Raw genomic sequence first — 71,431 nt, 5'->3', positions numbered from 1 at the left:
GCACGGGGCCGAGGGGCCGAGGCAGCGTGCTGGCTGCAGCGTGTTGGCTGCGCATGAGGCCGAGGAGCCGAGGCAGCGTGTTGCTGCGCACGGGGCCGAGGAGCCGCGGCAACGTTCGGGCTGCGCATGAGGCCGAGGGGCCGAGGCAGCGTGTTGGCTGCACACGGGGCCGAGGGGCCGAGGCAGCGCGCTGCTTGCTGCGCATGAGGCCGAGGGGCCGAGGCAGCGTGTTGGCTGCGTACGAGGCCGAGGAGCCGAGGCAGCGCGCTGCTTGCTGCACATGAGGCCGAGGAGCCGCGGCAGCGTGCGGGCTGCTCATGAGGCCGAGGGGCCGAGGCAGCGTGTTGGCTGCACACGGGGCCGAGGGCCGAGGCAGCGCGCTGCTTGCTGGGCCGAGGCAGCGTGTTGGCTGCGTACGAGGCCGAGGAGCCGAGGCAGCGCGCTGCTTGCTGCACATGAGGCCGAGGAGCCGCGGCAGCGTGCGGGCTGCTCATGAGGCCGAGGGGCCGAGGCAGCGTGTTGGCTGCACACGGGGCCGAGGGCCGAGGCAGCGCGCTGCTTGCTGCGCATGAGGCCGAGGGGCCGAGGCAGCGTGTTGGCTACGTACGAGGCCGAGGAGCCGAGGCAGCGCGCTGCTTGCTGCGCATGAGGCTGAGGAGCCGCGGCAGCGTGTTGCTGCGGCGTGTTGCTGCGCACGGGGCCGAGGGGCCGAGGCAGCGTGCTGGCTGCAGAATGTTGGATGCGCATGAGGCCGAGGGGCCGAGGCAGCGTGTTGGCTGCGTACGAGGCCGAGGAGCCGAGGAGCCGAGGCAGCGTGCTGCTTGCTGCGCATGAGGCCGAGGAGCCGCGGTAGTGTGCGGGTTGCGCATGAGGCCGAGGGGCCGAGGCAGCGTGTTGGCTGCACACGGGGCCGAGGGGCCGAGGCAGCGCGCTGCTTGCTGCGCATGAGGCCGAGGGGCCGAGGCAGCGTGTTGGCTGCGTACGAGGCCGAGGAGCCGAGGCAGCGCGCTGCTTGCTGCGCATGAGGCCGAGGGGCCGAGGCAGCGTGTTGGCTGCGTACGAGGCCGAGGAGCCGAGGCAGCACGCTGCTTGCTGCGCATGAGGCCGAGGAGCCACGGCAGCGTTCGGGCTGCGCATGAGGCCGAGGGGCCGAGGCAGCGTGTTGCTGCGCACGGGGCCGAGGGCCGTGGCAACGCGCTGCTTGCTGCGCATGAGGCCGAGGGGCCAAGGCAGCGTGTTGGCTGCGCATGGGGCCGAGGCAGCGTAGTGCTTGCCGCGCGCGGGTTGGCCGCGCGCGTGGGACCGGGGAGCTGAGGCGCACGAGGCCGATCCGCGCGCGTGGGACCGAGGGGACGAGGCGCGCGGGCTGGTCGCGCGCGTGGGGCCGACGCGCTGGGACCGGGGAGCCGAGGCACACGGGGCCGAGCCGCGCACGTGGGACCGTGGTGACGAGGCGCGCGGGCTCGTTGCGCGCGTGGGGCCGACGCGGGCGGGTTGGCCGACGTGCGCGGGCTGGTCGCGCGCGTGGGGCCGACGCGCTGGGACCGGGGAGCCGAGGCACACGGGGCCGAGCCACGCGCGTGGGACCGAGGGGACGAGGCGCGCGGGCTCGTCGCGCGCGTGGGGCCGACGCGGGCGGGTTGGCCGACGCGCACGGGCTGGTTGCGCGCGTGGGGCCGAAGCGCTCGGGCTGGCCGCGCGCGTGGGGCCGAGGGGCCGAGACGCGCGGGGCCGAGGAGCCGAGACCGTCCTCAGAAGTCGCTGCTGCTGTTGCAGGTCGACTGCAGCGGAGCAACCAAGAGAAAGCTAACGTACCATCATTTCGGGCCCTCCTTCTAGCGTCATTCTGTTACGGTAAATAACTTTTTTAGCCGTGGCCTCGGGGCCGTCGCGGCTTGGTTCGGGTCCGAAGGCGGTGATCTCCGTGGGGGCGCTCCTCGAGCCCGCTGGATCTCCGAAGGCGGTGATCTCCGAAGGCTTCCTACCTGCACAAAGGTCGGGTCGGGGTGCTCGACCCGACCCCTCCGACGATCAAGTGAGAGAAAGATGTGGAGGGGGTTTAGGAGGAGGAAAAACCTATGTGGCGTTGAGTGTGTGATCCCCCCCTTTGCTTAGGACTTAGGGGTATTTATAGAGGAGGTTTGATGTTACCTGACGTAGCTGTCTGCAGGGCAGGACTATACCTTTGGTGGTGTCTGACATTACCACTGGGGTTGCGTGGGAGGCCGAGCTGCTACAGGGTATGGAGAGCCTCGGGTAGTGTGTCACTCGGGGGATGCTGTCATGGCGTGTCACATCGTCATTTTTGCCCCTATCACTTGTGGTAGGATCAGTTGAGGTATCAGCTTTTGGGTTTTATTCGGAAGAGGCAAGAAGATGGTGGTATTGTGTTTTTCCTGTAGCGTACGGCAAGTAAAGTTTCAAGGAAGACGGCCAGTGGAAATTGGTAGATGATCTAAATTAGGTAATTATGGAGGCCATGATGACTGGTGTGATATATGCAACTCTCAGGGTCAGATGGAAGATCAAATGGAATCACTTTGCCCACATTTAGCTGCTAAATTTATTTATTTATTTATTGGTGAATTCAAGGACTTGCAAATGCTGGAAAAACCTGGTTTGTGCAATAGATCAGTCATGCAAATTGCTTTTCCTTCGCTGGGAAATCTTGTAGAAGTGACTTTTTAAGTTTCTTGAGATATATGATTATGGGCTTACAGAAATCTTGCTTAGTCTACTCAAAGCTTCTCATTTGATTGTTGCATAGTTCTCCAGAAACTAGAAGGACATTCTTTTTAGTTGGAGTTATATCCTACTTACAAAATTTCGTTTCGTTTATAATTTGAGTACTTCTATGTTAAAACTTTTTGGTTGACTCCTTGCAGAACCTTATTGTTGATATGGCATGATGCTTGGGAGTTTGAATTTAGATTCTTTTAGCTATTTACAGTCAAAGTTGGCCAGAAATTATATGGATATGGGATATAGAAAGCTGCACCTTCAGCATTCCGTGAATGTACTAAAGAAAAACAGATTTCCTTAATAGTTATTTTCCAAAAATGCATGCAAAAGAATTTAGTTTTGTCTCTCAAATACTCAACCAGTAGTTATGTATGGAGTACATTTGCTGTCTATCATTCTTCCTTATATATTGCTATTTTTATATTGGCAATCAAGTAGGTTAGGTGGAGTAATAAGACTTGAGCAAATTCTTGTAATGTAAAAAGGGTAGAAACTCGTATGAAGGTCTGTTTTACATTTTCTTGTAAGAAGATACATATAGCAAATCAATGAGATTCACTAGTTTTCTTGATACTTCGACCCTTTCCCCAAATCAGAAGATACAAACATCTTATTGGGATCAAACTTCATGCCCTCTATTAGAATTTTAGCTAGGAGAGTCCTAATAAAATTTTATTGAAATGGGCATTCATGTAAAACCTACCTAGCCAACCCCTATTAAAGAGGTGAAGAGATCGACTAGGGTTAGAGTTAGTTGGAAGGTTGCTTCTTAGAGTAGGAGTCTTATTAGGGGTTGGTTAGAAGTAGGAGCCTTGAGTAGGAGTCCTATTAGGAGTTAGGGTTTAGAAGCCCTATAAATAGTCATGTATTCATCCTCTTTTGACAAACAATAGATGAACCTTCTTAGCAGCCTTTGAGCAGCAACTTGGAGGAAGGAACCCCTATAGAGTTCCAAAGAGGTCGATCCCCTAAAGATATCAATCCCAAGCTTAGAATCCGCTAGGGTTCTAATACTTGGTATCAGAGCAGCGTTCTTGGCGTTTTTTTGCCCTTCCACAGCCATCCCTCAGCCAACCATCAGTCGCCTAAAGCAATTTCCATAATTGCTTAAAAGATCGTCGTCGAATTTCGCCATCATCTCCACCATTGCGGATCATCCTTTGATCTTCCCGTGAATTGCAACAGGTTCTAGTTTCCTACTTTACTGCTACTGCAATTTAGTTATCCTTATTAAAAAATTTAAAAAATGTTCCTGTATTGCTATATAAACTTTTCGTCGCAAAGTTTTTTTCTCTACGACGAAAGATGTACAATATAATTCTAATCGCATAGCACAGTTTGTTTAATCTTGCTACTGTATTTTTTCTGTCTAAATCTCAACGAAATTTTTATGACAGCTTTGACACTTCCTAACAACGGATTTCCCTTTAGTTTCATCAAAAAATTTTCAATATAAACCACTGATCTTTTATGTTCAAATTGCTATATGCACTATAGAATTTTAATCGCATAGCACAATTTGTTTGATCTTGCTACTATGTTTTTTCTATCCAAATCTCTACGAAATTTTTACGATAGCTTTGACACTTCCTAATAGCATATTTCCCTTTGGTTTCGTCAAAAAATTCTCAAAATAAACCACTAACCTTTTACGTCCGATCTACTACACTTTAGACATAAAAATCTGCTGCAGTACCTTTCCGTGATCCTCAATTTTTTCGAACCTTCCACACCCCATGCCATTAACCCGTCAACAGAAAAAAGACAGGAACATCTCTGATCTATAGGAATATGTTATGGCTTCTCAAGATCCAATTGATGCCAAATTTGAAGCATGGGAATCTCAAATTGAATCGCAGCTTGAATTACGCTACGAGGACAAATTGTGCGCTTTGTTTGCAGAATTCAGAATTGGACAACCGCTGAGTCTAACCAAATTTAAGCAATGAGAGAGTTCAGAGAGGCCTCCAGAGAAGGAGGGACAGCCCTCGGATATGCTTCAGCCACACATGAGCGTGGACTTCCCGCGATGGGAAGAAGAAGACTCGGCGAGCTGGATTTCGCGCGTCGAACGTTACTTTCGCTACTACCAAACTATCATGGACTTAGCTGGTTTTGCTTAAGTCGTGCGGCACCCTTGCGTATCCGTCTGCAAAGGTTAGCCTCCCCGAAGCCTCCCATGGTCCCTTAGGACCAACAAAAGAGAGAACAGGTTAGAGAGAACGCCTCACTCGGGATCCACAAGCAAACATCTTCGAAAACACTTCATAGACAATGCAAATTATAAACAGACTTTACAAGCTCTGAACAATTGCACAACAAAGGGTCAAAATGATCCATTATAGACCAAAAATCTCTCACAAGTGTCCACATGACACAACCTTTATTTACAAGCCTAAAACGGCCACCAAACCCAACTAAAATAGGACTATTAAGCCTTCGGTTGTCCCTCTACATGCTAGGCAAAGTATGAACATACCAAAAGACACGGACATGTATAAGCATTACATCAAACATCCTGTTTAGAAGTTTGTCTATAACATTCTCCCCCACTTATTCCTTCGACGTCCTCGTCGAAGCCTTTACCGACACTACAACTCCTCGCCTTTGTTGAGTCTTCAATCTTCTGCTTCAACTGTAATACGCCTCTTGGCTCACAACTACTCTCCGCTGCTATTTTTGAGTAGTCGAACCTTTGATCCGCCATGCTGCTTCAACTCGCCAATGACTCTAACTCTAGTGTGGGGTTGGCTGAGTTGTTTTAATCCATGTTGGTTCCTACGGATCCTCTAGATGAAGTAAAAGACCATCCTTACTATGCGCCAGTCTCTCAAATGCTCATGCTACTTGAACTGGGTGGATGCTTGTTGGAGCTTTAACGAGCATCGTCTCACAAACTTCTGAAGTTTTGGGTCCTTCCTACACAAAATTTGTCCATTGACTCTTATTTCACTTAGTTGTCACTTCCGAGTAGGTTCGCATCACTTCCGCTTTCGATTGGCATTTCGTTGGGAAATGAAGCGGACAATCTACTCTCAGTAGCACTTCTCACCGTTGGTGAGGATTTGATAACTATTGTCTTCCATTATCTTTAAACGGTCTTTGAACATGTGCAGAGCTCCTCTACTGGATAGATAAGAGAATTGGGGTACTCGGTTTCGCTCATTCTCTTAAGAGTTGAGAAGGCAAAGGTTACTCAACTTTGCCCACCTCCTCGAGGTTGTACTCCATGCATCGAGTTGGTTACTAGCCTTTGCCTGCTCTTTGCTCACACTTCTGAAGCACATGAAGTGTTTTCACTCCTTGCGTTGAGTTAGTTGCTGTGATTCACCTTCTCAATGCCATCAAACTTCTAGAATGCAGGAAGTTTTCATCCTAACTTGGAGTAATTCTCTAATAGATTTGGTCGCCTCTGGGATTGTACCGTCTTCTCCATCAACCCTATCGCCTACTCCACTGAGTAGCAAAGGTACAACACCGTGTACTGCCTGCTTCGTTCCTTGGTCATGCACTCTTGCATGACCCGAAGTCCTTCACTTTCGGCTATCTTGATGAGAAGCTTGTTGACACTGGTCTTACAAAGTTTCTTAGCCTCTGCCCTTCAGCCTTGTCTCAGTACTCGGAGTTTGTCTCTGCATGCTCCACCTCCTCGGCCCCTTTTCTTCATGATCAGTAGATATGTCTCTGTGGCACTTCTCCGAGTCTACCTTCATTCTAACTGATGCTTGATTTTGGGTAGCTAAGTCCCTTTGGACTCGTCGTCGATTCCTCGCCCCTTTCGACCCCCTGCTTCAACACCTCTATGTTCTCCAAGCAGCTCCCTTTGGTCGATGGAAAGACAGACTGCAACTCCCAAGCATGGCCTCTGCCATCACGTTGTAGGATTTGCACTGATTCTGTTCTCCTTAGCTTCCTTGGTAGCAACGTTCGCTTACTCGACCTTGTCCTCTGACTTGTCAGGCTCCCTTAAGTGAATATGGGCTCTAAAGCAGTCCAACTCTCCGACTGCTTTGATCATACCTCTGCATGATCAAGTCCCTCTCCTGGGACTCACTGGTACTTGCATTCAAACTTTTCCTTTGGTGGAATACAGCCCCCATATGCTGATGACCAAGGCTTTCATCCGATGTAAAATTCGATGCACGCACGGAAGACTTGCCTCTGCGGTACCATGGTCTTCACTCCTTGAATCCATAGCCCTTCTTGTCGTCGTGTTGTTCACTGAAGTGGAGCTTCCAATAGCTCCCGATCATACCTCCGTATGATCTAATCTCTCACGGGACTCATTCATGTGTATCACATTGTCACAAACTATTCCACCATGATCCGCTGCACCATGTCGCCTCCTGGTGACATTTTCATTGCATTCTGATCCTTGTGGGATAAACTCAAACTGTGATCCCTCCATGTGTGGCCTCTGCCAATACATCGCAGGGTCTCTTCCACATTCGATTTTGTTCGCTCCTTTAGCAATCGACCTTCATCCACTAACTCTTGGGTCACACCTAGATGAAGCATCGCTCTAGGACAGTTCGTCGCCTAGTAGCTCCCGAAGTACCCCGACTTCACTGTAATTAGTGCACCATTGTCTGGATCCTGGGCCTCTGCCCCTACTAGTACAATCTTCGCTGCGCACTGCTTCCTTCATGGCAACTTAAATGGAAACACTATAGCATATTCTTCAAGAGTACCCGCCTTCGTGTCCTCTTGCCCTGTGCTAAGGCCTTCTGAACCCAACTTCACCTCCGCAAGTTGAGTCGCCTTAGTTCCTCCATTAAATGCTTCTCCGAGATAAGGTGCATGTGCCCAGAAGCTTCCTTCGTCTTTGGCACAATGCAAGATGAGTCCGCTCCATCAGAATGAAGGACCCATAGAACAACATGATTCTACTCTTGCCTCTGCAAGAGTTCATGTCCTTGACCTCTGTCCAAGGAAAGCACTGTGTCTCCGCTCCATGTTCCATCTTCTATGCTGTCTCCCTTCATATGGCTTGGGTACTTCACCAAGTTACACCCAAGTTGCTCCGCTCCTCGTTTTGCATTGAGTTGATGGTGGCCCTCGTGCCCACCATTCCACGGGTTAGCCCGCCCTTGAGTCCGATCTCCATATCGACTCCAAGTGTGCCTTCATTTGTGTTGCTTTGGGTCCCTCCCCCACTTGATCTCGCAATGCATCCACCAATGCATTCTCTCGAGCGAGATCATGCGATGACTCCTCGCCGCTTGCTCAATCCATTGAGCTTCGTGGAGTTGTTGTTTGTTGAGGTACTCATCAACATGTGAGGTCCGTCCCACATGATTCTCCCTCTAGAGAGTCGGGACTTATCCCTCCTGGATAACTGTCCTGTTGGAGCAACATCTATCTTCGTTTCGGAGACCACCATCCCCTTGGACTACTCCGATTTGCTGAACAAACTGTGCATTGTTCTGCCTCCTGCAAACGCACTTGCTAGATTGCGACTCCACGTCAATACAGTCCCCGCTGCACCACTCAAGGCCTAGCAACATGCTGAACTCGTTGCACACTTCAGCCTCCTACGAACGTATCCTTCACATACCGAAGAGAAAGTTTCAATGCTCCATGGCGTCGAGTTTCGGTCGCCTTGGGATGGCCGCGAACATTCCATCGTCCGCATACAAACCCATGTATGAGTACCAAATTCTTTGAGTTAGCAATTCCCCTCACCTCTGTGAGCTTTGCACAACTCTTTCAGTCGCTGAGCAACTCATTCCACCTTGCATGGTCTCATCCTTTACCAAACGCCTCGCTTGCCTTGAGCACCATCAAGTATAGTTGTCAACGTTGTGCCGTAGCTCAAACTCAGTCATCCCAACCTTTGTGCGCTCCACATTCTTCCAAGCTTGCTTGTTCTCGTGGTGCCTCTTACGCGAAGGGTTAGCCATTCCTTTGAATGTCAATCTCAGATGCCTGCTCCTCCGAGCGACTCCTTTTCCCTACATCTCCATGCCCATTTTCCCCTAAACGGTCGTGCGTGTGCTGACTGCCCTCAACACAGCCCCGCTAGGTCCCCCACGTTTGCATGCTAAGTGTTTCTATGAGTGCTTGTCCCGCTCTGATACCATCTGTCACGAACTTAGCTGATTTTGCCCAAGTCGTGCGACACCCTTGCGTGTCCGTCCGCAAAGGTCAGCCTCCCCGAAGCCTCCTATGGTCCCTTAAGACCAACAAAAGAGTGAACAGGTTAGAGAGAATGCCTCACTCGAGATCCACAAGCAAATATCTCCAAAAACATTTCATAGACAATGCAAATTACAAACAGACTTTACAAGCTCTGAATAGTTGCACAACAAAGGGTCAAAATGGTCCATTACAGATCGAAAATCTCTCACAAGTGTCCACATGACACAACCTTTATTTACAAGCCTAAAACGGCCACCAAACCCAACTAAAATAGGACTATTAAGCCTTCGACTGTCCCTCTATATGCTAGGCAAAGTATGAACATACCAAAAGACAAGGACATGCATAAGCATTATATCAAACATCCTGTTTAAAAGTTTGTCTGTGACAAAACGTCATATGATGCTATGGTGGAAATTGCTGTCATCCACCTTAAAGGAGATGCTATTCAATGGTATAATTGGCTGGAATACAATCATGGGGCTCCGAAGTGGAATCAATTTAATAACGTACTATTGAATCGTTTCAGACCTACGGAGTATGAAAATATCGATGGTCAACTCGCTAAGATTCGACAAACCTCTATAATTCAAGAGTACCAAACTAGGTTTGAGAAGCTATCATATCTTGCTCATGATTGGACTGACCATCAATTGTTAGGAACATTCATCGAAGGACTTAAGCCAGAGATAAAAGGGGAGGTTAAGGCGCGGCAGCCCCGTACCGTGACAGCTGCGATTTCTTTCGCCCGAATATAAGAAGAATGGCTCAACCAAGATGCTCGGAGGATGAGAACCTCTCCTAGGCTCGCGGCATATAAACCTCCTTCTGCTCCCAACCGTCTTTTGCTGCCAAAAAAATTGACAAGAGAAGAACTACGTGATCGATCAACAAAGGGTCTTTGTTGGCATTGCGACGAGCCGTGGAACCGCGATCATCGCTGCAAAAGGGGTCGCTCCTATTGATTGAATCTCTTGAAGACATGGAGGAAGAGGTTGCAGATGAAGAACAGCCGCCGGTCGATATTACGATGCATGCCCTTGCCGGTTACGCGAACCCTCAAACGATGAAAGTGGGAGGACTTCATAAGCAACAACCTATCACCGTTCTTATTGACACTGGGAGCACTAATAATTTTATGAACAACAAGGTTGCTGTCCGGATGGCCTTACCTATCGAGAACTACAACATATTTGACGTTAAGGAAGCCGACGGACGAATTTTGAAGTGTGATCATAGGTGCTCGTGGGTAAAACTATTGCTATAGGATCAAGAGATAATTACATATTTCTTCCTCCTCCCTCTTGATGATTATGAGGCCGTGCTCGACATCAAATGGTTGACACAATAGGTGATATTTCCTAGAATTTTACGAAACTAATTATGAAATTTTATAGTAAGAGGAAACAAGTGATATTGCACGGGAAACATGGGGGCGACGTAACGACAATTTGCACACAACGAATGGAGAAAGTTTTACACAAAGTATGCAGCGACTTTTTGGTACAACTTGAGCGGCAAACTAAGGGAAAGCCAACAGAATTTGAAGATCCAACCTACTTCATTTGCTTGCTGAATTTTCGGATATATTTGACAAATCGCGCAACCTACCTCTTACCCGTCAACATGATCATTGTATACCGATTCTTCCGAGTAAACCTCCCGCAAATATTCGGCCATATCGATATCCACATCTCCAGAAGGATGAAATAGAAAGGATTGTAAAAAAGATGCTCGAAACAGGAGTTATTCGGCCAAGTTGCAGTCCCTACTCTTCACCGGTGCTCCTCGTACGAAAGAAGGACGGAACATGGCGAATGTGTATTGATTATCGAGCTCTCAACAGCATAACCGTCAAGGACAAATACCCTATTCCAGTAGTAGATGAATTGCTTGATGAATTAAAGGGAGCACGAGTCTTCACAAAGCTGGACCTTCAATCCGGGTATCATCAAATATGAGTGTGCGAAGAAGACATGCCGAAAACCTCCTTTCGAACACACAACGACCACTACGATATTTTGGTAAAGCCTTTTATTGTCACCAATGCTCCCTCCACCTTCCAAAGCCTTACGAATGATATTTTCCGGAATTGTCTTCGTAAGTTTGTGCTAGTTTTCTTCGACGATATCCTTATTTACAGCCCTTCTCTTGAAAGTCATTTTCAGCACTTACGACTTGTTTTGACGATTTTACGAGAACATGTTCTTTTTGTCAAAAAATCAAAGTACAACTTTCTTCAACAAAATGTGGAATATCTTGGGCATATCATATCAAAGGAATGTGTGGCAATGGATCCCTTCAAAATTGAAGCAATGCAGAACTGGCCAACCCCGAGGAATATAAAATCGCTACGCGGCTTTCTCTGTTTAACAGGCTACTACCGTAAGTTCGTGAAAAACTATGGAAGGATCAGTGCACCCCTTACTTCGTTGCTGAAAAAAGATGCTTTCCAATAGTCAGACAAAGCCACCATTGCCTTCGACGAATTTAAAGCCGCAATGATGACAATGCTCGTACTAGCGCTACCCGACTTCAGTAAGACTTTTGTTATTGAAGTTGATGCCTCCGGAGTCAAAATTAGTGCTGTACTAATGCAAGATGACCACCCCCTCGCTTATACTAGTAAGACATTATCTCCTTCCCATCTCAAGATTGACTATTTATGACAAGGAGATGCTCGTGATTATGCTTGTGGTGACCAAATGAAGACCGTACTTGATCGAGTGACGCTTTCAAATCAAGGACGACCATAAAAGCCTAAAATATTTCTTAGAGCAGAAGATATCTTCCCCCGAGCAACAAAAATGGGTAACAAAGCTTCTTGGATATGATAATGAAATAACTTACAAAAAGGGGAAAGATAATGTTGTTGTAGATGCGCTTTCGCGGCTACCCGAGTAAGCTAAATTTTTTATCGTTTCACTTCCGACCAGCGATTTCCTTGAGAATATTAAGAGGGAATAATAGGAAGATCCAGAGACTAATAAGATCATAAAAAAATTGGAGGAAGCACCAAGCTCCGTGACTTATTACAATTGAGACTCAAAAGAATTCTGCTATAAGGGACGCATTGTGCATGTGTCAAATTCTACTTGCATAAAGACCATCCTTCAAGAGATGCATTCCATACTTACGGTCAGGCACTCCAAGTTCCTTAGAACCTATAAGAGAATTAAGCAAAATTTTTATTGGGTAGGAATGAAAAATTTTATTGCTAAATTTGTGGCACAATGTGATGTATGTCAACGACATAAAGGCGAGACAGTGGCAAGCTCCGGAAAGCTGCAACCTCTACCCATCTCGGACTCAATATGGACTGATATATCAATGGACTTCATCGAAGGGCTTCCCTCATCACAAGGAAAAAGTACAATTCTTGTCGTGGTTGATCGCCTTACAAAGTATGCTCACTTTTGTGTTGTTCATAATCCCTACACTGCTTCTAGTATTGCTCGAATCTTTATGGAGAATATTGTAAAATTGCATAGGATGCCGAGATCTATTATAAGTGATCATGATAGGGTCTTCACAAGCATATTTTGGACAGAGTTATTTCAGATATAGGGCACTAAATTGAAAATACGTACGGCATATCACCCGCAAACTGATGGCCAGACTAAAGTGGTGAACAGGTGCTTGGAGACATACCTCATATGCTTCACCAGTGACCAGCCAAAAGAGTGGACAAAGTAGCTTCCCTGGGCCGAGTGGTGGTATAATACAACTTATCATTCATCCACACAATGTACTCCTTATAAGACTATGCATGGTCGACCTCCCCCTATGATCCCAAAATATGTATTGAGCACCTCTAAAGTAGAACAAGTAGATAAGGAACTACAAGACAGAGACAAAATGCTCAAGTTACTAAAAGATAATCTCACTACAGCCCAAGCAAGGATGAAACAATAATATGATCAACACAAAGGCGAAAGAGAATTTTCTATAGGAGATTGGGTCTTCCTACGGCTCCAGCCATACAAGCAAACATCAATCCAGACCAGAGCATCTATGAAGCTTTCACCTTGGCTCTATGGATCCTACCAAATTTTAGAGCACATCAGAGCGGTAGCATACAGATTGGACTTACCCACTAGCTCTCGAATCCATCCAGTCTTTCATATGTCGTGTTTAAAGCTCAATCTGGGACAAAACGAGACAACCCAAAACCATCTACCAAATATGACTACCCAAGGAGAATTCCAAACTCAGTTGAGTGCCATTATTGATTGACGGATCGTGATTCGACGACGACAACCCACTACTGAAGTGCTAATATAGTGGGCGAACCTACTAGCGGAAGATGCCACTTGGGAGAACTATGACGACTTGAAGATCAAATTTCTAGAATTCATGGATCGTCAGCCTTGAGGATAAGGTTGATTTGAAGAGGACGGGTCTGTTAGGACTCTAACTAGGAGAGTCTTAATTGAATTTTATTGAAAGGAGCATTCATGTAAAACCTATCTAGTCGACCCCTATTAAATTAAAGAGGTGAAGAGGTCGGTTAGGATTAGTTGGGAGGTTGATTCTTAAAGTAGGAGTTTTATTATGAGTTGGTTAGAAGTAGGAATCTTGAGTAGGAGTCCTATTAGGAGTTAGGGTTTAGAAGCCCTATAAATAGTCATGTATTCATCCTTTTTTTACAAGCAATAGATAAATCTTCTTAGCAACAACTTGGAGGAAGGAATCCCTATAAAGTTGATCCCCTAAAGAGATCAACCCCAAGCGTAGAATCTGTTAGGGTTCTAACACCCTGTCAACATTTGTGACACAATTCTGCAGCTAGTTAGATAAAGATGCATCGAGGATGGGAATTGACAGGAAGATGTACATTTTAGTTGAAGTCATGTATCAGTTGTTTCTCTTTATTGACGTATAATGGTATTTGAGCTTGTGTATCTTTGCTCACCATAATTGCAGGTGTATTTGCTACAATCGTCTATATAATGAAACTGATCTTTGTTATAGTTATTTTAGATAAATCTAAGCCTTTTACAGACTTATTAGTGGATAAGTATAATTTTATGATCAAAATGCAGATTTCTTTTATGAAGTAACAGAAGCAAGATGCTTCAGCAAAATCTAATGAGGGCACTGTACCAAATGAAACCAGATCAAATCCGACACAGGTGACGTTGATCCTTCTGGCACAAAACCTGACATGAATAATGCATTTCTCAGTGGAAGAAGATGCGGTAACAATTGAAGTAATGTTTTCTTCTTTGCTGCATCTTTCTAGACAGGATAATTTTGTTGCTACGTTGAATCTCTAGTATCTATCATGAATTATTTGTGGACGCCAATGTTTCAGTCTTGAACGTACCAGTTGGTACTATGACATTCTAGTTATTTTACAGGCTAGATGAGTCTATTATCATTAAGTTTGGCGTGGTTGGAACAACTGGTTCAATGGTTCTTCTTGAGTGGCATCATTATAACAACTGGAAATTTAGTTGGTTTAAATTTGGCTGTTTAAAAGTGATGGTTAATGTATCACATAAAGAGGATGGAAAAATGGCGCGTTGTGCCTACCCAAGTCAAGGTAGACTTAAAATGTAAAGCAGAATGCTAGCCTGGAAGTCATGAATCCCAGTTAGATCTGGAAAGATTTATATGCTGTAGAGGATCAGTGTTTTCATTCTGCCTTCTACTTGCTATGCTACTTTCCAAACCAATACTCATTTGAATAGTTGTATCATGTTTCTTGACTTGCTAGCAAGCAATTGTATGAATCTTTTTTTTTCTCTCATAATGTATATGTCGGATATATTGGATCCCTTTTTACCTAGGATGAGAGTAAGCCCTTAAATTTGACATAATATTCCAGGCTTATCAAGCACTTTTCTGAAGAGGGCAATGGAACTTATTTGGACTTGAGTCTACATACGAGAGCTCGCTAGAGTGATCCTAAGAATGAGATAAAACAAAATTAAGCCCCAAAGATCATGCTCAGGTAGAAGTTCAGAAATGAAGATTGCAACGAGTTGAAGATGGAAGTTATCCGATACCGGGATAATACGGAATAGATTTTGAAAACAGGTTGATAGTATAGTTATATTTGCTGGAATAAGTTTTTCGGATAGAAAAGGAATAAACTCACGATAATACTTTAATAAAATCAAAAAAATAGCTCATCATGAAGTTTAAAATTACAAAGGGATATAGAAAGTTTATCACCCCAATAAAAGTAAACAAGGATACATAACTAAAAATAAAAGACTCACCACTTAAAAGATTCACCATTTAAGGAAGCATCTAAGAGATACAAAATTTAATAGAGAACTTCAAGAGAGTTTTTGCCAATATCATTAGTTTCTAAAACTCTTTTTTAATACTAAAATATTAAAATAAGTACTAGTGCATGAAACAATCTTTCATGCATATCGAATTACGAAATTAAGTGTTTTATAGTTAGTAACCAACCCCTTTAATGCATTCTTTAGTTATAAAGAAAAGCACATTGAAACAGTTTTAATTTTGTCTAAGGAATATGCTCATGAGCTATCATATTTGAGTGGGTTGGGTTAAAGACTATGAGATAGTATTGTGAGTTGTAGAGAATAACATAGGATCAATAAGATCCACACGAGCTAATTGTAGCGAATTAGGCACACCCGTGTTAATCTTCCCTAGTTGAAAAAGACTTATCTTCAAGTTTTCATTTATTCCATCAACATGATTATGATAAAAGGAGTTAAATCAATCACATTGAATGTTGGAGACACTCTATAATCTTTAGGTAGCTTAATCTCATAAGTATTCTTGTCAATTCTTTTAAGCACCTTGAATGGACCATCAGTCTTTGGTTTCAATTTTCTAAATTTGCCTGGTGGAAACCTTTTCTTCCTTAGATGAATCCAGACCAAATCACCTGTGTTAAACTCCATGTGTTTTCTGTGTTTGTTGACAGCTTCCATATACCTCTCATTTTGCTTGCATGTGCCTAATTGTAACGAATTAGGCACTCTCGTGTTAATCTTCCCCAGTTGAAAAAGACTTATCCTCAAGTTCTCATTTGTTTCATCAACATGATTATGATAAGGACTTAAATTAACCACATTGAATGTTGGGGACACTCCATAATCTCCAAGTAGCTCAATCTCATAAGCATTTTTGTTAATTCTTTTAAGCACCTTTAATGGATCATCAGCCTTTGGTTTCAATTTCTCAAATTTGCTTGGTGAAAACATTTTCTTCCTTAGATGAATCCAGACCAAATTACCTACATTAAACTCCATGTGTTTTCTGTGTTTGTTGACAGCTTACATGTACCTCTCATTTTGCTTGCATGTGCCTAATTGTAGCGAATTAAGCACTCCCGTGTTAATCTTCCCTAGTTGAAAAAGATTTATCCTCAAGTCCTCATTTGTTCCATCAACATAATTATGATAAGGACTTAAATCAACCATATTGAATGTTGGAGACACTCCATAATCTTCAGGTAGTTCAATCTCATAAGCATTCTTGTCAATTATTTTAAGCACCTTGAATAGACCATCAGTCTTTGGTTTCAATTTCTCAAATTTGCTTGGCGGAAACCTTTTCTTCCTTAGATGAATCCAGACCAAATCACTTGCGTTAAACTCCATGTGTTTTCTATGTTTGTGGGCAGCTTGCATGTACCTCTCATTTTGTTTCTCAATGGATGCTTTAACATCCTCATGCAGCTTCTTTATCTACTTAGCCCTCTCATCAACATCTCTAGTAAATTACTGGTCCAAAGATTATCATCATAAACAACCTCAAAATGACTCTTACCAATGCTATGATGCATGGAACCATTGTAGGCAAACTCAATTTGTGAAAGAATAAGATCTCATTATTTAATGTTCTAGCCAACATAGTTTCTAAGCAAGTTTCCCAAGCTTTTGTTCGTTACCTCAGTTTGCCCGTCGGTTTGTGGATAATGTAAGCTATTGAAATTCAAAAAAATACCTAATTTTCTCCAAAGAGTTCTCCAAAAATGATTAAAAAATTTTAAATCTCGATCAGACACTATAGTTCTTAGAATTCCATACAATTTGAAAATATCCTTGAAATACAAATCAACAATATGAGATGCATTATTTGATTTATTGTAGGGAACAAAGTGGGACATCTTTGAAAATCTGTCAACAAAAACTATGATGGAATCCTTGTTCTATTGAGTTCTTGACAGTACCAAAACGAAATCAAGACTTACTTCCTCCCATGAAGCATTAGACATTGGCAATGGAGTATACAAACCAGAATTTTGATTTTTTATTTTTGCCAAATGACACACTCAGTATTTCTTTACAAGTTTCTCCATATCTCTAAACATCTTAGGCCAATAGAAATTTGATTAAACAAGAGCTAGAGTTTTGCAATTCTACCATATTGAGCTGAAATCCATATCATTCTCATAGAGATATTTAAATGTCTCAAATCCAACCATTTTGACTTCCATTGCTGATAATAAAGAATACTCAATGCATTAGCAATTACGTTTTGAACACCATATTTGTGCTTAATTATAAAGTTATAAGATTGCAAGAACACCCAAGCTACATGCCTCTTGTTTAGCTTGTGTTGGTGATTAATGAACTTCAATACCTCATTATTAGAATATAGGATAAATGGATTAGCAAGAAGATACTGACTCCAATGATATAAAGCTTAATAAATAGCATAGAACTTATTATCATAGGTAGAATATCTCCTTCTTGTATCATTCGGCTTCTCACTAAAAAAAGACAATGGGCTTTCTGTCTTGACTCAAAACAATATCAATTTCCACATTAGAGGCATCACATTCAACCTCAAACACCTTATCAAAATTAGGTAGTATTAGGATAAGAGCTTCGATCACCTTTCCTTTTAATAGCTCAAATGCATTATTAGCCTCATAGTCTATTTGAATTTATCACTTTCCAAGCATTCGGTAATTAGAGCGACAATAAAGCTGAAATCCTTGATGAATCTTCTGTAAAAGGAAGTTAAGCCATAGAAACTCCTCACGTTATGCAATGAAATAGGTGTTGGCCAATTAAGAATAGTTTCTATCTTATTTTGATCCATCATGATGTTACTTTTTGAAACAATATACCCCAAAAACAATACACTATGAGTAAAAAAATCATACTTCTTCATATTAGCATAAAGCTTTTACTATCTCAAAATAAAAACTATCTCCTTAAGATGATTCATATGCTCCTCTTCATTCTTGTTATATACCAATATGTCATCAAAGTAAACCACAATAAAAGTCCCAATGCATGGCGAAAATATGTGATTCATAAATTTCTTAAAAGTGCTAGGAGCATTACATAGCCCAAATGGCATAATCAACTACTCATATAAGCATTTTCTAGTTTTAAATGTTGTTTTCCACTTATCTCCCGGCCTTATTCTTATTTGATGATAATCACTCCTCAAATCAATTTTAGAGAAAATAGAAACACCACACAACTACAACTAATCAAATAAATCATCTAACCTTGGAATAGAAAATTGATAGTCAATTGTGATTTTGTTGATGGCGTAGTTGTCCGCACTCATTCTCCAAGAGCCATCCTTCTTGGGCACCAACAAGGTTAGAACAATGCAAGGACTCATGCTCTCCCGAATCAACCCCTTCTTCACCAATTCATTCACTTGCCTTTGAAGTTTTTCATGCTCCTTAGGACTCATTCTATATACTGCCTTATTAGGTAGGACAACCCTCGGAATAAGATCAATGTGATGTTGGATATCTCTCAAAGGTGAAAGACCATATGGAATCTCTTCTGGTGCAACATCTTGAAACTCCTCCAGGATTGGCTTCATGATTGTTAGTGTCTTCTTATATTGTCATTCTCCTCTACTACTACTAGAGCCAAAACATGACCACCTCTTTCTAATTCACTATAGTATTCACCATATGACATAAAAGCACTGACTTTCTTCTTTGGTGCATTGATTTTAGAATATTGTAATGGAGCTAAAATAATTTCTTTTCATTCACCTTAAAAGAATATATATGTTTGTAGCCATCATATAACACCCTCCTATCATAATATCAAGATCTACCCAACAGCAAATGACAAGCATCCATATGAGCAATATCACATGGAACTAAACATATTTTAATTACTTTGATGTCATTTCTTTTTTGCGGTCAGCATAATTGGTAAGGATGTAGATGAGAGATTGTGTCCAACTTTAACTTATACACCATCTTTCAAAGATATCGTATTCTCAAAGCTGCCACTATCAATGATCACCAAGCAAGCATACCTTACCTTGAGATGTGCATTTGGTGTGAAATATGTTTTTTCTCACCCAACTTTCATCATCAGCCATATAGGACACTTGTAAGCTACGTTGTAATACAATAGACAAACTATGATCAGCATAAGTAACGTTTTCCTCATTATCATCATATTTTGGTTTGTCATTGGCTTCATCTTTTTCTCCATCACTATGATATTCAACCAAAGTAACAATCCTCCTATTTAGATAATCTAAAACAATAAGCCCAAAACCATGATATTTAAAACATTTTCGGCCACTTAGGGTAGAAGAATCAGGTATTTGTTTGTTACTAGCAAATCCTTCACCCTTGTCTTACATCTTTGATATCATCTTGCTCTAGAGAGTAGGCTTGAAATTTTCTCCTTTTATATAGCCTTTTTTTTACCCGTACTAAGAACTCTTTTCAAACTTCTATTGTTTTTCAACTTTTAAATCCAACTTGTTCACACCATTTAAAGACCAATATAGTTGGAGTTGAATCATTTTAGCAATCTCATATTTCAGACCTCCTAAGTATCTTGCAATTGTTTGCTTTCTGGTTCCAAAAGCTCTCTTTTTAATATGAGATTATTAAACTCTACTATATACTCTTCTATACTAAGATTTTTTTGCTTGAAATCATAGATTTTGAGAAAGATCTCTTGCATATAGTTGTTATGTAATTATTTCCTCTTCAACTCCCTTTTCATTTTCTCACAATCTTACGCTTCCCCTCACATTCTCTTAGCTTTTTCATATTTTTCCACTAAAATGATGTATTCCATCTGAGTTTTGAGTGCCACAAGCTTTACCTTCTTTTGTTCTAATGGTTCATGAAAATCGAATATTCTTTCTACTATATTAAGCCAATCAATAAAGTCATCAACATTGATTTTACCTTCAAACACCGAAATATCCAATCTTAGGTTGTATTTGTTCTACCACTCATCTTGGACTCTATGCATTGCTTGAAATCTTCCCGACTCTCTTGAGTGAAGAGGTGTATCATCATCATAAACATACTTTTGCGTATCATCTTCATGCTGGTTGTTTCTACTTCGAAGTTCTTCAATGATTTTATTTTATTTTTTGTAGACTACATAGCAGTAGTTGCAGCCTCAAGGACTCAACATCATCTTTATGGTCGCTACCTTCACCAATTATATCTTTTTCATTTCGCCTCGTCATGATATCTAAACGTTAGGTCTAATACAAAAATGATATCGGGGTAATGTGGAATGTATTTTGAAAGAAAACTGATAGTATAATTGTATTTACTGGAATAAGTTTTTCAGATAGAAAAGAAATGAACTCATGATAATACTTTAATAAAATTTAAAAAATAGCTCATCACTAAGTTTAAAATCACAAAGGGATATAGAAAATTTACTACCTCAAAGATAATAAACAAGGATACAGAACTGAAAATAAAATGCTCACCACTCAAGGAAGCATTCAAGAGATACAGAGAGAGCTTCTGCCAATATCATTAGTTTCTAAAACTCTTTTCTAATCCTAAAATATCAAAATAAATACTAGTGCATGAAACAACCCTTAATGCATAGAAAATTATGAAATTAAGTGTCTTATAACTAATAACTAACTCATTTAATGTATTTTTTGGTTATGAAGAAAAGTATCTTGAAATAACTTTAACTTTATTCGAATAATACGTTCATGAGCTATTATATTTGAGTGGATTGAGTTAAAAAACTATGTGATAATATTGTGGGATGTAAAGAATATCATAACACCAACAAGATCTATATTGTAAAAAATTAGGCACTCTCATGTCACTGCACAATCGTGATCTTAAAATGAGAGTATAGCTAAATAAATCCAAAGATCCTTTTTTTTTTTAGGACATTTTTCCAAAAGGACATTTTTCCCTGACCAATCCAAATACAAATTCATTCTTTCATGCCAACTGTTATACATTTATGTATCTAACAGCCGCCGGGGCCAAACCCAATGACATGCTTTGAGACATCATAAACCACGTCCAACCCCCTCTGTTGCACATTCCCTATTATGCCCAGATCGGTGTCAGCTCTATTTGCAGCGAAGGCAAGGCAAGCTTGCGACAAGCTCGCAATGTACAGTATTCCCGTGATGTCCAAATGGATAGTAGCCCCGCCACCCAAGTGCAACGCCACCTCTGGGACCGTCACTTTGTCGAGTCCGCTGAGGTCGTAGCATGTGTCCAGAATCGACAGCGCCGGTGCCGACTTGTATGCTGTCATCTCCTGCCGGAAAGCCGACCGGAGGGCGGAGTATGCCGTGGGCGGTAGCCTTGTGATCACCGTACCGGAGTCGATGATGGTCCCGGCGACGGAGAACACGGTGGGTGGTACCAACAGTTGCTGACCGCCAACGCTTATAGCCGTTAGAGTAAGGTAGTAGAACGTCGGCGAGCTTGCGCCCGACAGCATCGGGGTGAACCGGAGATCGGAGGAGGGGTAACCACCACCGAATCTCAAGTAGCCTGTCGAGCTCGAGGTCGGTGGCAAGCAGTAGGTAAAGACTCCACCGTACCTTTGATACGTCTGAGAGACAAAGGACGGCTTGTCGCGGCCGAGACCGATCAGGCCGGCGGCCTTGCCGAAGAGGCCGTCGTTCCGCTCGCCGCACCCAAATCGGAAGTTGGGGATGACGTCGTAGGGCGTCAGCCAGAGCGTGTCTTCCGCGTAGAACCCCACCGTGTAGGAGTTATCCCCGTACTGGACCCCGTAAACGCAAGTGGACGAGCTGCAACCGGAGGCGCCGAGGTCGGTGCAGTAGGCGGAGCTGCAGGAGATGTTGAGGTACGTGGAGGAGTGGGATGGGTCGAAGATTGGGTCTTGTTGCTGGTAGCAGGTGACGACGCAGGGCTGGCACTGGATCCACGTGACGTCGCTCCCGGTGTCGAAGATGACGGTCTGGTCCCTCTTCGGGGTGCCAAAGCCGACGATGACCACGTAGTTTCCGGTGCCGAGGGAAATGCCGCTGTGGGCGGGGATGGACGACGCTGCCCGTGCATCCAGCTGTTGGTCCTGCTTGGGGGCTGTCGAGACTCGGCCGTGGAGGCTGTCGACTCGGGATTGATCGTGGTCGAGGATCTGCTTGTGAGAGAGCTGATGATGGAGGTCGAACGGTGAGCACGGGCCGTGCCGGTCGAGGACCGTCAGGCTTGTTTCGTTGTGGTTTACTCCATCTCCATCTATATGTGACGTGTATATACATTTAAGGAAGAACAAGTAGATGCAAGCTTAACAAAAAGATGATGCGGATGTTGGTTCTGAACTTGGTCAAAATTATCGTGGAAGAGTCTCAGATTTTTGTTTGCGAAACCTACGAAAGATTCGTTGTTTGTGAGTTTTGACCAGTAGGTGTTACTAGTTGTGAATCTGCCGTCCAGGGAATCCCCAGAAAGAAGAGCAGAGAAAGATAATATAATGGTAGGAAGTTTCCTCAATCATTTGAGGAAGAATCTTGGCTTTTGCTTACGTAAGCGTTGTTGTTTCTACATGTTATGTTATGGGGGCCATCCCAAAAGGTTTATCGGTGGTGAGTTTAGCGTATGGATCCAATGCCGACTGCTTTGTTGTCTCTTTTCGTATTCGGAACTGTTTTAGTACTTTTTTTGTTACTTCACCGTCCTTGTTGATCTCTATCTATCTACATGCAATTGGGAATAGGGATACGGAAGAATTGACTGCATAAAGAAAGAACTCAGTTTGTTGTTTCGAGCAAACCATCACAGCAAGGAAACCTGATCTAAGTTTTGATTTGAACGTTGCTTGCAGATTCTTTAATTACTTGACTCTGTAGAAAAAGATCGACACAGCCAGTAGGGATGCGCGGAACATGAACATGAAAGTCAGCACGCACACCTTTGTACGATGAACAAGCATCGCTCGGCAGCAAAGAACGGATTGTGACATGTTGATGGGTTATTCCTCCTCCATGAACTTGCCAGCATATACCAAGACATGCAATAAGTAAGGCGAGATAGCAAATGACACAAGGAACGGAAGCCATCAAAAAGGGAAATAGAGAGAGAGAGAGAGAGAGAGAGAGAGAGAGAGAGAGAGACGACGACGACGCCTCCTTGCTGCTGGATAAATAGCATCTTGTGCGAGAGTACGGCGCCTTGTCCGATGGAAAGAATTGAGGAAGCTTTGGCCAACGTAGGGGCCTACAACTGCTCCCAGTTGTGGAAGCTTTCACGCCTTGGATACATCAAACAAGCAAGCTATAGCTGGCTCGACGGTGACGGGATAACGCCCAGCCTATTGTATCGGTACTATCCTTTCCCCTACACCAAATGTTTAAGATAAGGTATGCGCGCCTTTCAGATTCTTCCTCATGCGCCAAGACGATAACAAGACCAAGAGAAGTGATATCCGCGGTCTTTCGCCTAAACCATGTTACCTGTTATTTCGCTTTAGGCCATACAGATATGATCACGTACTAGATTTCTTTCTTCCCCATAGTTTAACGTGGGAATGATTTGTTGTCATCTGACTGGATTGGACCTCATTCTACTGCAAAACAAGTTTAAGGATAGAGAGGAAAGAAAAAGGAAATAGAAAAGAACATTGTTCTTGAGACCTGTATGATACTGATAACAGAGATATTTCCTCAACTGCATGAGATGTGCTTTCTCTTTATCTTTATAATTTTACTCTTCATTCTATTACTTTATCATATATATCTCGAGTTTTCTGCATTTGATACCATCTCCGTTATGACCAACCAACCAACCATATGAAACAGCTTGCTGAACATCTTTGCCTAGCTTAGTCAAACTTAGTCTAAGTCCTCACAGCATTATGGTTCTCCTTCAATATTATATCCACTGTCGGCTAGATATTAATTGTGTTACACGCTATTGATTCTTAGTCAGGAGCTGCTGTTTACTACAGCCCAGATATGGGAAGAGAAAGAAATTGCAAGTTGTGGTCCATCTTATCATCGACTTGTTTCAGTAGCGACCACTTGTGCTTGTGATTCTAATCTCGAGGAGCGTTTGAGTGTGTGTCTGCGAGAGATGATTGAAGAGCAAGCTTTCTATAATAGATGTGCAGTTTGAGGATATCACGATGGCTAATATGAATCACCCACCAAGTTTTATATGTAAAAACAAAGACTTGCTGCATTGACTATGAAGAAACTGTGCCAAAGGAGGGATTAATTTAATACATAAAAGTCTACTACTATTGTGTATGAGATTTATCAAACATAAGAAGAATCATGCATCGAAAGCTAAAGAATTGAGGAACTTGGAATCAGAAATTGGAGGTTGAAGTCCTCAAGAAACCCACTGTAGGTTGAGAAATTAGATGAATATAATTTGGACAACAAGACGTGAAGATATTATATTTGGTTAGACATCCAGAGGTGATCCATTGCTTTGTCTGATGTGTGGAATGCACATTTCACATGGACAGGTAGATGCACCAATTTAAACAAAGAGAAGACAGAGAGGTCTATATATATATATATATATATATATATATATATATATATATATATGGTAGGTAGCACATGGTTTTGATAGTACTATTATTATTACTAGTACATTTGATTTGGGAAGGATAAGCACATTTGACATGTACTAGTAATACTAATTATTTTAATATTAATAATTATTTTAATTACTAGTAATACTAATTATTAACTGTGCCAAATAATTATTAATAATAACACAAGATAAGTACTAGTAATACTTATCTTGTGTTATTATTAATAATTATTTTATTTGGGAAGGATAAGCACATTTGACATGTCATTATGGGCTGCAGGTATAGAGAGAGAACGCCCAAGTTTTAGCTTTATGGGCTGTGGAGAGAAGAGAATCTGCTCACCATCGTAAGAATAACGATCGACGAATTGCGCCATTTTGGTGCGAAAGTTTTTTTTGTCTTTTTTTTCTCGCAAGTACTCCAAGTGTAAACCCCGACGTGGAAGTTGGTAATCTGACCGTAAGTCTTCATATCTTGTTGCGTTTTAGCACTAGGAAATTGGCCGTCAGTGGGTTCTGATCACCTCCGTCATGCTCGTGAGATATTATCGGTTTCCTACTAAAACAATGTTTCTGGAAGTTCTTTCTTATCCCTCTGATGTACATACAGTATGTTTACGGGCGAGTATTCGTCTCTTCCTTTCTTGTCGTTGGAAAAAAATAACGGAATAATTCTTTTCCTCTTGTGTATCAAATAAGTTTCTCATCAAAATATGAATTTGATATCAAAATCACATATTAACCACAACAGTATAAATAGTAGAGTAATAAATCAATCATACAGTGAGACCAAATTTTTAATATAAAAAACTAAAAAAAATCACGGGATCGTAGTCCACTTCAAACTTCTACTATCAAATAGTAAAGATAACAGGTTTACAATAAGCCTTCTTTAAAATAGTAAGAGGATTATAATAATATTAAGATCATATATCTTGGCTCATATCTTCATCACATAGATAGATCTCATAATAACAGAATTTTAGGTCTTACAAAGTGGGTATAGCAGGAAAGTACCTCAAAGAGGGTAAGCTACAGATCAATACTGTTAGGATTGTAGAGCTTGTTGTAAAGATTCTCTGCATAAAACTTGGATCAAAACTAACAAAGTTTAATCCCTGATTGTCAAATAGAAAACTCAAAATCCTAATTTTTCTCTCTCTTTATTCTGTCCTCTCGTTGTGTGCCGTCACTGTTTTCTCGTTGCACGCACAAACGCTTCCTCTCGTTCACTGCCCTTAACTACCTGTATCCCTTCTTTTTTTTTTTTTCCTTTAAATTGCTAATTTGGGCTGGGTTATAAGCTTAAATCATTAGTCCAAGCCCACATATGGGTTGGCCCCAACAATTCTCCTTCCCCAACTTATATAGTGGGTTGTACCAAGCCCGCTCTTCGCTTACATGTTTTAAGCTTCTCCTTAGGTAAAGACTTTGTTAACACATCTGATCCATTCTTATTGGTATGCATATTTTCCAATTGTAATTCTTTCAACTCAAGCACATCACGAATCTAGTAATATCTCACATCAATATACTTGGATCTAGAATGATATGTTGAATTCTTGGAGAGGTAATTGACACTTTGACTGTCATAGTAAACAATATATCGTTCTTGTTTCAAGCCCAATTCTTGTAGAAACGTTTTGATTTATAAAGCTTCCTTGCAGACTCCAGTAATTGCTATATATTCTGCTTCTGTGGTTGATAGAGCAATACAATTATGTAACTTAGATTGCCAAGAGACTACTCCCCTTACAAATATCATCAAGAACCCCGAAGTAGACTTCCTAGAATCAGTATCACCTGCCATGTCTGCATCTATGTACCCTTCTAACATAGGTTCATCACTGTCAAAACATAAACACAATCTCGAAGTATCTCTTAGATATCTTAATATCCATTTCATTGTTGTTCAATGTTCCTTTCTAGGATTAGAAAGAAATCGGCTAACAACTCCAACTGCATAAGCTATATCTGGTTTAGTACAAACCATAGCATACATCAAACTGCCTACTGCAGATGAGTAAGGCACTCTGGATATTTCTTCTTTTTTTTTCTCACTTGTAGGATATTATTTCGAACTAAGCTTGAAATGACCTACAAGTGGAGAATAAACTGCTTTGACTTTACTAATGTTGAATCTTTCAAGAACATTTTCAATGTAGGTCTCCTGAGATAGTTAAATCTTCCTTTTCTTCCTATCATGAAAAATCTTTATGCTAAGTATTTGTTTCACCGATCCCAAGTCTTTCATGGCAAAAGACTTACTTAGCTCTGTTTTAAACTTTTTAATTTTACCGGCATCATGACCAACAATCAGCATATCATCAACATATAATAGGAGAATAATAAAATCATCGTATGAAAATTTCTTCAAAAACACATAATGATCATATGTAACTCTATTATACCTTTGGCTCATCATAAAGAAATCAAACTTCTTATATCACTGTCTAGGTGCATGTTTGAGTCCATATAAGCTTTTCTTAAGCTTACACACCAGGTTTTCCTTTCCCTTGACTTTGAAACCTTCTGGTTGCTCCATGTAAATTTCTTCTTCTAAGTCACCATGAAGAAATACGGTTTTCACATTAAGTTGCTCAACTTCTAAATTCATGTGGGCAGCCAAACAAAGAACAACTCGGATATAGGACATTTTTACCACAAGAGAAAATATTTCTTCAAAGTCAATACCTTTCTTCTGACTAAATCCTTTCATAACTAGTCGTGTCTTGTATCTTTGTTGTGAGCTATTATTTTCGGTCTTCAATTTGTAAACCCATTCATTCTTGAGAGCTTTCTTCTTTTTAGGTAACTTTACTAAGTCATAGGAGTGGTTTTCAAGTAAGGATCTTATCTCTTCTTACATGGCTTTAACCCACTCATTCTAATGCTCATGTAGAATAGCTTCTTAGTAAGTTTTTGGCTCTCCCCTATCAGTAAGCATAACATACTCATGTGGAGGATATCTGGTAGATGGTTGTCGCTCTCTAGTGGATCTTCTCAATGGAATCTCAACTGGTGGTGGAGGTCCTTATTCAGTTGGTTCAACATCATCAATTGTAGGAGTCTCATCACTGACATTCTCACCATAATCTTCTTGTTCATTTCCCCTATAATCATCATGAACTATAGGTGAAGGAACTAGACCCAAACTCCAAGGAATATAAACAAAGGTTTTTGGCTTATCAACATTATCACCATCATCAAACAATTGGTCTTCAAGAAACATAACATCTCTGCTTCTAATAATCTTCTTATTCACTGGATCTCATAATCTGTATCCAAACTCTTCATAACCATATCCCAAGAAGATATATGCTTTTGCCTTATTATCAAGCTTGAACCTCTCATCTTTGAGAACATGAACAAATGCTTTACACCCAAAGACTCTCAAGTGATTATAAGATATATCTTTTCCTTTCTATACTCTCTGAAACATCACCTTTCAGAGGAACTAATGGAGAAAGATTTATCAGGTCAACTATAGTTCTCATAGCCTCCTCCCAAAATGACTTAGGTAACTTGGCATGGGAAAGCATACACCTAATCCTTTCTTCAATAGTTTTATTCATCCTTTTTGCCACACCGTTCTACTGAGGAGTTTTAGAAATTGTTTTCTCAACCCTGATACCATGAAACCTACAATAATTCTTAAAAGGGCCCTTATACTCGCCACCATTATCTACTTCAACACACTTTAGCTTTTTGCTAGTTTCTCTTTCAACACTGACATGAAACTCTTTGAAAACATCAAGTACCTGGTCTTTAGATTTCAAAGCAAAAGCCCAAACTTTTCTAGAATGATCATCAAAAAAAGTAACAAAATAAAGAGCGCTTCCAAGAGTTCTAGTTTGCATAGTACAGACATTAGTATGAACTAAATCAATAACATCTGATCTTCTATATGATGGATATGTATGAAATGTAACTCTTTGTGTTTTTCTAGCTAAGCAATGATCACAAGATTTAAGAGATGTACCTTGTAACTCTGGTAAGAACTGCTTTTTAGTAAGAGTTTGAAGTCCATTCTCACTGATATAACTAAGTCTCTTGTGCCAAAGATCTATACTTTCACCCTTCTGAATTGTATTAATCTCTCCTTTATGTAGCTTAGCTTCCATGACATAAAAAGAGTTAAGCTTCTTTTCTCATGCCACAATTAAAGAACCTTTAGTAAGTTTTTATTTGCTTTCACTAAAATAATTAGTGCAGTGGAAAACTTTCGTCGGTTAAAATCTAATTTCGTCGAAAACCGTTTAAAAGATCTTTAAATTAAAAGCATACGGAAGTGTAGTTGATGTAAAGCAATGAAGACAGTTTGCAATTAAGATAAATAGCAGAAAGTAAATGCAAACTAAGATTTAGAGTGGTTCGGTCAATCTTGACCGACATCCACTTTTGGCTTCCTCTTTCGATGAGGTCACCGATGTCCACTAGAGGCCTTCCTTCAATAGGCAAAGGTCAATCACCTTTTACACCCCTCTTCTCCTTTTACCGGGTTTAGGAGACAACCCTTACAAGCACTCACTTACTCCTCTCTAAACGGAATTCTAAGTTTAAGGCTAGAGGAGGGATCTCTCAAGTGATTTCTACAGCGTTTCTTTGCTTTTAGACTCTCTGTGCTTGTGTGCTTTAACCAGGGATGAGAGGGGTATTTATAGGCTTCAAGTTGATTCAAACTTGGAGCCTAAAACTTTCCCATCCCGGGTTCCCTGGGCACGGGCGATACCACCGCCCGCGTTGGGCGGTACCACCGTCTAGTGTCAGTCTGACTAATAATGCCCTAGCGGTACCACCGCCTGGGGTGTAGTGTTGGGCAGTACCACCGCCCATACTAGTGGTACCATCGCCTGACACAACCTCGAAGACTGTGCCACGACGGTGAGACTTCTTGGGGCATTGTTTGGGCTTCTTATTAGGCTCAACATAGTTCTTACATGGGCCTAGCTAGCCCCTAATTGGGTTTGCCCAAATCCAAGCTCAATTACGTGCTAACTATGAAATCCTAAGACATTTGTTAAGCAAAACAAGTCCTTATGTCTATTCTTCCGGCGAGCTTCCGGCGAACTTCCAGCGAACTCTTGGACTTTACGACGATCTTCTTGGCGAGTTCCGACAAGCTTCTCTGGCAAACTCCGAGACTTCTCGGTTGGTTCCTCCAGAACTTCCGACGAACATCTGAACTTCCGATGAACTCTCGAACTCCCAACGTAGTCGCGTCCTTGACTCCAGGACTTCATTTTGCTTTATGCCTTACTATCATAGTTAATCTTGCACATGTAAAAACACACTTCGATCTAAACAATTAATACTAAGCATTAATCAAGTTGTCTGGCATGTCATTGGTCTCTCGACGCTTCATCCGATTCTTCAGCGCATCGTCCTCTCTTGTAGCCTATTGCCTAATCAGCTAGTTGACTCCGCAACTCTGATACCCTTGGCGCAATGTCCGCTCTTCTTGGCCCGATGTCCGAATCCATGGCTCGAAGCCTTCTATCGATACATCGACCGATCCATCGGCCCGACGTCCAATCTTCTGACATGTTCCTCTAGCCCAATTGGATGATATTGAAACCAAGAATGAAAGATCTCTTGTATTGCAAAGATTTGTATGGACCTTTGCAGGGGGATAGTGCAAAACCCACAACTATGACAAGTGATGAGTGGAAGAGGTTAGATAAAAAAACAATTAGGTTTATTCAACAATGGCTTGATGATAGTGTCTTTCACCATGTTTCTACTAAAATTTTTATATATTCTCTTTGAAAAAAGTTGAAAAGTCTCTATGAAAGAAAAACAGCTAGTAACAAAGCTTTTTTTTATCAAAAAACTTGTGAACCTAAAATATAGAGAGGGTGCTTCTATTGCTGAGCATTTGAATGAAATGCAGAGTATTACTAACCAGTTATCCTCTATGAAAATGTCTCTTAATAATGAGTTCTAAGCATTGTTACTTCTCAGTTCATTACTAGAAAGTTAGGAGACACTAGTGGTTTCCCTTAGTAATTTTGCGCTGGATGATGTTATCATCATGAGTCAAGTAAAAAGCAGTTTGTTGAATGAGAAGTTGAGAAGAAAGAATTCAGCAACATCTCAGAATAATTCATAGGTACTTATCTCGGAGAATAGAGGAAGGTCCAAATCTAAAAGAAAGGACATTACAAGAACCAATGTAAGCAACCTAAGAAGAGCAAGAAAAAGAGAAAAGAAGTGGAGTCTACATAGTCAAAGGATAATACTACAACTACAGTACAGGGTGGTGATTATTTGATTTTGTCTCCTTTTGATGATATTTTTTTCTTGTATGTGTCAGGATCTTGAGTGGGTGATTAACACAGGTGCTTCTTATCATGCTACACCACGGAGGGAGTTCTTTGCTACATACAGGTCTGGAAATTTTGGTTTTGTCAAGATAGGCAACTACGGCACAGCAAACATCATTGGCATGGGTGATATCCATTTAAAGACCAACCTTGGCTATAAGTTAGTGCTTAAAGATGTGAGGCATGTGGTTAACTTGAAGCTGATTTTAATTTCAATTAGAAGACTAGATAATGAAGACTATGATAACATATTTTACAAAGGACAATGAAAGCTTAGTAAGGGTTCTCTTATTATGGCTAGTGGAAAGAAATGTCATACTTTGTATAGGTTGCAGGCCAAAGCTTGTGGTGAACGAGAAGGGCCTGCAAGCTTTTTTCAAGAGAGAGGTATTGTCAGACCTCAAAGGTACTCATCTGAACCCTTGTATTGATTGTTTGGCTGGTAAACAACATAGAGTTTTATTTATTAGTCCTACTTTGTTTAGAAAAATACATGCTTTAGACCATGTTTATATAGATGTATGTGGTCATTTGAGGATAAAAACTCCTGATAGATCTGTTGATGTTCCTGGTATAAGTGGTGCACTTTATTTTGTCACTTTTATAGATGATTTTTCTAGGAAAGTTTGGGCTTATGCTTTGAAGACCAACGATTAGGTGATTAATGTCTTCAAAGAGTTTCATACTAGGGTTGAAAGAGAGATAGAAAGGCAATTGAAATGCATAAGATCATATAATGGTGGTGAGTACACAGGATTATTTAATTATTATTACAGGTCACATGGCATCCAACATGAGATGATAGTTCCTGGTACACCTCAGCATAATGCTATTGTAGAGAGAATGAACCACACTATTATGGAAAAGATCAGATGTATGCTTTCACAAGCCAAGCTACCCAAAAAGTTTTGGGATGAAGCTTTAAGGATTGCAGTTGATGAGATCAACTTATCACCATGTATAGCCCTAGATGGTGATGTTGTAGAGCATGTATGGCCAGGAAAAGATGTTTCCTAGAGGCATTTGAGAGTGTTTAGTTGTCGTGCATTTGCACATGTTCCAGACAATGAGAGGTCTAAGTTGGATAGTAAGACTAAATAATGTATTTTTCTTGGTTACTCACATGATCGGTTTGATTATAGGCTTTGAGATCCAGAAAAACAGAAAGTATTTAGAAGCAGAGATATAGTCTTCTTTGAGGATCAAACATTTGAGGATATGAAGAAGAAAGCACCAACCAAGATTTCTGCAGAATGATTAGCAGATTGTGACCTAGTTACTCCTCCAGTATATCAGGGTGATGGGGGAGATATGCAGGAAGATGGTGTAGAGCCTGATGTTGATCTACCTGCAGGACATGTTGAGCAAGAAGAAGTTGGAGAGCAACTTCCCGCAGAACCTCAGTTGAGAAGATCTTCTAGACAACGTCAACCTTCTAGAAGATACTCTACAGATGAGTATGTGATGCTTACTGATGCAGGTAAACCAGAGAGTTACCAAGAAGCAATTGAAAGTAAGAAGAAAGATAAGTGGTTAGTTGCTATGCAGGAAGAGATTGATGCTCTTCAAAAGAACCATACTTATGATTTGGTACTACTACCAAATGGAATGAAGACCTTACCAAAAGAAAGACAAGAGATATACCAACAGCTGGTCGACATGGCTTCATATTAAGGAGTCATGAGACAGTTTTCCTTATGGGCTGAAGAGGGAGGTTGTTGGGTTGACAGCTCATATTCAGCCCAAGATGGGCTTTATCAACCCACAACTCATCCCCTCTTAACCTAACCCTAATTTCTATTAGAGGGGGTGTGGTGGCTATGAAAATAGGCATAAATAGTGCAGCAACGAGGGCAACAGTGACGTGATCCTTGTAGCAACAAAAAGGAGGAGAAAAAGATAAAAATCCAAGGAGAAAGTAAGGGAAGAAAACAAGGACAACGCAGAGAGACTGCTCTCAATCATCCAATAGTGTTCTCATCTCAGGTTAGATCAAATCTACAATAGATTCTTACTATGATTACTTAGGGAGAATTAGGGAGGATTTAGAATATTGAGCACAATGATGTAATCCTTATATCCCAGTTATTCTTTTGTGATTGTTGCTAGGTTTTGAGTAAGAGATTGAGATTTGTATATTTATTATTATTATAGCGGATTATCTCTGTCTCGTGAATTTTACCCTTCAAATTTTTCATGTATATTTTAATGTTCTATTTGATTATAATTTTATTTAATTTCGTTGTATATTATGATATGTTAATATTTATTCATATATAGAAGTTATTTCTATATATGATATGTTATATATCCCTTTCACGAAAAGACGGTTCTCAGGATGTGATGGCATCCATCCATCATAGTGAATTGACTGCTTTCTACGATTCTGACTTATACAGCAACATCCTGTTCAGGATGGAATTGCATTTCCAAGCTTAACATTTTACATGCAAGTTTACATCGATCGACGAGGATATATTACGAAGCATATGCCACAAGTCTTCCAAGTCAATTTCATTTATCTCAAGTAATCGATATATTATGAATAAAAAGTGTGAGAAGACGCCATCATCATTTTGTAATATCCATGAAATTTATTTAAAATTTAAGTATAATTATCAGTAGCTCCGATAACCATTTGATTCCAATCGGAACAAAATCAAAATTGAATCGATTTAATGATTTATTGATTCCAAACCGAATTAGAAGTAGTTGAATCGACACTTAGAAACCAAAACAGATGGTTTCGGAATCAAATCGTTGGTTCTATGATTTTAAAATTTTAATTATTTAGAAATAAAATTATAATTTTTTTTTTATATTTTTAATTATTTTAAATTAAAAAATAAAATAAATAATAAATTAACGATTCGAATCGAACCATCGGTTGCTCTTATTGGTTCGATTCCATTTCGGTTCTTGATTTTAGAAAACCGGAACTGTCAATTCCTCCAGAATTATTATGATCAGAAATAATTAAAAAAAAAAATAAAATAAAATATTAGGACAATTTAGTACATAACTAATCTATAGTTTCTCGAAACTAATCTTTCTTTTCTCAAACGAGGAAAACAGTCTCTTGTGATGATTCTAAGATTAAGGTAAGTATTTGATGACTTTTATTTGGCTTGGTTTCAAGACTAAAACATATATGCTTTTAACTAATAAAATTATATGATTTTCAAGTATTGAATGAATTATTGGTTCTTTTTAGATATCTATTTTGATATTGTGTTCATTTAAAATGATCAAAAAAATATTTGATTATTATAGTTTTAAATATTCTATTATTTATGATGCTATGTGTACGATTGATTTTAAATTATTTAGTTAATTGGCTAATATATATATATATATATTTTAAAAAATATATAAATTAATTATTAATCTTCAAATATGTAAAGTAAAGTAATATATTGGATTTATAAGAAGATCACACCATCATATTTGGAAGATCTTTATATAATCCGTCAAGTCGGATCAATCTATTAATGTCACGAGTGATGCAAAAGTCTAAGACGGCACATGCACAACGGTGATGGCATAACAATCTTATCTTTGATCGGGGAACCTACTGAAAGAAAGATTTGAGTTAATCGTAAGGTAGTGTATTTTAGCTCACACTCCCTTTATTTGCCAAAAAAACATAATGTCACCAATCAACTCGATCCAAAGCATCCTAAACATAATAATCTTTTTCATTGGTAGCTCAAGATAGAAAATTAAGAACCTAATGGGATATAAAGAGAAATAATTTTTTATATGAACAAATACTAGCAGGCCATGATATGCAGCGGAATTAAATGAAATCATAATCAAATAGAAAAGATATACGTGAAAAATACTTCCAATGTGAATAATAAAAACCATGGGGCAAACTAGAGATAATCCACCATGAGAATAATGAATATACAAATCTCAATCTCTTACCCTAAACTCTAGCAACAATCACAAGAGAATAACTAGGATATAAGGATCATATCACTGTCCACAATATCTAAAACCTCCCCAAGTAATCATAACAAGAATCTACTGTAGATTTGATCTAACCTGAGATGAGAACACTACTAGATGATTGAAAACAGTCTCTCTACGTTATCCTTATTTTCTTCCATTTCTTTCTCTTATTTTTCTGCCTTTTTCTTCATATCTTTTCTACTGCGAAGATCTCCACCTTGCTGCCCTCGTTTCCATCCTATTTATGGAGTATTTGGCAGCCATCACACCCCCCTAATGTTAATTAAGATTAGGTTAAGAGGGGATGAGATGTGGGCTGATAAAACCTACATCGGGCTGAATATGGGCTGTCAGCCCAACAGAACCACCATTTAGGCTCGGTGATGGGGATTCTTTGCAATGGCCTATTCCTTTTTTGGATGGCCAATGCTACATCCTCTATTTCGTTTAGTCCCTTGTATGCCAAGTTTAATGTCGTCCAAAAAAGAATAAAAATTTTCTCTAAGTGGATCCGAGGTCAAGACATCTTTGTTGTATAAAGACTAGTATCAAGAATTATTCTTTAATGTTCGAATTAAGTTTTTTAAAAATAAATTTGAGAGAAAAAAATAATATCTAATCTTGATAATTATACCTGTATAATCATCGTCCTCCTCTAACCACTTGCGATTAGGGAGATTATTTTTATAATAAAAAATATTCAATTTTTTTTACTGATTATTATTATTATTATTATTATTATTATTATTATTATTATTATTATTATTATTATTATTATTATTATTATTATTATTATTTTGTTATTTTCTAGTAATATGATGGTGTCGACACATGAATAAAGTGAAACATTTCTCATACCACTTTGTATTGGAGGAAGGAGTGCATCATCGTCCATCTCGAGGATGCATATAGTGCAAGGATAGTAGCAACGTTTTGTATCATCGTTCATCTCAACGGGTCACCTCTTGTATTAACCATTTTCCCTTTTTGTTGTGTGCATTTGTGCTACTTTTTCTCCTCTTTTTTTTTTTTTTTCTTCTTTTCCGTCTCTGAGCCTTAAAACATCCTATTTGATTACTTGCCAGTTCTGACGTGCAGTGAACCTTTTCGATAATTAAGATTTATTAATGGTTTAATGTTAGAAAATATGTATACGTAAAAAGAGGATAAAAAATAGTCTCGAGAGAATCTATTAACTTGAAACTTCTTTTGGATTGAACTGATGTTAATTCTAATTAGTATGATTCATTGTTCAACAAAGAATTTCTAAGAGGAGATAGTTGGAGGATGGACTTGAGATGATAATCAGAAACTGTTGCTGCTTTTGTTTGTCTGTTTAGGTATCTTCTCACTGATCTGTGTTTTTCTTTCATCCCATTGTGTTATAGATTGTCCTGTTGCTGCTTGTTCTCATTAACTTCTAATTTTTCCTCTCTCTTTAATCTCCACATGATTTGAGCTTTTGTGGCACGAAGAATTGGCCTACATCTCCTCTGATGTTGCCTAGACAAACCTCCTTGTTCACCATCTTCTACTGAGAGGAGGGGAAACGAAGGAAGAAGAGAACATCTTGGTTGTCTGATATAAAGCGCCACATCAATGGTGATCGGAGGCTGTGGGCCTGGAAAAGCATTCCATCCGTTTGGCACATGTGCTTTCCCATGGTCCTCTAATATTCCATTTGTTTGCTACTTAGTTTCAGAGTTCAACGAGAGAGTAAGCAATGATAGAAGGTGGACTATTTGGATCTGCTTCTTTTTCTTTGTTGTTGCTATTGGATCTGTGGATGATCGCTTGTTCTAAGGTCTTGCTTGTTGGGGATAGTAGGAGGGATCTACAAGAAAGCCATCAATGAAGACCCCACAATTGGGTAATAGAACCGAAAGAGGATTGGAGCTGGGAGAGGGCGTGCAGCCTCAGTAAAAGAGACACAATAAAAAGAAGAAAAGAAAGGATTAGGAGACACAGAAATCTCCAGACTGTTACAGAAGATTGATACTCTTGATGTCTCCCTTTCGGATATGGGTCATTCTTTTAGCTGCTCTCCTTGCAGATACCATGTGTCCTCCTAATCTATTGCATCCCAACAATGTTAGAATTCTCCACCCTTGGCAAATTACTAGAGAGAGAGAGAGAGAGAGAGAGAGAGAGAGAGAGAGAGATGGGACACGGAGAAGAGTGGATCTGGATACAAGTTGCCAAGCTCTGCTACTGCAACAACTAGAACTACTTCTACAACTATCACTCCCCACAACAGTGGATGTCCTGTGAAGGGAGCTACTACATCTCGACATGTTCTGTTCAGACTTAAGGATGCAAGCCCCAAAACTCTCCCTTTCCCCTTGTTCTCCACCTTCATCCCACGTCCACTTCTGAGACATGCTTAGCTCACTCAAGACCGATGGAGGAGGAGCTCAAGATACCCACCTTCATCCCGATCCTCACCATCCGAATCCTCAACCTGGCCTGATCTCCTCGACTGTCAATGCACGGCAATTACTGATCAGCTGTGCCGAGCTCGTCCACTGCGGCGACCTCCCCGCTGCTGAACGTGCGATCTCCATCCTCACCGCAGCAGCAGCCCCCTATGGCGACTCCATCGACCGCCTCATCCGCCAGTTCTGCCGTGCCCTCTCTGTACGTATTGGCAGGGTTTCTCCCTCCGCCGCCTCCTTGGGGTCACTCCAATCATCCTACTTGTTGTTCAATCAGATGACCCCATTCCTCCGCTTCTCGCACCTCACTGCAAACCAGGCCATCCTCGAGGCTGTGGATGGCCACCGCCACATCCACATCCTCGACTTCGACACCTACTACGGCCTGCAGTGGCCGCCCCTCCTCCAGGCCATCGCCGACCGCTCTGACCCTGGTGATCCTCCCTTCATCCGTATCTCTGGCACCGGAAGCAGCCTCGAAACCCTCCAACGCACCGGTGACCGGCTTCGAAATTTCGCCCACTCTTTGGGCCTAGAATTCCAGTTCCACCCTCTTCTCCTCCCTCCTTCCGTTCACTCCACTAACACCAGTTACAATTTCACCCCATCTTGTTTACAATTCCATCCCAGCGAGACTCTTGTAGTGAACTGTGTACTGTTCTTGCACAAGCTACAGAGAGAGGACGGAAATGACGACGGATCTCGGAAGCTGCAGGCATTTCTTCGAACTATACGAGTGATGAACCCATCGGTGGTCACGGTGGCAGAGAGAGAAACAGTACACAGCTCGCGGAGCTTCATGCAGAGGTTCGTGGAGGCCCTGGACTACTACACGGCAGTGTTCGAGGCATTGGAGGCGACGCTGCCTCCGACAAGCGAGGAGAGAATGGCGGTGGAGCAGGTGTGGCTGGGGCGGGAGATCGAAAGCATCGTGGGTGGGGAGGGCGACGGGCGGAGGGAGCGGCACGAGCGGTGGGATAGTCTAATGCGCGATGCCGGATTCTCGAGCCTCGCTCCCAGCACCTTCGCCGTGTCGCAGGCGCGGCTGCTGCTCCGCTTGCATTATCCTTCAGAAGGGTATCAGCTCCAACTGGTGAGGGATTCCTTTCTCTTGGGTTGGCACAGCAGGCACCTCTTCTCTGTGTCTTCTTGGCACTAAAAGGCTACTTTCATTTGAAGTGGATTCTGGGATTATTGGAGATGCGATCAAAAATGAGGACGAGGGACGGAAGTTATAAGATACATCTATACATATACATATATATATATATATATATATATATATATATATATATATATATATATATATATATATATCTGATCTTGGCTAGAAACCCTAACCCTAGCTTGGTCTATATTCTAACGGGAGGAGGGAGGCAGCAAGGGGATAACGTACGCACGTTGCATGGGAAACCTTGGATTTGTGAACACAATCGACAAGTGCCTTCCTGCCTTCACGTAGGGTTTTCTCCCTTGCTTCTTTGATCTTTTATGTCTTTGAACTGTAGCGAGATCATGTACTCCATGTAGATTGGTCTGCATTGATTGTTGCGCTTTTTGGTTGAATTATTACGACATTTCATGCAGGGTATCATTGCAGTATGCTGCTGTTATATATCTCTCTTTCTTCAGTTTATGCTGCTAATTGGCACTCACCAGAGTCCTCTGCTAATTGGATCGCTTTCTCATTGATGGTCATGCTTGATCACCGCTACATATTATCACATAGATTGAGCAAGCTTTCTTCTTAGAAAAGGAAAAAATGAAAGAAAATAGAGTCCAGCTATTTGTCATGTGTCTAAAAAGATGTTATCTGTTCTTCCCTTGTGCGACTGTCTGAAATAAATGCCTCTTAGTATCCAGTGAAAGTGCATCATTTCTCCATGCCAACCTGCTTAAATCCTACTTGCTGTTCCCTTTAAGCAAAATCATGGTTACTCGCAAGACCAAACTTTTGCCAACCTCCTTTAATTTAATCCACCTTTTGGCATAAGTCATTCCACTCGGAGGACCTTTTCCTTGGGATCTTCCATGTCCGATGAGCTTTCATGATTGCCTACCTGCAAAGCTAGGGCTTGTCGAATAAAATGGAACCTTTTGTGAGAAATAAGAAAACCGGACTCAAAATTGCTAGAAACATTGGATTTATGTATCCTCGAAAGATAGACAGAAAAAGAGAGGGGCAGTCAAGATAGTCTACATTTTCTATTATTGCTGATGTACATTTCTTTTTCTGTCTTCCTTGTTGTAAGGACTTTTAGGCTAAATAGTATAGATAGATGAAGGGCTTATCCAGTTTTCATTGTCATATCTGAGATTGATATGGAGACCATTGAAGATATATTCTTTTTATGGTTATATGGTTGTTTGTGATGGTCCTGAGTTACTTTGTCCTTAATTACTTTAATCTTTTCTTATTAGTATTCTCTCTTTAGTTTGAGTGTAGTTGAGATTCTTACCATAATACTGTAGTGCATGGATGGATGTAGACTTTCAAGCTATTCATCTAAATTTGTCTGTTATTTGTTCTGTGCTTGTCACTCTACTTCTCCATAACAGTAGTCACATGCAGATTGATTTGTGTCAAACGCAGATACCTCCTTATACAACGCAATATACTGCATGTATCATGCTCTCATTGTCATGGAACAGAAGGAAGTAAAGTAGAACATGGAATCAGCTGAAACTGGATTAACTGATTCAAGCATAACTATCATCAATTGGTTTCTCTTATGATGTGAATCAAGAAAAGAATGCCATGTGGAGGTGGTTCTTCTTGGAGAAACCAGAAAGGGTTGGCAAGAAGGGGAAGCAGTGTAGACAAAGCTGTTGTACAAGTGAAAAAGATAAGATTCTACGTTTGTTTGTGTAGTGATTGAATGGGAGGAAGGACAAGATATGATGAGATTACTGCTAAGAACTGGGCTTCTTCTTTCCCTCTCTTGGTAGAAAGAGTGGAGAGACACACACCCTAAACTTTCTTGTTCGTGTCCAAATGCAAATGCCAACACTCAGGAAGGAGACATCACGCCCATGTGTGTGGTGGGTACGTACCGGGGGGACAAAGGCATAGAAGCTAAACATGTCCATCGTACAACTTCGAGTAGAAATCCTTTCTGTACCACGTACAATGATTCATTGATTTCGTTGGCTACCAGAGGGATCTGATATTAATGCAGAATCCAACATTCCCGCAATTATTGTACTCGATGCAACTACTCCTCTTCTTCTTTTCCTTGCTCCCAAGCTCGTTGGGTTAAGTCCCTTCATGCATGTCATGCACTTCATCATTTACAGGTTAGATCATGCAGCTCATGTTTCTAAGAGTGATGTGTTCCATCATTGGACCGGGGAGAGTTAAACGCGGATGTATGTTCATGGCTAAGCATGCTAATGGTGGATTTGTTGCGGTGAATTAATACTGAAAACATTGCCACCACTACTTCCCATCTTTCAACTGGTACATGAAGAATACAAATCTGGAGTGCTTTTACAACTGTCAATTATCTATAAAAATGACATCCGATAGGGCCACAGTGTAGTTCACCAGCCTTTGAGATGAGGCTCACATGGACATGGATTGACTTGTCCTCAGTTGACTGAATGTGTGTATATATATACATATATATTTATATATGTATATATACATATATATATATATACATATGTATATATATATGTATATATATATATGTATACATGCATATATATATATATATATATATATATATATATATATACATGTATACATATATATATATATGTATACATATATACATATATATACATATATATATATATACATATATATATATATACATATATATATATATGCATGCATACATATATATATATATATATATATGTATATGTATATATATATACCTAACTGGACTTTTGGAAATCAGCAAGTTATATGTATGCTGTACCCAAATCTAATCAAGATCTGAGCCAATTAAATCTGAAAGTAAGATGGTGTGGAACTCAGATTCATACGCTTAATGGCCCAGCAGTAGTGTCTCTCAGATGAAGAATGAGACACGGGAGCAACAAGAAAGCGCCCGTTGCGTGTTGGCGTTTCAGTGTGTCTGACACAGAAAGATCCTCCGGCGATTCTAAAGCCACTCGTCGCAGCAACAGCTGTGGGAACCGTGAAAGCGCTGTTTGCTCCTCTTTTGCTACAGTGCTCCGACATCTGATGCGCAGCAGCAATCAGAAAGCATGGGAGTTCGTGGTCCACCAAGCACCAGCACAGGGGAGGACAAGCTCAGCTTCCATTAGTGAGTGATCCTATCTGGGCATCTTGTGCATTCCTCTTACAGGATCACATGAGAAATTAACTCTGGCTTCTTAGATCTCTGAGAGGAAACCACCGGAAGCCAGTGTTAATAATGGATTCCCCAGCTGGTGACAGGGATGTAACAAAGCCACTCTTAGTGCTTGCTTCCAAGTGATCGGAGTGTTTGTATATGGGCAGACCTGTGAAAAGTGGTACGTGTGAAAGTCGCACACGATGGAGCTCTGATGCTCCAAGAGGCATGTTTCTGGATGACTACGACAGATCTACATGAAGATTAGTGATGCTCCAAGAGGCATGTTTCTGGTTGACTAGGACAGATCTACATGAAGATTATTGTTCTTGGAAGACAGCGAGTTAGATTGCTGTTTCCTTTTATTAGTGTTCTTGGAAAGGAGATAAGGGGATTGGGATATGACTGACGAGATGAAGCGCGACGGTGTCACAAAAAATGGCTTTATTAATGACAGGAATACAAAAAGAACCATCTGCGAAATCTGACTCGTATGAGGCCCAGCAATGACTGTGTTGCCTAATAATTGGCACGCATTGCACCGACTTCGACAGACGACACACGTGTGGTGGCAGCGAAACTATGCCAAGAACGTGTAAGATCTATCGTAGATTATGTTATGACGTTCCTTCCTCTCTCTCTTGCCGTCTGCCACCCTGACGAGAACGTGTTTGTTCTTTCTTCGTCTCTCTCTCTCTCTCTCTCTCTTTCTCTGACGACGTCTGCCACCTCGATGAGAACTTTTTGAGCTAGCAACAGTTGCAATCTTTCTTCATCTCTCTATCTATCTGCATCGTATTGTCAGAGTCGCGCATGATACACTAATAGTGGCATCAGCTCTTCTAAAGAGCTATTTAGATTCTATATCTATCGATGATTGCTTCATCAAAAGATAGAGCTAACAGTTCTAATATCTTGACCACACAGGAATCAGCTGTAAACTCTTTCTATAGTCACAGATCTCGTGTAAGAAGAAACAAGTATGTCAAAGGTATTTGTTGATGGAGCTCAAACAACTCCAATCTACTTGAGCTCAGCTACTTAAAAAGAGAAAAAATGGTAGCTGTTGCAAGTAAGTGAGACTCGTAAGAACTGAGGTTTCTGCCTTACCTGCTCACCTGAGAACTGAGTATGAGAGACTGGTGCAGGGAGCCCAGGATTACCGCAGAACCGGTGGGGTTCCTGGTCTGCGTTCAGTATTCCCCATCTGTTCCATGCACGGATCTACCAGCAAGAATCTTTTGGGCTGGCATTTGGATTCTTTCCTCTTTGGTGCATGCTCGATGCTTCTTTGTGTGGGACGGTCTCACATCTCTTCCTTGATCAGAGATTAGGTTCAATCACATACAGAATCTGAGTTGAAAGCCATCTGATACCATTATTTAGTTGACGCAGGTATTGTGGATTGAGAGGAGCGAATGAAGAATTAGTTTCATAATATTTGATGATATTTTGTTGTCACAAAGTGGTAGAACTTAGTCTTATTTTTATAAAAGAAAATGCTTGAATGTTTGATACTATATATTCTTTACAATTGATATAGTTGGTGGAATGTGATAGACTCGTGAAATCACGATGCTTGTGAAAATACTATGTTTTCTTCTGGCATGATTTATCACTACGTGCATCTCTACAATGTAAAATCATCGAACACTGCAGCTGCTTTACCTAATACCCTAGTTTATTTCACGGTGGAAAATGTCTATTACTGTAGTTTATTTCGTAGGGTAGGGTAAAACTATCTATTACTATTGTTATGCAACTGGAGCAATAGCTCAATCTTTACCTTCGGTTAGTAACTACAGCAAATAGGTCAATCGTTACTTACGATCGGAGGAACCGAACCCTAGTGTTTTTTCTTTATAGTATCCCGATAACTCCTATTATGACAAATTTTCAACTGCAGGGACAAGTCGTACTGTGGCTGATAGCCGCAGGGATAGACTATCGAAAACCGTAAGTAGAGGTATATTTTGTTAATTATCTTATGTGACCAAGGCAAGCGATTATGGTGCAAGAGTCCATCCCCATCCCACTCCACGTCGACGACCGTGGTTGTCTCGTATCAGATCACAGTGCTTCCACTTTCCACGTTTAGGGAATGAAAGAGGCGATGGAGTCACTTGGAGCACAAATTTCAAGGAGGAAAAGTAGATCGTTTCAAAGGTTGATGAGGTTGATTGGTCCTCCTAAGTTTGTGCAGTGAAACTTAATTTTGCTCAAGTTACTTGGAACCTACGTCTTGTATTCGAATCATCTTGTGGAGGACTCAGATTCGAATCATATTGTAAAATTATAGTAGTTGAGCGCGCGGTGAATAAGGAAGGATGGGAAAGATTTGGACTTGCTTCCCGTTCTAGATAATTGAAAAATTGATGAACATGTATGTTAGTGATCATTTTGGTTGTCAGCTTGAAGAAGTGATGAAGTTGATCCGTCTGATGCATTTTTCGGGTGTGTCGTGACTGAGAACAGAAACATCTGGGCTGGTTGATGGATGGTGTACTTTTCATAAACCAAAGGACCTCGAAAAATTACATCCGAGAAATAAATCAAGAAATAAATTTAATTAAAAGTCAGAATATCTGAGTGCCTAAAAATGCTATGCTCACCTATGAAACGTCATAGACGGGAGGGAGCATCGGGGATGTTCTCTTTTTACATGATTTATTTATTAGACATATCTAAGTGGCACTGTGCCACTATTTTGTTGATCGAACGTGCTTCTTCTTATCGATTGAACATGCTCTGGCGGTGTCATATCATCTCATCACCCAAGTTAGTCATAGATGTTGAGCATCAATTAATCACTTACAATTCCATTAGTTACTACTATGTGTTGAGTTTTTATTAATTATAAAATATATTCGGTGGTGCACGAGATTTTCATCAACATGTGGTAGAGGATCAATGTCTATAATACTTAAATCATTATATTTAAAGAGATTATTTTCAAGAATTTAAATCTCACTATCGAAGAGTAATCTTATCCATACATAGCGTGTTTGGCAAAAAAAAAAAACAAAAGGAAGGCCATCAAGTCCAGTAATCCACTGTGGCCTTTCGTTTGATATGTGGCCTAAAGAATCAAATCCAACACAACGGCGGGCTACACAAGTGGAAAGTATAATGATATCAATAAAGATGAAAATATAACTCGAATAAGAGTTTTTCCATCCTTTTGGTCGATCAAACACAGTTAAATGTGAGATAAATAAATAATATTATTTCTGAAAAATATTATTTCAAAAAGTCTAATACATCCAAAGCCTTACTCGTAAAAACTGTCTTCATCTCCCACCTAATTGCCATTAAAATATATGAGTTAATGTCTATTTTAATATTTGTGATTTTAATCATAAACCATTTAAATCTTTATAGTTTACTCTTGTATAAAATAATCTTATATTTTTAAAAACATTGTATATAAGTCCCTACCATCAAGTCTCAATTAACGAATGTTAGAATCTACTTACGTTACTCATAATCAACTATTAATATAAATGATATATATAATTTAAGTAAAAAAAAAAATTCATTTTAGTCTTTGTGGTTTTAGTTTTGGATCACTTAGGTCCTTATGATTTTATTTATGTCTAAAAAAAACTCTTACATTTTTTAAACATAGCATAGAAGCACCTACTATCAAGTTTGAGTTGATAAACATTAGAGTCGCTTACGTGGGACTTATAATAAACTATTAATATAATAATATATAATTTAAATTAAAAAATAAGATAATTATCAATAGTAGGAGTAGATGTCTGTTAGTCATATGTGCCCTACAAGTCAATCACGTGAGTGATGATATATGTAACATGATATTCATTCATTTTGCTTATTATATTTTGACATTTTATCACTTTATATTACTTGTTATATATATATATATATATATATATATATATATATATATATATATATATATATATATATATATATATATATATATATATATATATATATATATATATATATATATATATATATATATATATATATATATATATTGTGATGTCTATGAATCTATGCAATGAGAAACAAATCTTGATGAGATCATGATAACGAGACTGATGCACCTTTAAACATAGACCCTAAATAATCCTAGTCATAGATTACTCGAGAGGGACATTGAGATAACCTGACAAACTGGTGTATTATATACCCATCCATATGATGGAGACAACTGGTCTCATAGCTGCTCATGTGGGGACACTAGGGCTATAATATAAGTACTCATTAGAGAATGAGTTTACTGATTGATCTGCTCACGGAATGTTGAATGGTTATGTTAGGACCGAAATCGACACTTGGGGGGGGGGGGGGTGAATTAGTGCGTACGTAAAAATCATGTCGAGTCGAAAATATTCATACGATAAAAGCTCATATCGGAAATGTTTAATTTTCAAAACATTCATAAGAGTGTGCAACTAAAGTAATGATAAAGCAGTTTGCAATAAAGGTAAACAACAAAACATAAATGTAAACCGATTTATAGTGGTTCGGTCATCGTGACCTACATCCACTTCCGATTCCTCTTTACTCGAGGCCACCGACTTCCACTACTGGTCTTCCTTCAGTGGGCGAAGACCAACTACCCTTTTACACTCTTTCTCATTTTCACGAGTTTAGGAGACAACCCTTACAAGCCTCACACCTCTTTTCAATGATCTCAAAACTAGAAAGCGAGGAGGATACTTAGCAATTTTACATCCCAGAATAACAACCCCTTTCTGCTTTAATTCATGCTACGCCATACAAGAATAGCTTCGTATTTATAGACCCCAAATGACTTCAAAATTGGAGTAAAAAAAAGTCTCATCCTGGGCTTCCCAAGTCCTAGTGGTACCTCCGCCTATAGTACTGACACTGAGCGATACCACCACCTAGTTTGGTAGTACCATCGCTTAGACTAGCAATACCACCACTTGATATTGAGTGGTGCCACCGCCAAGTCTGGCGGTACTACCGCCTAACACAGTCTTAGAAACTGTGTCTCGGAGACTAAGCCACTAGTGGTGCTATCGCCTGGACCGGCGATGCCACCGCTTGACCCAACTTTTGGATCATTGAATAAGCCTTTCTCTTGGCACAAAACAGCCCCACTTTGGGCTCAGTTGGCCTTTAATTAAGTTGGCATAATTACATTCTAAACCAACCTAATTATAACTAAAACTACTTCGATCTAGATAATTATTACAAAGCATTAATCACATATTGTCCGGCATGTTATTGGTTTATTGGCGCTTCGTCCAATCCTTCGGCGCATAGTCCTCTTTTATGGCCTTTTGCTCAATCGACATTTTGATCTCTGCAACTCCGATCTCCTTAGTACAATGTCCGCTCTTCTAGGTCCGATGCCCGAACTCATGGAACAAAGCCTTTTACCGACACGTCGATCGATCCTCCAACTCGACGTCCAATCTTCTGACATATTTCACTCCGGCCCAACATTGATTCTTCTTACTTTATTTATTTCTTCATGATCGAAGATAGTCATGTGACACTTAAAACGTAGATTAAATCATAAATGCTATCAATTGGTTTCATCATCAAAATCTAAGATTCAATAATCTCCTTATTTTTTATGATGATAACCAATTGATAACGGAGTTTAACTAAACTCCCCCTATTAATATACCATATTGATAGAAACATGAATTCAAAAATAAATTATGAATCTAAGCACATGTCATAATAAAATCATGCATAATCAAAATTTCAATACATCATTCCATGCATGATAATTATCATAACTTCTCCCACTTTGTCATCAACAAAAAGGAGAAGAGCAACTAGCAAGTTTTTGAAATATAATTTTAAATCATTGTATTATAAACATAATTTCAAGGTTTTGAAACATCATTACATATATCATCATTAATTTCAAATCAGTGAGACTGGGCGGTGCAACCGCCCCAGCCAAGAGGTGGCACCGCCCCGGGCTCAGTCTCCGAGCGAGACTGGGCGGTGCAACCTCTTCTATCAAGAGGTAGCACCGCCAGAGCTCAAGTTTCGAGCTCTGCCAGGCGGTGCAACCTCCCCAGTCAGGCGGTGCAACCGCCTGAGCTCGGTCTTCGAGCTCTGGCAGAGAGGTGCAACTGCCCCTGACAGAGGTGGCACCGCCCAGAGGCTCAGTCTTCGAGCTCTACCAGGCGGTGCAACCGCCCCAGTCAGGAGGTGCAACCGCCTGATCCCGAAATTCCGGGAATTGACAGATTTGAGCTCCAAATTTGAACTGGGTTGGGGCCTATAAATACCCCACCCATTCAGCACTGAAAGCATAGAACACACACTCGAAATCTTGCTATCTTTCTGTGGTTCTTAGAGCTCAAAACTGCTAGTTCTCCTCTTTCTGTTCTTCAAAGTTTGAGTTGTAAAGAGAGGAGAGAAAACTTCTGTAAGGGTTGTCTCCTAAGCCCGTCAAAAGGAGTGAATCTATAAGAGGGTGGTTGGCCTTTGCCTATTGAAGAAAGGCCTCTAGTTGACGTCGGTAACCTCGTCGGTGGAGGAAGCCAAAAGTGGAGTAGGTCAAGATTGACCGAACCACTCTAAATCTCGGTTTACATTTCCTTTGAGCATTTTACCTTCACTGCAAACTTCTCAATAGCTTACTGCCCTCTGCGATTTTACGAACGAGTTTCAAGGTTCATGTTAGGATCGGAGCGGCACTAAGAGGGGGGGGAGGGGTGAATTAGTGCAGCGGATTCAAACTTCAGTTTTAGAAAAATCTTTCGTACGATAAGAACGGAACTTGAAAAGCTTAACTTGAAGGCGTATTCTTAAAGTTGCGCAGCAAAGGTAATAAGGAACTAAAGCATGTAAGAAGGTTTGTAGTAATGTAAACAGCAATAATGAAATGCAAACCAGAGATTACGTCGATTTTAGAGTGGTTCGGTCAAATGACCTACATCCACTTGCGAGGCCCCTCTTCGATGAGGCTCCCACCTTCCACTAGCAAATCTCTTGAAATGGAAGGGTAAATACCCCTCTTACAACCTTTTACAAACAGTTCTGTTAGGATCGAGAGCACTAAGAGGGGGGGGTGAATTAGTGCAGCGGAAATTTTACAGCGATTAAAACTGAAAGCTGCGTTCGTTCGATAGAAACTATTATGATGCAAAAGCTGATTCACAGTTTGTATCTAAGTGCAGTTTGCGTCTAAGCACAGATTGCGTCTAAGCGCAGTTTGCGTCTAAACACAGTTTGCGTCTAAGCGCAGTTTGCGTCTAAACACAATTTGCGTCTAAGCGCAGTTTACGTCTAAACGCAGTTTGCGTCTAAACGCGGTTTGCGTCTAAGCGCAGTTTACGTCTAAACGCAGTTTGCGTCTAAACGCAGATGACAGTTTGCAGTTCTAAATGAAATCAAGACGTAAACGTAAACTGCACAGAACCTTGTTCATAAAAGCGCAGAAGACAGTTTGCAGTTGTAAATGAAATCAAAAGACGTAAACGTAAACTGAGAACTGATGATTGTGAGAGGAAAGCCGATTTACGTCTAAATGCAGTTTTACGTCTAAATGTTGAAACTCGTTCGTAAAATTGTAGAGGACCGTTTGCAGTTATCAATAGGATCAAAATGTAAGTGTAAACTGCAAAGAAACTCTTTCGTAAAAGCACCGAAGACAGTTCTGCAGAATCAAACGTAAACGTAAACTGTAATGTACGAAAATACGAATTTACGTCTGAATGCAGATTCGGAAGAACATCACTTAGAACTTGTTCGTGAAAGCGCAGAGAGCAGTAGTAATGGAGGAGGTTTGCAGTAATGATAAAGTGCTCAAAAATAAATGCAAACCAGAGATTTAGAGTGGTTCGGTCAGCCTTGACCTACTCCACTTTTGGCTTCCTCCACCGACGAGGTTGCCGACGTCAACTAGGGGCCTTCCTTCAATAGGCGAAGGCCAAACTTCCCTTTTACAGTTTCTCTCCTTTTGACAGGCTCAGGAGACAACCTTTACAGACCTTTCTCTCCTCACTTTACAACTGAAAACTTGAAGAACAGAAGGAGGAGACTTAAAGGCTTTACAACACTTTTGAGCTCTTAGAATCACAGAAAAGATCAAGATTTCGGTGTAGGTCTGTATCTTTTCAGTGCTGAATGGGTGGGGTATTTATAGGCCCCAACCCAATTCAAATTTCGAGCTCAAAACGATCAAATCCCGGAATTCCGGGATCAGGCGGTTGCACCTCTTGACTGGAGAGGTGGCACCGCCTGGCAGAGCTCGAAGTCTGAGCTCAGGCGGTTGCACCTCTCGACTGGAGAGGTGGCACCGCCTGGCAGAGCTCGAAGACTGAGCTCGGACGGTTCCACCTTCTCTGTCAGGGGTGGTTGCACCTTCCTGCCAGAGCTCGAAGACCGAGCTCAGGCGGTGCATCTCCTGACTAGAGAAGTTTCTCTTCTCTGCCAGAGGTGGTTGCACCTCTCTGCCAGAGGTGGTTGCACCTCTCTGCCAGAGGTGGTTGCACCACTCTGCCAGAGCTCGAAGACCGAGCTCAGGCGGTGCATCTCCTGTCCAGAGAGGTTGCAGCTCTCTGCTAGAGCTCGAAGACCGAGCTCGGTGGTTGCATCGCCTGCCAGAGCTCGGAACTTGAGCTCTGGCGGTGCTACCTCTCGACAGAGGAGGTTGCACCGCCCAGTCTCGCTTGGAGACTAAGCCCTGGGCGGTTGCACCTCTTGGCTGGGGCGGTTGCACCGCCCAGTCTCGCTGGGAGACTTAGCCTGGGCGGTGGCACCTCCCTGCCTGGGCGGTTGCACCTCCCACAGCTACTTGGGTTCGAATGGGTTGAACCATTCGACCCAACTTGAGTTCTTCAGGGGCCCAATTGCCCCAGGATTAAGCTAATGGGATCACCTCCCATTTCTAACTTAATCACCGTGCTAACTACGATTAAATCTAAGACAATTTCTGCAGCTTTGCTTCGGTACGTCAATCGCTTCTTCCGGCGAGTTTCCGGCGAACTTCCGTCGATCATCCGATGAACCCTCGGTGATGCTTCTGCGGACTTCCGGCAAACTCCTGGACTTGCGACGATCCACTTGGCGAGTTCCGACGAGCTTCGCTTGGCAAGCTTCTGGACTTCTCGGATCTGTTCTCGCAGAACCTCCGATGACCGTCCGTACTTCCGTCGAACTCTCGAACTCCCAACGTGATCATGAACTTGACTCCGGCGCAACTCTTGCTGCTTGTCTATCTTTCATCGTAGTTAATCCTGCACACTTAAAACAAAACTTCGATCGAGACAATTAATCCTAAGCAATTAACCAAGTTGTCCGGCATGTCATTGGTCCCTCGACGCTTCGTCTGATTCTTCGGCGCATCGTCCTCTCCTGCGGCCTATTGCCCAATCGGCCAGTTGACTCCGCAACTCCGATATCCTTGGCACAATACCCGCTCTACTTGGCCCGATGCCCGAGTCCACGGCCCGAAGCCTTCTGTCGATACGTCGACCGATCCACCGGCCCGACGTCCAATCTTCTGACATGTTCCTCCGGCACAACATGATTTTCCTGCTTTAATTGTCTCATCCTGATCAAAGCATCCTGCGTCACTCAAAACGCAGATTAAATCATAAACATATATCAAGTAGTTTCATCATCAAAATACGAGATTCAACAATCTCCCCCTTTTTGATGATGACAACCACTTGATGACGGAGTTAAACTTAACTCCCGGAGTTTAAACAAACTCCCCCTATCAATATGCCATATTGATAGAACCTTGAATTCAACCTGAATTCAAGTCATTGCAATATTCATCATAAATACTTGCGACACGTCAACATGAACATATGCATAAACTTATGCATCACATGTCATGTCATCAACATACTTCTCCCCCTTTGTCATCAACAAAAAGGAGAAGTACCACAATCAAGTGTTTGTGATATTGGTTCAATTCATTGCATGAAAAACATAGTATCAAGTTTTATCATAATGCAATCTTTGGAGCTAGAAGATTTAGCAAGTATTTCATCATGCTTAGAACATTCATGCTATCAAGTTTTAGATATGCAAGTTTTATAGCATATAAGATAGCAAGTTCTACATCATGTAAGCTAGCAAATTAGAGATGTTCAAGAAGGCAACTCTTGCTTCTTGAAAATTTTGCTCACTTTGCTAGATGCGCAAGTTAGCATTTTTGCCTCTTTTGAGATAGCAACTTTTTGCTTCTCTTTAGACCAACAAGCTAGCAATTTTTACGATATACAAGTTTCACAATATATAAGCTAGCAAAAATTTCGAAAGCAAATACAAGATAGCTTTCTTGTGTAAGCTCATGATTCTTGCTTCCTATTGCAATGTGCAAATTGCAAGTTTTGCTTCAACTAAGATATTCAAGATAGTGATGTTCAAGAAGACAATTTTTCTTCTTGAAATGAGCAAGTTAGCAATCTTTGCTACTTAAGATAGGCAAGCAAGCAGTCAAGTTTTTGCATCTTCTTGACTTGTACAAGCTAGCTATCTCCCCCTTTGTCATTGTAAAAAAGGAAGAGAGAATACAGTTTTGTACTTCTTTTTTCCTTTTACAACGATTTCAAAATCATGACAAAGGATGAATAATCAAGTTATGAATGTCAAGACAATTTTTCATCATGAATATTTTATCATTGCATGCATCATTATCATAAGTTGAAGTATTACATGCATGATATCATATCACCATTCATAATTACATTAATGTTTCAATATAGCAATTTCTTCTCAAAATGTGTAACTTGGCACTCATAGCATTTTAGATCATGATTTACATCATATGCAATACATCACATCATAATTAGAAAGCAAGTATTGCATGCATAATTGCACATCATAAATGTTTCATATCATGATGGTATCAATTTTGTCAAATTATATCCTACCATGCATGATCAAAACTTCTCCCCATTTTATCATTGAAAACAAGAAGAAAGTAGGGGGTAGAGCATAAAAGTATTAAATATTTTAATCATTTCAAGGCATCATAGATCAAGTTATGATTCGTGATTCATCATAAAGCAAGTTAGTTTTCAATCATCACATAAGGCATTTAAGGAATTTTTGAAACATAGGAGAATGATTAATTTAAGCATACAATGTTTCAATCCAATTCAAGTCATGAATATCAATGCTTTCATATTGTGAGTATCAATTCATGAATACCACAGGATATTATTTGTGACTTCAATTTTGCAAGATCAAGATTATGATTCAAATCAAATCATTAACTTGAAATTCATAATCAAGTCATTAAAATTAATTTCGAGATTCACAAAATATCATGAAATCATTAATCTCGATCAGATGGGAAAAGCATTTTCTTTTTAAGTGATTCTTTTAACGCATCATAAAAAAAAAACTCATTCATAATTCAAGTGATTTACAAGATATCATAAATGAATTTATCACTTGTATTTCATCAAAATCGAGAACTCTAGAGATAGAAAATGATTGAAGCATTTAACATGATTGATGCATGATTCATATTTAAAGTGTATCTTATATCGTAAATACGAATCAAGCATTTGTCAAATCTGAAATCATCCTCAAAATTACATTCAATAAATTCATGTATGACAAGCATAGATTTATTGAAAAATCAATAAGATAGAGGATTACATTTCAAGTGTTCATCAATTGTAGCATTTCATCATGTGGTAAGATATCAATGCGTAAAACTGTGAAGCAAGATTTTGTTTGATATCTTGATACAGGGCATATAGCAATGATAGCAATCATATATTTCTTGGTGATGCAAGCATGGGATAATCATAGCATAGTGTTTATAGCATCAATTCATATATTTCTCCCCTTTTTTAAGTGTTTCATCTTAAGTGATTGATTTCATGTTAGCATGCCTTTTCATTTATGTCAAATGAAAACATGCATCAACGTTTAGGATCGTAAAATGAATTTCATCATAAAACCATCAATCACAAAAATCATCATGTATATCTCATGCATGAAATTGTCAATCGAAATATTTAATTTCATCATTATGCATTTCTTCAAATCAAACATGATCTTTAATCAAAATCGAGAAATAACAATGGAAATTAACGTAATGCACATTATTACTTCTTAACCATGATTTCATATTTTCAATCAAGATCATTTTATTTGTTTATCATAAAATATGCAATATTATCATTTTTGAAATTACTTAGTATGATCATAATAATTTTTTTTTTTTTTTAACATGTAATTTTTAAGAAAATTAATTCTAAACTAAAAGAGAAAGATACATCATGAAAGCATCAAGTAATTTCAAAATAAATTAGGGGGATTTCGATTACCTCATCATTGTAGGCTGTTAAGGCGTAGTTTGCCGCCTTGCTTTTGTTGACTTTCTCTTCTTCGGAGGAGCTCGATTCATCCCAGTTTTTGTTCTTCTTCTTGCGTTTAAAGCAAGTAGTTTGATTCTTTTTGCTTTTTAATTTTCGTTTCATTTGTAGTTTAAGTTCACCATCACTTGAGCTTATGCTCGAGTGGTCTTCAAATGTTCTATGTCCCAAATCCTTCCTGTTCTTTGGAAGGTGGTTCTCAAGTTCTTCACGTACATTGCACGTCATTTCATATGTGATCAATGAACCAATTAGTTCTTCAAGTGGAAATTGGTTCAAGTTTTTCGATTCTTGAATAGCAGTTACTTTTGAATCCCAAGTTTTAGAAAGTGAGCGCAAAACTTTGTTAACGAGTTCAAAATCCGAAAAGCTTTTACCAAGTGAATTTAAACCATTGACGACATCCGTAAAACGGGTGTACATGTCAACAATGGTTTCGCTTGGTTTCATATGAAAAAGCTCGAAATCATGCAGTAAAATATTAACTTTCGAGTCTTTGACTCTACTAGTTCCCTCATGCGTGATTTCAAGAGTGCGCCAAATATCGAAAGCCGTTTCGCACAAAGAAACCCGATTGAACTCATTTTTGTCCAAAGCGCAAAATAAGGCATTCATAGCCTTTGCGTTTAAAGAAAAATACTTCTTCTCTAAATCCGACCATTCGTTCGTCGGTTTAGAGGGAAGTTGAAAACCATTTTCAACGATATTCCATAAATCCAGATTTAGAGAAATCAAGAAAACTCTCATTCGAGTTTTCCAGTAAGTGTAGTCCAATCCGTTAAAGAACGGTGGACGAAAGACCGAAAAGCCCTCTTGAAGAGCCATTTCTCTCGGGTGTAAATCCGAAATGAGAGATACCCCGCTCTGATACCAATTGTTAGGATCGAGAGCACTAAGAGGGGGGGGTGAATTAGTGCAGCGGAAATTTTACAGCGATTAAAACTGAAAGCTGCGTTCGTTCGATAGAAACTATTATGATGCAAAAGCTGATTCACAGTTTGTATCTAAGTGCAGTTTGCGTCTAAGCGCAGATTGCGTCTAAGCGCAGTTTGCGTCTAAACACAGTTTGCGTCTAAGCGCAGTTTGCGTCTAAACACAATTTGCGTCTAAGCGTAGTTTACGTCTAAACGCAGTTTACGTCTAAACGCAGTTTGCGTCTAATCGCGGTTTGCGTCTAAGCGCAGTTTACGTCTAAACGCAGTTTGCGTCTAAACGCAGATGACAGTTTGCAGTTCTAAATGAAATCAAGACGTAAACGTAAACCAGAGATTTAGAGTGGTTCGGTCAGCCTTGACCTACTCCACTTTTGGCTTCCTCCACCGACGAGGTTGCCGACGTCAACTAGGGGCCTTCCTTCAATAGGCGAAGGCCAAACTTCCCTTTTACAGTTTCTCTCCTTTTGACAGGCTCAGGAGACAACCTTTACAGACCTTTCTCTCCTCACTTTACAACTGAAAACTTGAAGAACAGAAGGAGGAGACTTAAAGGCTTTACAACACTTTTGAGCTCTTAGAATCACAGAAAAGATCAAGATTTCGGTGTAGGTCTGTATCTTTTCAGTGCTGAATGGGTGGGGTATTTATAGGCCCCAACCCAATTCAAATTTCGAGCTCAAAACGATCAAATCCCGGAATTCCGGGATCAGGCGGTTGCACCTCTTGACTGGAGAGGTGGCACCGCCTGGCAGAGCTCGAAGTCTGAGCTCAGGCGGTTGCACCTCTCGATTGGAGAGGTGGCACCGCCTGGCAGAGCTCGAAGACTGAGCTCGGACGGTTCCACCTTCTCTGTCAGGGGTGGTTGCACCTTCCTGCCAGAGCTCGAAGACCGAGCTCAGGCGGTGCATCTCCTGACCAGAGAAGTTTCTCTTCTCTGCCAGAGGTGGTTGCACCTCTCTGCCAGAGGTGGTTGCACCACTCTGCCAGAGCTCGAAGACCGAGCTCAGGCGGTGCATCTCCTGTCCAGAGAGGTTGCAGCTCTCTGCTAGAGCTCGAAGACCGAGCTCGGTGGTTGCATCGCCTGCCAGAGCTCGGAACTTGAGCTCTGGCGGTGCTACCTCTCGACAGAGGAGGTTGCACCGCCCAGTCTCGCTTGGAGACTGAGCCCTGGGCGGTTGCACCTCTTGGCTGGGGCGGTTGCACCGCCCAGTCTCGCTGGGAGACTTAGCCTGGGCGGTGGCACCTCCCTGCTTGGGCGGTTGCACCTCCCACAGCTACTTGGGTTCGAATGGGTTGAACCATTCGACCCAACTTGAGTTCTTCAGGGGCCCAATTGCCCCAGGATTAAGCTAATGGGATCACCTCCCATTTCTAACTTAATCACCGTGCTAACTACGATTAAATCTAAGACAATTTCTGCAGCTTTGCTTCGGTACGTCAATCGCTTCTTCCGGCGAGTTTCCGGCGAACTTCCGTCGATCATTCGATGAACCCTCGGTGATGCTTCTGCGGACTTCCGGCAAACTCCTGGACTTGCGACGATCCACTTGGCGAGTTCCGACGAGCTTCGCTTGGCAAGCTTCTGGACTTCTCGGATCTGTTCTCGCAGAACCTCCGACGACCGTCCGTACTTCCGTCGAACTCTCGAACTCCCAACGTGATCATGAACTTGACTCCGGCGCAACTCCTGCTGCTTGTCTATCTTTCATCGTAGTTAATCCTGCACACTTAAAACAAAACTTCGATCGAGACAATTAATCCTAAGCAATTAACCAAGTTGTCCGGCATGTCATTGGTCCCTCGACGCTTCGTCTGATTCTTCGGCGCATCGTCCTCTCCTGCGGCCTATTGCCCAATCGGCCAGTTGACTCCGCAACTCCGATATCCTTGGCACAATTCCCGCTCTACTTGGCCCGATGCCCGAGTCCACGGCCCGAAGCCTTCTGTCAATACGTCGACCGATCCACCGGCCCGACGTCCAATCTTCTGACATGTTCCTCCGGCACAACATGATTTTCCTGCTTTAATTGTCTCATCCTGATCAAAGCATCCTGCGTCACTCAAAACGCAGATTAAATCATAAACATATATCAAGTAGTTTCATCATCAAAATACGAGATTCAACAAGTTCAACCTCTTACAAATTTTTCAATAAGAAAGAAGGAGGAGAACTCTCTAGTAAATTGAAAATAAGACTTTCTAAGACTTTTCTCTCAATCAAAATGCTTCTCAAAAGTTATAATCTCAGCTGAGATTTGAGAGATATTTATAGGCCTTAAGAGGATTCAAATTTGGGCTCCAAAATTTGAATTCTCTTTGGGTTCCCGATGCTGGCGGTGCCACCGCCCAGCGCTCGGGTGCTGGACGGTGCAACCGCCTAGCCCAGGAGGTGTCACCGCCAAGCTCTCGGGTGCTGGGCGGTGCCACCTCCTAGCTCTCTGGTTCGCTGGTTTGGCTTAATTTTAGCCCAAACCAAATCTGACTTTGGGCCCAGTTGGCCCCTAACCAGGATATAGGATTATCTCTTAATCCTAATCCTAATCCTAATTACAAGTGAACTACATAACCAAAACACATCCTAAGCAAGTTTTTAATCGCGAACGTCGAGTCTTGTTCCAGCGAGCTTTTCGACAAACTTTCTTCCGACGGACTCCCATCAAGCTCCCGAACTTGTGATGACTTTAACGAGTAGCCGAGCCTTCTCGGTGGTCTCCGTGAACCTCTGACAATCTCTTTGGCGAACTTCCAAAAATTCCGACAGGTTCCCGATTTCTTCTCGGTTGGTTCCGGCAGCATCTCCGACGATTCTTCGGACTCTTAAACGTCCATCGAACTTGACTCCGGTATCCTTGCTTTATGTTTTCTGGTTATTGTAGTTAATCCTACACACTTAACTCAATATTATGGATTAGATCAATTAACCCACCAATTGATTATATCATCAAAATCCGAGATTCAACAGTTCAGACGTAAATCTGCGTTTAGATGTAAATCTGCATTTAGACGTAAATCTGCGTTTAGACGTAAATCTGCTTTTTCGTATGATCATCATATTGCAGATTGCGTTTACATTTTGAGCTTTACCATAACTGCACACTGCCTTTATACTCCTGCTTAAACTACGTCTTATCTAATCAAGTGATTTACGAATCAACATTTAGACGTAAATCAGTTTCTTCGTACGAACGTCGGATTTCAGTTTGCGCCGATATTCTGGTTTTCATCATAGCTGCAAACTGCCTGCATAGTTTGACTTTAACCTTGCTTAGTATCAACTTTCATACAGAAGTTGTTTTTATCATTCGAACGCAGCTTTCGATTTTAATCGCAGAAAGTTTTCTGCTGCACTAATTCACCCCCCCCCCCTCTTAGTGCTCTCGATCCTAACAATGTTGTCCGGCATATTATTGGTTCATTGGCGCTTCGTCCAATCCTTCGACGCATAGTCCTCTTTTATGGCCTTTTGCTCAATCGACATGTTGATCTCTGCAACTCCGATCTCCTTGGTACAATGTCCGCTCTTCTAGGCCCGATGCCCGAACTCATGGAACGAAGCCTTTTACCGACACGTCGATCGATCCTCCAACTCGACGTCCAATCTTCTGACATATTTCACTCCGGCCCAACATTGATTCTTCTTACTTTATTTATTTCTTCATGATCGAAGATAGTCATGTGACACTTAAAACGTAGATTAAATCATAAATGCTATCAATTGGTTTCATCATCAAAATCTAAGATTCAATAATCTCCTTATTTTTTATGATGATAACCAATTGATAACGGAGTTTAACTAAACTCCCCCTATTAATATACCATATTGATAGAAACATGAATTCAAAAATAAATTATGAATCTAAGCACATGTCATCATAAAATCATGCATAATCAAAATTTCAATACATCATTCCATGCATGATCATTATCATAACTTCTCCCCCTTTGTCATCAACAAAAAGGAGAAGAGCAACTAGCAAGTTTTTGAAATATAATTTCAAATCATTGTATTATAAACATAATTTCAAGGTTTTGAAACATCATTACATATATCATCTGCAAGCTAGTAAGTTTTTCAGATATAAAAGTTAGCAAAACTTTTGCATCTTTTAAGATGTGTAAGATAGCATATTTTATTTTCTTTGTGATGTTTAAGCTGTTAGGATCGAGTCGGCACTAAGAGGGGGGGGGGTGGGGTGAATTAGTGCAGCGAATAAATCATGTTAGTTTAAAAAATCTTCATACGATAAAAATCGATCTCGGAAATGTATTTAATTTAAAAGCATACAGAAGAGTGTAATGGAAGTCAAGAAAGTAAATAGTTTGCAGTGAAGGTAAATAGCAAGAATAGAAATGCAAACCAGTTTATAGTGGTTCGATCATCGTGACCTACATCCACTCCACCGATTCCTCTTCTATTGAGGCCATTGACATCCACTATTGATCTTCTTTCAACGAGTGAAGATCAAGTACCCTTTTACACCCCTCTTCTCCTTTTCATAAGTTTAGGAGATAATATTTTACAAGCACTCACTCCTCCCTAAATAGAATTCTAAACTTAGAACTAAAGGAGGGAACTCTCAAGTAATTGTTACGGTATTTTCTCACTTTTAAGCCCTTTGTGCTTGTGTATGTTAACTAGGGATGAGAGGGGTATTTATAGGCCTCAAGTAGATTCAAACTTGGAGCCTAAAAAGGTCTCATCTCGGGTTTCCCGGGTCTTGGCAGTACCACCGCCTGCAGCACTGACACTGGGCGGTACCATCGCCCAGTTTGGTGGTAATACCGGCTGACACCTTGCCACTAGGTGATACCATCGCCTAATCGGACGGTACCACCGCCTGACAATCTCTCGGAGACTATGTCTAGGCGGTACCACCACCTAGACCAATGGTACCATCGCTTGATATAGTCTCAGAGATTATGCCATGACGGTTCCACCTGTTTAGTCACTGTTTGGATCTTTTCACTTGGCTCAACATAGCCTAAACTTAGGTCCAGTTTGTCACGGACTTAGCTAGTTTTGCCTAAGTCATGCGGCACCCTTGCATGTCCGTCCACAAAGGTCAACCTCCCCGAAGCCTCCCATTGTCCCTTAGGACCAACAAAAGAGAGAACGGGTTAGAGAGAATGCCTCAATCGAGATCCACAAGCAAACATCTCCGAAAAATACTTCATAGACAATGCAAATTATAAACAGACTTTACAAGCTCTGAACAATTGCACAACAAAGGGTAAAATGATCCATTACAGATCGAAAATCTCTTTTACGTGTCCACATGACACAACCTTTATTTACAAGCCTAAAGAGGCCACCAACCCAACTAAAATGGGACTATTAAGACTTCGGCCATCCCTCTACATGCTGTACAAGGCATGAACATACCAAAAGACACGGACATATATAAGCATTACATCAATCAAACATCCTGTTTAGAAGTTTGTCCGTGACATTCTCCCCCACTTATTCCTTCGACGTCCTCGACGAAGCCTTTGTGAACACTACAACTCCTCGCCTTTGCTGAGTCTTCAATCTTCCGCTCCAGCTGCAATGCGCCTCTTGGCTCCCAGCTGCTCTCCGCTGTTGTTTTTGAGTAGTCGAACCTTTGATCCGCCATGCTGCTTCAACTCACCAATGACTCTGACTCTGGTGTGGGGTTGGCTGAGTTGTGTTGATCCTTGTTGATTCCTACGGATCCCTCAGATGAAGGAAAAGACCATCCTTACTGTGTCAGTCTCTCAAATGCCTCATGCTGCTTGAATTGGGTGGATGCTTGTTGGAGCTATAACGAGCATCCTCTCACAAACTTCTAAAGTTTTGGGTCCTTCCTCCACCAAATTTGCTCATTGACTCTTCTTTCACTTAGTTGTCACATCCAAGTAGGTTCGCATCACTTCCGCTTTCGATTGGCATTTCGTTGGAAAATGAAGCGGACAATCTACTCTCAGTAACACTGATCACCGTTGGTGAGGATTTGACAACTATTGTCTTCCATTATCTTCGAAGGGTCTTTGAACATATGCAGAGTTCCTCTGCTAGATAGATAAGAGAATTGGGGTACTCGGTTTCGCCCATTCTCTTAAGAGTTGAGAAGGCAAAGGTTACTTGACTTCGCCCGCCTCCTCGAGGTTGTACTCCATGCATCGAGCTGGTTACTGGCCTTCGCCTGCTCTTTGCTCACACTTCTAAAGCACTTGAAGTGTTTGCACTCCTTGCGTTGAGTTAGTTACTGTGATTCACCTTCTCAATGCCATCAAACTTCTGGAATGCAGGAAGTTTTCACCCTAACTTAGAGTAATTCTCTCATAGGTTTGGTCACCTCTAGGATTGTACCGTGTTCTCCATCAACCCTACCGCCTACTCCACTGAGTAGCAAAGGTACAGCACCGCATACTGCCTGCTTCGTTCCTTGGTTATGCCCTCTTGCATGACCCGGAAGTCCTTCACTTTCAGCTATCTTGATGAGAAGCTCATTGACACTGGTCTTACGAAGTTCCTCGGCCTCTGCCCTTCAGCCTTGTCTCGGTACTTGGAGATTGCCTCTGCATACTCCACCTTCTCGGCCCCTTTCATGACCAAGCGCTCTCCCTCCATGAGAGCAAGGGATCAATGACTTTCACGGAAGTCCCGCCTCTGCTGTACCATGGCACTGCCATGCCCATGGCACTACTATCCGTCGCCTCGCATCTGCATCCCTTTTCTTCACGATCAGTAGATTTGTCTCCGTGGCACTCCTCTGAGTCCACCTCCATTCTAACTGATGCTTGATTTTGGGTAACTAAGTCCCTCTGGACTTGTCGTCGCTTCCTCGCCCCTTTCGACCCCCTGCTTCAACACCTCTGTGTTCTCCAAGCAGTCTGTTTGGTCGATGGAAAGACAGACTACAACTCCCATGCATGGCCTCTGCCATCACGTTGTAGGGTTTGCACCGATTCTGTTCTCCCTAGCTTCCTTGGTAGCAACGTTCGCTTACTCGACCTTGTCCTCTGACTTGCCGGGCTCCCTTAAGCGAATATGAGTTCTAGAGTAGTCCAACTCTCCAGCTGCTTCGATCATACCTCTGCATGATCAAGTCCCTCCCATGGAACTCACTAGTACTTGCATTCGAACTTTTCCCTTGGTGGAACACATCCCCCATATGCTGATGATCAAGGCTTTCATCCGATGCCAAATTCGATGCACGCTTGGAAGACCCGCCTCTACGGTACCATGGCCTTCACTCCTTGAATCCATAGCCCTTCTTACCATCGTGTTGTTCACCGAAGTGGAGCTTCCAATAGCTCCCGATCATACCTCCATATGACCTAATCTCTCATGGGACTAGATCGTTTGTATCGCATTTGCCACGAACTGTTCCACCACGATCCGCTGCACCATGGCGCCTCCTGGTGACATCTCTATTGCATTCTGATCCATGTGTGGCCTCTGCCAATACATCGCAGGGTCTCTTCCACCTTCGATTTTGTTCGCTCCTTTGGCAATCGACCTTCATCCACCCACTCTTGGGTCATACCTAGATGAAGCACCGCTCTAGGACAATCCGTCGCCAAGTAGCTCCCGAAGTCCACCTACTTCACTATAATTTGTGCACCATTGTCTGGATCCTAGGCCTCTGCCCCTACCAGCACAATCTCCGCTACGCACCACTTCCTTCATGGCAACTTAAATGGCAACACTGTGGCATATTCTTTAAGAGTACCCACCTCTGAGTCCTCTTGCCCCGTGCTAAGGCCTTCTGAACCTAATTTCACCTCCGCAAATTGAGTCACCTTAGTTCCTCCATTAAGTGCTTCTCCGAGATAAGGTGCATGTGCCCAGAAGCTCCTTGACCTCTGTCTAAGGAAAGCACTGTGCCTCCGCTCCATGTTCCAACTTCTATGCTGGCTCCCTTCATGGGGTTTGGGTACTTCGCCAAGTTATACCTAAGTTGCTCCGCTCCTCGTTTTTGCATTGAGTCAATGGTAGCCCTCGCACCCACCATTCCACGGGTCAGCCCTCACTTGAGTCCGATCTTCATATCGACTCCAAGTGTGCCTTCATTTGGGTTGCTTTGGGTCGCTCCCCCACTTGATCTCTCAATGCATCCAACAATGCATTCTCTCGAGCGAGATCATGCGACAACTCTGTTGGGAAATCTTGGGGGCGACATCATATGCGCAGCGGAAGAATAAGAAAACAAAATCCCAGATTCCCAAAGAGATGTTCGTCGTCCTGCGAAGATTGGTGCGCAAAATCCACAAAACTTAAAACTGCATATAGAGTAGATTATGTTACCTAGGGAGATCGTATATCCCTGTTTCCTTGCAGATCCTTAGGAGAGGGTGAAGGAGGTCAAGCATCCTCCTCTCTAACGGTGATCCACATAGCAGGGTTGCGACGACGCTCCTCAAAACTCCAGGCCTACTCTGAGGTGGAGAGGGAGAGGAGAATAGGAAAGACAAGCAAAGGCTCTAGCCTATGAGGCTCTGAATCCCTCCTATTTATAGAGGTCTCTTGTCAAACCCTAATGGGTCCTCCCCTAATGGGTATTGGATCTGCATCCAATAAGACAAGGGCTCCGTCGGATATCTCATATCCGAACCTCTACTCATCGCAATGCTTACCATATGTGTGTGATCCTCTAGGCCCAATATCGAGCTAGCCGTGAGTCATACCTATCAGAACTCCTTCTAACTCAGTGAATTATTATCTCTGTAATAATTCACTCGACTCATCGACTACGGACGTACTAGGCCACTACGTCGTAGTCCCTAGACGATACAGGGGAATCCAATCCATTGGACCTATCTATCCTCAGTTACCGTGTACCTATAGTCCCTCATCCCTCTAATATCCCAGAGACCGCATATCGAGCATGGTGCTGTCAGACCCATACGGTTTCTACTCGAGTCTCGCTCTAATCGGATTCTCCCGGAGAACTCTTTCTCTCTCAACCCGAATAACCCTGGCCAGGGATTTGTCCGAGCAAGAACACATAGGATATTCCTCTCATGACACCGAGAGTGGATGATCCTCTATCGACACTCAATAGCCCTCGTAAGGTCGACTACCACTCCCAATGACCAACTGTACTAGATCTGGGACAGCCAAACTTATAAGTGTGGTATCAAAGAGTGGAGCACTAATACAGGACATCCTTGGTGTCTCAAGTCTAAGGACCAGATTGTTAGAACCCTTGCAGATTCTAAACTTGGGGTTGATCTCTTTAGGGGATCGGCCTCCTTGGAACTCTATAGGGGTTCCTCCCTCTAAGTTGTTGCTCAAAGACTGCAGAAAAGATTCATCTATTGCTTATGAAAAGAGATGGAATACATGGCTATTTATAGGGCTTCTAAACCCTAACTCCTAATAGGACTCCTACTTAAGACTCTTACTTCTAACCAACTCCTAATAGGACTCCTACTCAAGACTCTTATTCCCTTACAACTCCTAATTCTTCTCTAAGAAAAACCTCCTACATGAATGCCCCTCTCAATTAGGACTCTCCTAGCTAGAGTCCTAACAGAATGTCCCTCTCAATTAGGACTCTCCTAGCTAGAGTCCTAACAGTTTTACATGAATGTCCCTCTCAATTAGGACTCTCCATGCTAGAGTCCTAACAGACCCGCCCTCTTCAAATCAGCCTTGTCCTCGAGGCTGATGATTCGTGAATTCTGGGAATTTGATCTTCAAGTCGTCATAGTTCTCCCAAGTGGCATCTTCTATTGGTAAGTTCGTCCACTGTATTAGCACTTTATTAGTGGGTCGTCGTCGTCGAGTCACGATCCGTCGATCAATAATGACACTTGGCTGGGTCTGGAGTTCTCTTTGGGTAGTCATATTTGGTGGGTGGCTTTGGGCTGTCTCCAAGCACCTATTTAAAACTTCCGTCTGGCTATTGGTTTGTGGGTGATATGTTGTACTCCTTTCTAATTTAGTACCCTGCATATGGAATAACTTTATCCAATATCTGCTCTTGAAATTGCAAGTAGAATTTGTTACAAGCACAATGCGTCCCTTATAGCATAATTATTTTGAGTCCCGATTGTAATGAGCCACGGAGCTTGGTGTTTCCTCTAATTTTTTTTGTATCTTACTGGTCTCCGAATCTTCTTGCCATTCCATCTTAATATCCTCAAGTAAGTCGCTGGTTGGAAGTAAAACGACCGAAAATTCAGCTTGCTCAGGTAGTTGCGAAAGCGCATCTGCAACAATATTCTCTTTCCACCTTTTGTAAGTTATTTCATAATCAAATCCAAGAAGTTTTGTTATCCATTTTTGATGCTCAGGGGATGATATCTTTTGCTCCAAAAAATACTTGAGGCTTTTATGGTCGGTTTTAATTTGAAATCGTCGACCAATCAAGTAGGGTCTCCACCGCGTTGCTGCGCGCACAATGGCGAGCATCTCCTTTGTTAGGATCGAGAGCACTAAGAGGGGGGGGGGGGGTGAATTAGTGCAGCGGAAATCTTACAGCGATTAAAAACCAAAAGCTGCGTTCGTTCAATAAATAAAAAAAACTATTATGATGCAAAAGCTAATTCTCAGTTTGTATCTAAGTGCAGTTTGCGTCTAAGCGCAGATTGCGTCTAAGCGCAGTTTGCGTCTAAACACAGTTTGCGTCTAAGCGCAGTTTGCGTCTAAACACAGTTTGCGTCTAAGCGCAGTTTTACGTCTAAGCGCAGTTTACGTCTAAACTCAGATTTACGTCTAAACGCAGTTTTACGTCTAAACTCAGATTTATGTCTAAACGCTGTTTTACGTCTAGACGCAGATTTACGTCTAAACTTTGAAACTCGTTTGTATACTCGCAGAAAGCAGTATGCAGTTGAAATCAAGACGTAAACGTGAACTGAGAACTGATGATTGTGAGAGGAAAGCCGATTTACGTCTAAATGCAGTTTTACGTCTAAATGTTGAAACTCGTTCGTAAAATTGTAGAGGACAGTTTGCAGTTATCAATAGGATCAAAATGTAAGTGTAAACTGCAAAGAAACTCTTTCGTAAAAGCACCGAAGACAGTTCTGCAGAATCAAACGTAAACGTAAACTGTAATGTACGAAAATACGAATTTACGTCTGAATGCAGATTCGGAAGAACAGCACTTAGAACTTGTTCGTGAAAGCGCAGAGAGCAGTAGTAATGGAGGAGGTTTGCAGTAATGATAAAGTGCTAAAAAATAAACGCAAACCAGAGATTTAGAGTGGTTCGGTCAGCCTTGACCTACTCCACTTTTGGCTTCCTCCACCGACGAGGTTGCCGACGTCAACTAGGGGCCTTCCTTCAATGGGCGAAGGCCAAACTGCCCTTTTACAGTTTCTCTCCTTTTAACAGGCTCAGGAGACAACCTTTACAGACCTTTCTCTCCTCACTTTACAACTGAAAACTTGAAGAACAGAAGGAGGAGACTTAAAGGCTTTACAACACTTTTGAGCTCTTAGAATCACAGAAAAGATCAAGATTTCGGTGTGGGTCTTTTTCTTTTCAGTGCTGAATGGGTGGGGTATTTATAGGCCCCAACCCAATTCAAATTTCGAGCTCAAAACGATCAAATCCCGAAATTTCGGGATCAGGCGGTTGCACCTCTTGACTGGAGAGGTGGCACCGCCTGGCAGAGCTCGAAGACTGAGCTCAGACGGTTGCACCTTCTCTGTCAGGGGTGGTTGCACCTTCCTGCCAGAGCTCGAAGACCGAGCTCAAGCGGTGCATCTCCTGACCAGAGAAGTTTCTCTTCTCTGCCAGAGGTGATCGCCCCCTTCTGCCAGAGGTGGTTGCACCTCTCTGCCAAAGGTGGTTGCACCTCTCTGCCAGAGCTCGAAGACTGAGCTTAGGCTGTGCATCTCCTGGCCAGAGAGGTCGTACTTCTCTTCCAGAGCTCGAAGACTGAGCTCGGTGATTGCATCACCAGGCAGAGCTCGAAACTTGAGCTCAGGCGGTGCTACCGCTTGACAGAGGAGGTTGCACCGCCCAGTCTCGCTTGGAGACTGAGCCCTGGGCGGTTGCACCACCTGGCTGGAGCGGTTGCACCTCCCAGTCTCGCTGGGAGACTTAGCCTGGGCGGTGGCACCTCCCTGCCTGGGCGGTTGCACCTCCCACAGCTTCTTGGGTTCGAATGGGTTGAACCATTCGACCCAACTTGAGTTCTTCAGGGGCCCAATTGCCCCAGGATTAAGCTAATGGGATCACCTCCCATTTCTAACTTAATCACCGTGCTAACTACGATTAAATCTAAGACAATTTCTGCAGCTTTGCTTCGGTACGTCAATTGCTTTTTCCGGCGAGTTTCCGGCGAACTTCCGTCGATCATCCGATGAACCCTCGGTGATGCTTCTGCGGACTTCCGGCAAACTCCTGGACTTTGCGACGATCCACTTGGCGAGTTCCGACGAGCTTCGCTTGGCAAGCTTCTGGACTTCTCGGATCTGTTCCCGCAGAACCTCCGACGACCGTCCATACTTCCGTCGAACTCTCGAACTCCCAACGTGATCATGAACTTGACTCCGGCGCAACTCCTGCTGCTTGTCTATCTTTCATCGTAGTTAATCCTGCACACTTATCTCAACACATAGATTAGACAACAAATGACAATTGACTTCATCATCAAAATCCGAGATTCAACATCCTTATCATATGTTGACTTATTTTGATAGGAGGGAGATAATGCCTTGCTAGTGTATGCGAGTGGTCGACCATCTTGCATGAGAATGGCTTCAATTCTGAATCCAGATGTGTCAGCCTCAATAATGAAGGGTCGGTTGAAATCTGGTAGTGTTAGCACCGGCGTCGTCGTCATGGCTGCCTTAAGTTTGTCGAAGGCAGTGGAGGCTTTGTCCAACCATTGGAGGACATCTTTTTCTAGTAAGGAAGTAAGTGGTACATTGATCTTTCCATAGTTTTTCATGAACTTGCGGTAGTAGCCTGTTAAACCCAGAAAGCCATATAGCAATTTTATGTTTCTCGGGGTCGGCCAGTTTTGCATTGCTCCAATTTTGAAGGGGTCCACCGTCACACCTTCCTCTGATATGATATGCCCAAGATATCCCACATTTTGTTGAAGAAAGTAAAAATTTCTAATGGCCGTTGTGTGTTCGAAAGGCGGTTTTCGGTATGACTTCTTCGTACACTCGTATTTGATAATACCCGGATCAAAGGTCCATCTTTGTGAAGATTTGTGCTCCCTTTCATATAGCAATTCATCTAGTACTGGAATAGGGTATTTATCCTTGATGGTTATGCCATTGAGAGCTCGGTAATCAATGCATATTCGCCATGTTCCGTTCTTCTTGTGTACAAGTAGCACCGGTGAAGAGTAGAGGTTGCAACTCGGCCGAATAACTCCTGGAAGAATCGTTATACAATGATCATGCCGACGGGTGAGAGGTAGGTTGCACGGTTCGTCAAATATATTTGAAAATTCAGCAAGCAAAGGAAGTAGATTTGGATCTTCAAATTCTATTGGCTCTTCCTTAGTTTGCTGCTCAAGTTGTACTAAAAAGCCGCTGCATGCTTTATGCAAAACATTCTCCATTTGTTGTGTGCAAATCGTTGTTATGTCGCCCCCACGTTTCCCGTGCAATGTCACCTGTTTCTCCTTACTGTAAAATTTCATAATTAGTTTCATAAAATTCCAGAAAATATCACCTAATGTCGTCAACCATTTAATTCTGAGCATGGCCTCATGATTGTTAAGAGGGAGAAGGAAGAAATCTGCAATTATCTCTTGGTCCTTCAGCAATAGTTTCTCCTGCGGGCGCCTACGATCACAATTCAAAATCCGTCCGTCGATGACCTTAACATCAAACCTGCAGCGATTCTTGATAGGTAATGCTATCCGAACAACAAGCTTACTATTTAGGAAGTTAGTAGTACTGCCCATGTCGATGAGAACAGTGATCGGTTGTTGTTTGAGAAGGCCTCCAACTTTTATCGTTTGCGGTTTTGAGTAGTTGGCTAGTGCGTGTACTGTAACGTCAGTCGGTTGTGGCTCTTCTTCCGCATCTTCTTCTTCATGTTCAAGGCTCTCTTTTGGGTGTTCAATGATCTCTTCTTCTATTGGTTCAATCATAAGAAGTTCTCCTTTACTACAGCGATGCTCACGGCTCCACGGCTCGTCACAATGCCAACATAACCCCTTCGCATATCGCTCCCGAAGCTCTTCCCTTGTTAACCTCTTTGGTGTAGGGACTTGGTCAATAGTAGGGGGGGCTGAGGGCTTCAATATTATTGGTTGAGGAGTGACCCTAGTCCTCCGAGCTTCATGGTTCAATTGCTCCTCTTGATGTCGTGCGAAAGAGATGGCTGCCATAAGCGTATATGGTTGTCGCACTTTAACTTCTCCTTGGATCTCCGGCTTCAAGCCCTCAATGAAGGTCCTCAATAGCTGTTTTTGAGACCAATCATGAGTTTGATTAGATAACCTTTCAAACCTGGTTTGGTACTCCTGAATGGTGGAGGTTTGTCGGATCTTTGCTAGTTGTTCGTCAATATTCTCGTAATCGGTTGGTCTGAAGCGAATCAGCAGTCCTTCTTTGAATTGTCACCATGAAAGGACTCCATAAGTATGTTCAAACCAGTCAAACCACTGTATAGCATCCCCTTCAAGATGTATAGCTGCAATTTTCACCATAGATACATCCGCGGTTTTGTGGTACTGAAAATATCGCTCCGCGCGCGAGATCCAACCAATCGGGTCTCCTTCCCATCTAGGGAAGTCCACTCTCATGCATGGATAGTTGGGGTTGGTCATAGAGCCTACTCTCCCTTGGAAGTCATCTCTTCGGGCTTGGTGTGATTGGGCAAAGCTCTCTCCTTGATATGATTTGTTCGGGCTTAGTGGTCAGCCCAATCTGAGTTCGGTAAAGAGCGTCCGAATCTTATCCTCCATTCGCGCCTCCAAGGCTTCGAATTTAGCATTGATTGTCTCCTTAGATGCCATAGTATATGGCCCCAAATCAATGATGCTAAGATCTCTCTTTTGCTGTTGGGTTAAAGGCATGTATAGGTTGAGAGAAGTGATAGTCGAAAGTGTTGGTGGATTGGTGGATGTAGGCTGCGGTTTAGGCTTGTTTTGTGGCTGTTTTGGGTGCAGTTTGAGGGTGTGGTTTGGTAGAGTTTTAGGGCTGTGGATGAAAGTTTTGGATCTATGGTAGATGGTAGCAAAGGTTTGACAGAAATCCGTGGAAGTTGCAGCAAGTATGTGCTGTCTTGTAAGAGTAGAATTGTCGTCGAAGAAACAACGGTTTCTCGACGTAATTTCCACCAAAAACTTGAGAGAATTGAGGAGGGAATTGATAGCAAAATCACAGTTTATATGACAGCAAGGATATCTAATTTAATCAAGAAAATTTCGGTAGTATAACAGCAAGGAAATTGGTGCAAGTTGCAATTGCAGAATTATCGTCGAAAAATTTCAGCGGGTTACGATGAAAATTTGCAGCAACATAAAATCGTTTTTAGAGTTGAATTTCTTAATAGATAAATCTTAGATGGAAGCCAAGATGATCTTGAAGTGTATAAGAAATTTCATTCAAAAAAGATTGCAAATAGATGGGTTAAGGCAACGATATGCAGCTGAAATTTTCTGCAGCATAGATTTTCAAGTGTAGCAGATTGGACATAAAAGATCAGTAGTTTATATTGAGAATTTTTCAATGAAACTAAAGGGAAATCCACTGTTAGGAAGTTTCAAAGATGTCATAAAAATTTTGTAGAAATTTGGATAGAAAAAGCACAGTAGCAAGATCAAACAGATGGTGCTATGAGGCTTGAATTCTGCAATTCAAGTGCAGTAGATTGGACATAAAAGATCAGTAGTTTATATTGAGAATTTTTTGATGAAACAAAAGGGAAATCTACTGTTAGGAAGTGTCAAAGATGTCATAAAAATTTTATAAAAATTTGGATAGAAAAAGCACAGTAGCAAGATCAAACAGATGGTGCTATGCGGCTGGAATTCTGCAATGTATCTTTTGTCGTAGAGATGAAAACTTTGTGACGAAAAGTTTATGCAGCAATATAGGAACAATTTTTTTTTTCTTTTTTTTGGATTTTCGAATAAGGATAGCTAAATTGCAGCAGCAGTAAGGTAGGAAACCAGAACCTGTTGCAATTCACGGGGAGATCAAAGGATGATCCGCGATGGTGGAGATGATGGCGGAATTCGGTGACGATCTTTTAAGCAATTGTGGGAATTGCTTTGGATGGTTGTAGAGGGTTGATGGATGGCTGTGGAAGGGCAGCGAGATGCCAAGAATGCTGCTCTGATACCAGGTGTTAGAACCCTTGCAGATTCTAAACTTGGGGTTGATCTCTTTAGGGGATCGGCCTCCTTGGAACTCTATAGGGGTTCCTCCCTCCAAGTTGCTGCTCAAAGGCTGCAGAAAAGATTCATCTATTGCTTATGAAAAGAGATGGAATACATGGCTATTTATAGGGCTTCTAAACCCTAACTCCTAATAGGACTCCTACTTAAGACTCTTACTTCTAACCAACTCCTAATAGGACTCCTACTCAAGACTCCTATTCCCTTACAACTCCT

At 41.5% G+C, this 71,431-nt stretch overlaps 2 protein-coding genes across 3 annotated transcripts; one reads left to right on the top strand and one right to left on the bottom strand.

Moving 5' to 3' along the window:
* Window positions 1–20,915: 20,915 nt before the first annotated feature.
* Window positions 20,916–23,191, bottom strand: LOC135628664 (aspartyl protease family protein At5g10770-like). Of its 2 annotated transcripts, none has more exons than XM_065135473.1 (2): window positions 22,995–23,191; window positions 20,916–22,315 (listed from the first exon to the last, which is right to left on the bottom strand). In XM_065135473.1, the coding sequence occupies exons 1-2, from the start codon at window positions 23,140–23,142 to the stop codon at window positions 21,069–21,071; spliced, it is 1,395 nt and encodes a 464-aa protein (XP_064991545.1). In that variant the 5' UTR covers window positions 23,143–23,191; the 3' UTR covers window positions 20,916–21,068. The 2 variants fall into 2 exon arrangements, with proteins under 2 accessions (XP_064991545.1, XP_064991544.1); XM_065135472.1 differs by having other exon boundaries at window positions 20,916–22,321; window positions 22,995–23,190.
* A 13,856-nt stretch (window positions 23,192–37,047) lies between these two features.
* Window positions 37,048–38,572, top strand: LOC135628715 (protein MONOCULM 1-like). Its single transcript, XM_065135571.1, has one exon. The coding sequence runs from the start codon at window positions 37,291–37,293 to the stop codon at window positions 38,503–38,505; it is 1,215 nt and encodes a 404-aa protein (XP_064991643.1). The 5' UTR covers window positions 37,048–37,290; the 3' UTR covers window positions 38,506–38,572.
* The last annotated feature ends 32,859 nt before the right edge of the window (window positions 38,573–71,431 follow it).

The sequence above is a fragment of the Musa acuminata genome, chromosome BXJ3-1 (assembly GCF_036884655.1).
Source record: "Musa acuminata AAA Group cultivar baxijiao chromosome BXJ3-1, Cavendish_Baxijiao_AAA, whole genome shotgun sequence".
In the NCBI taxonomy this organism is placed as follows: Eukaryota; Viridiplantae; Streptophyta; class Magnoliopsida; order Zingiberales; family Musaceae; genus Musa; species Musa acuminata.
This window is presented reverse-complemented; position numbering and strand designations above follow the sequence as displayed.

What these genes read in the sequence shown, in the direction of transcription:
- LOC135628664 (XM_065135472.1), bottom strand. Translation starts at nt 23,142, where the DNA reads ATGGCTTCCGTTCCTTGTGTCATTTGCTATCTCGCCTTACTTATTGCA. An exon ending in TGCTTGTTCATCGTACAAAG is followed by an intron (nt 22,322 to 22,994) that starts GTGTGCGTGCTG and finishes CGTCACATATAG; the next exon opens with ATGGAGATGGAGTAAACCAC.
- LOC135628715 (XM_065135571.1), top strand. Translation starts at nt 37,291, where the DNA reads ATGCTTAGCTCACTCAAGACCGATGGAGGAGGAGCTCAAGATACCCAC.